Consider the following 72,089-nt stretch of genomic DNA (forward strand, 5'->3'; position numbering starts at 1 on the left):
CTCATGAACTGCAGGGAGTAGAGGTTGGTATGAAGTTGTCAATTATCAACAATTACAAAAGAATTCACTTATGCACTGATTCCTTTGAGGTCTATAACCTGTTATCTGGTAATTCTACGCATGCTTGGAGTGTGCTGCATATTTGGAGAAGAATACAACATTTGATCAAGGAGTTTACTTTTATTAGATATTCCCAAGTGTATAGAGAAACAAATAAGGCTGCTGATAGGCTTGCAGGTAGGCACCCTAGAGAAAATTTTGTTACCATTGATATAAACAGTTTTGATAGGGAGATGCTTAGCATTTTGGATGAGGATAGACAGGGGAAGATTTATCATAGGAAGTAGTTTTTTTTTTTTTTTGTTTTCTTTTTTTGGTTCTTAGTTTGTAAGGTTTTGGGTTCTTCTTAAACCCGGCGGAAGGTGTCAAAACCAAAAAAAAAAAAGCATTCTCCATCCCATCTTGGAGATTAGAGCATTGTTAAATTTTTCCAAGTTTATGAAACCTAGCCCTCCTTCCTCTAAAGGGGTACACACTCCTGTCCAAGCTTTCAGGTAAACACCTTTTGATTTACCATCTTCTTTGCCCCAGAAAAAATCCCTTTGGATTTTATTCATCTCATCAGTGATTGTTTTTGGTATTTTATAGGTACTCATTTGGTAAGTTTCCATTGTGGAAGTTACATGTTTGATCAAGACCATCTTCCCCGTAGGGTTAATAGTTTTGTTATTCCATCCCCCCATCATGTGTTTGATGAGATCAATCACTTGATGAAAGGATTTAACTTTTGACTTGTTAGTAAAGAGGGGAGACCCTAGATACTTATCTTTAAGGGATATAGGATTAACCTTCATGGGACCCGTTATGCTCAATTTCTTATCAGGAGAGGTGTTATTGCTGAAAAAGATTCCAGACTTTGAGAGGTTTATCATTTGCCCCGAGCAGGAGCTGAAACTAGTAATTATGTCAAGGATGTTATTAGCTTCATTTGTGTTTGCTTTGCAGAATATTATGAAATCATCCGCAAATAACAAATGACTAATCGGAGGAGCTTTTTTCACAATTTTGATGCCATGTATTTTTCCTTCGTTTTCCGCTTTCGTTAGAGTTCTAGAGAAAACTTCCGCACATAGGATGAAGAGGTAAGGGGACAAAGGATCCCCTTGCCTAATCCCTCTAGTTGGATTGTAGGTTTCACAAGGGAATCCATTCAATAAGATTGCAAGACTAGTAGTTGATATGCATTGATGTATGATATGGCACCAAGTTTTTGAGAAACCCATTTTTTCTAGGACAACTAACATGAAGGTCCATTCCACTCTGTCAAAATCTTTTGACATATCTATCTTAATGCCCATCCATTCCTGTAGATCTCTTCTGGTTCTCATATTATGAATAATTTCATGAGCAACCATAGTGTTTGTTAGAGCACTGCTCGGTCAAACTCGCATGCGTTGCTATCTCAAGCATGTTTGTCAATGTTAGTGATCAAAACCATAAGTCTTGATTTCTAGTCTCTTATAGCTAAGTCTCGGACTAGGATAGTAAGTGTAGCTAAGCTCAAGGACTTCACGACGATTCATCAACAAGTAGAAGGACTACTCAAGGAACCGGTGGAACTTCTCGGCAAAAAGGTATGTGGAGACTTGAACTTATATGTCCCTCAAAAGTCTATCTATTCTATCTCATACTCTTTGAGACAAAAGTCGTATGCTATATATATAGATTAGATTATACACATTTGGTATTTCGAGCCGAGTATACCTCGCCTATCTATATCTCAAAATATGTGTTGGTAAGATCTTCGCTTCGACCAAGTTTATCTTTACCTAGTGACGAAAGTCATGAATGTTTCAATCACTTTGAAAATTTCTTTGACGAGAAATGTAACAACTATATAACGTCCTCTATGAATGTTTCAATGATTGGAATGAGAGTTTAAATTACATAACCAATGTATTCCTTGAATCGAAGTTCTCGAACTTTGTTGATCAAGAGAACCGGAAGTATGGCAAGTGCCAAGTCCGCGAACTCAGTCCGCAAACTGCCGAAGTTCTCAAACCCGAGAATTTCTGATGGAGTTGACAAACTACTTGCGTGAGCCAAGTCCGCGAACCCAGTCCGCGAACCGGCGAAGTTCTCAAACCCGAGAATTTCTGTTGGAGTTTGTAAACTCTGTCCGGTGTCTTAAGTCCGCGAACCTAGTCTGCGAACTTGAGAAGGTTATATATCTAAAGATGATCTCTGAACTTAATCTTAAAAGACTAAGGAATGCTTTTGCAAACCGTGGATATTAAAGTTCATGAACCGATTCTTGTGAATCAAATCATCTTTCCTTCAATTGTGTCTTGTGTAGTTACATAAGATTTCCTTGCAATTGAACAACTCTCTTAACTAGTTCATTTGAGTCATTTGAACTAGTTATGGTGAAGAAGAACATGGTTGGTATGAAATGCTCTTATGGTTAACCTTTTTGGTTAAACTATTGTTGAACCAACAATGTACACGTTTGGGTGCGGTTAACAAACCTAGAAGCGTACAGTCATTTGTGTATGACAAGCTAAGTTTTCGATCTAATGGTTGAGAAATATTAGCTTGAATCTAAATCAAGTTTTCATCTAACGGTGGATATTGATTTCTTTGTAACTAAGGCAAAACCCTGATTTGAAAGACTATATAAGGGGACATCTAGCAACTCTGCAAAACTAATCCCCACACCTTCCGTGTGCTACTAGTTTGCGTGCTAGAGTCAGTTCTCCTTTAACCTTTGGTTTTCTTCTTCAAAAACCAGGTTAACGACTTGAAGACTTCATTGGTATTGTGAAGCCATACCGATACTACTTTTATTATAGTTGCGTGATCTCATCTTGCATCTTCTATCGTAATAGTACAATCATATTGATTGGATAGAGATTGTTTGATTTCTCCGATAGGAAAGATATTAAAGTAATCACAAACATCTTCGTCTCATTGTTTGTGATTCCACGACATCTTGTTTCGCTACCATACGATTAAGATTGTATCTAGGCTGTTCTTCGGGAATATAAGACCGGATTATCAATTGGTTCATGTTCACCTTGATTATTATTAAAATACGGAACAAAAACTTTAGGGGTTTTCTGTGGGAGACAGATTGATCCTTTGATAGACTTGTCTGTGTGAGACAGATTTTTTTATTGTTAAAGCCTGCGATTTTGGGTCGTAGCAACTCTTAGTTGTGGGTGAGATCAGCTAAGGGAATCAAGTGCGCAGTATCCTGCTGGGATCAGAGGCGTAGGGAGTACAACTGTACCTTGGATCAGTGGGAGACTGATTTGGGTTCAACTATAGTCCAGTCCGAAGTTAGCTTGGAGTAGGCTAGTGTCTGTAGCGGCTTAATACAGTGTGTATTCAATCTGGACTAGGTCCCGGGATTTTTCTGCATTCGCGGTTTCCTCGTTAACAAAATTTCTGGTGTATGTGTTATTTCGGTTTCCGCATTATATTATTTATCTTTATAATTGAAATAATACAGGTTGTGTGTGTATATCATCAATTGGTATAATCCAACCTTTGGTTGTTTGATTGTCATTGATTGATCCTTGGACATTGGTATTTGGTACCGTCCAAGTTATTCCTTGTGTTTGATTAGGACTCCCTGATTTCTATTAGCTTGAGTAAATCAAAACAAGAGAGAGATATTAAATCCTTGAGATACTTTTACCTAGATTGAGTCTGACTGTCTAGTTGATTCTCTAGAAAGTATTTCGGAGTTAGTCCATACAGATTGTTAAGCGAAATATTGGGTGGTGTTGTTAGACCCCCGCTTTTTCAGTGTTTTCATTTATCTGCCTCCCTGGAATAAAGGCAGATTGGTAGGGAGAGATGATCTTACACAACAAAGGTTTCATTCTTTGTGCTAGGATTTTGGAAATGAGTTTGCAAGTTGTGTTGCAAAGAGATATTGGTCTAAAGTCCCCTGGGGTAGAGGGGAATTGAACCTTAGGAATGAGGGATATAAAAGTGGTATTCATTTCTTTTAGCATATATCCAGCATCAAAGACATTTTGAACTAGTTTTATCAGATCCTCTCCTATGGTTTCCCAATTATCTTGAAAGAAATTTGGGGGGAATCCATTGGGACCAGGAGCTTTATTGCCTTCCATGGCAAACAAAGTAGCTTTTATTTCAGCATCCTTAGGTGTTTCAAGGAGGAGATCATTTTCTCTATTAGTAATAGAAGATGGTATTAGATTTATCAACTCCCTATTTAGGACAGGAGAGTTGGTAGTGGAGACGCTCTTGAAATGGTCAGTTAGACAGTTTGAGATTTCACTTTTTTTCTCCAACCAGGTGCCATTTGTATTTTTGATAGACTCAATTTTATTCCTTCCGTATCTTGTCCTGGAAGCATTATGGAAGAAAGAGGTATTTCTATCACCCAGATTTATTATCTGGTTCATACTTTTGATTTTCCAGTAATTTTCTTCAATATCCTGCCATTTACTCAGAGAGGTTTCCAATATCTTTAGAGTAGTATGGAATATATTGATATTGTTAGCCAACACTTCTATCTCTTTTTTGATCCTAGAGATATTGTTTTGAATGTTGCCAAAAATATTTTTATTCCATCTATTGAGGGAAAATTTAACATTTTTCAGATTTTTTGCAAAAGAGAAACTCACAGATCCCTGTCTTGTTGTGCTCCAGGTATCCATGATTAATCTCTTGCAATCAGGGTGTTCCATCCAGCCCCCAAAATACTTGAAAGGATAAGCACCATCCTTCCAAATTGGGTTTGTTTTAAGGATAATAGGACTATGATCAGATCCCCTTGCAATGAGATGATGGATTGTGGATTTTGGGAAAATTTCAATCCATTTTTTATTGCTCAGGGCTCTATCAAGTCTCTCTTCCACTCTTGAGTTATCAGTTCTATGGTTGATCCATGTGTAAGGATAACCTTTAAATCCCAAATTTTGTAAATTCATATAAGAGATTTTATTTTTAAATATAGTGGCTTCTCCTTCATCAAATAAGTTACTTCCCTTTTTTTCCTCACGACTGAGGACAACATTTAGATCCCTCATCACAAGCCAAGGAATGCTTATGGTTTCAACTATACTAACAAGCATATCCCAAGACTGTTGTTTATTAGTAGGGTATGGGATGCCATAGAAAGCTGAAACCATGTATAAACTGCTGGAACAATTTTATTTGGCTATAGCATTAATCTGGTTATGTGTTGAGCTATTTATGGTAATAGTTAGATTATGTTTCCAAATCAGGGCCATCCCCCCTGCTTGGCCTCTAGGAGGGACCAACCAATAGTTATGGACATTCACAAATTTTAGAATACTATTCATTTTTCTATTTTGTTGTTTAGTTTCTAGCAAGCAAAGAATGTCTGGATTTTCCTTATTCAGGATATCTAGAAGGTACTTTTGAGTATTTTTTTCCCTAAACCTTGGCAGTTCCAAGTTATAACTACAATGAATTCCCAGAAGTAGGATATTATAGGATAGCCTTTTCCATTTTTCCTATGATAGAGCATACTAAGTTTTGAAAAAATTTGCTGGATAATATTATATCCAGCAAATTTTTTCAAAACTTATATCCATAAGTAGGATATTATAGGAGAGTAGCTTATTAACACTTGTTATTTTTTGTGGGTTTAAGTGGTTTGATGGTTCTCATACTCCCTTCTTTGGACGAGGTAAAGGTTGGCCATAAAAAAATATTGTCAAGAAAATGACAAAAAATAAAATAGTGTTGTTGTATCAGTGAGCTCTTATTTCAAGAGTACAAAACACAGTTAGGCTAAGTTTACCTGTGTAAGTGGTGGTCTAGATTTGTCCTCAAAAAGATAAATCCATGGTTGTAGTTCTCCAGACCACACCCTACTACTCGCACGTGTGGTTTAGATTCTGGGTTGGAGAACGAGAAATCAAGCATACGCCCCCATCGTTCGCTCTCGAGTATCTTAGACCTAAATTTTCCGCAGCTACTAAACACTTAGGGTGCGTTTGGCACGGAGGTAGTTGAGGGTGGAGTTCAGTCAACGGGAGGAGTCAAGGATGGAGTTGAATTCCAAGGGTGTTTGGCATGGGTGGAATTGGAACTCCAGGGAATTGAAACTCCTTCATTCAGTGGAAAATCAAATGATACCTCTCCCCATAGAATTTGGAATTCCATCCTTCCAACTCCTCCCATTGACCATTTTGACATTTTGTTTTCTTTTTTTCTTTAAACAATAATTAATTTCCTATACTTATAAATTTACTATGATAATTAAAATGTACCATATTTTATTTTATTTTAAAATTTATAATATTTTTTAATTAGTAATGATTAATACTTTAATAATATTTTGTTTTTCGCATATTCAAAAATGAAAAAAAAATATTTTCTTATTATTTAAATACAATAGTACTGTTAATAACTTATTAAATTTGAAATTTAAAATAATAGTTTTATCTAAAATACCAAAACTGACTATTGTTTAATATTATATTCATTTTAATTATTAATTTAAATAAATTTTCAGTTCAAATATAAAATTATTTCCACTAAAATTATAGTTACATAAATAATTAATTATTATTGTTGATAAATTATTTTTTTCATTAAAAATAGTAGTTTTATTTAAACAATTCTAAGACTGAATATAATTAATATTATATTTATTTAAAATAATAATTTAATAAATTTTTCACTTCAAAAATCACATTTATATTATATATAATAATATAATATTTAAAATAATATTATATTATTAATATTATGTTTAAAATTAAAATTATATTATATTTTATTGATTAATATTAAGGGAAAATTAGGCTAAGGCACCCATGGATAACCCATAATATGAGGCCCTTAATTAAAGAAAATTTAAATCTAGGCCCCGAGTTATTAAAGGACATCCATACCCTTTTATATATTCTCAAGCCCATAATTAAATAAAATTTAAATTTAGGCCCAAAATTATTAAATCTAGGCCCAAAATATTAAAATACAGTGTGAATGTGTAAGCAGAAGTTACACATGCATAAGACATGTGTATCCAGAAGTTACACATCCTTATGCCATGTGTAACGCAAAGTTACACATCAAAAAAATAGACATCAAAAAGAACGCATACAAAAAATACATGTATTACTTTAACATTTACAATAATTTCTTAGCATGTGTAACTAGAAGTTACACACGCATTTGTCTAGTGTAATTGAGAGTTACATATGCATCTATCTAGTGTAATTGAGAGTTACACATGCGTCTGATTTGTGCTTTTATGAAGTTTAAATCTTTGCCTGTCCTTCTTGTCTTCCTCCCTCCAAAATGCTTGCATATCTGCAACGAAATAAACATCCATGGATTAGGTTGGATGAACAAAAAGCAAAAAAAAATAAAAAATATTATAGAACAAATTGTAAAGCAAAATTATAGAACAAAGATCACAGAAAATACACATGATAACCTATCTTAGTATGTGTAACTGGGAGTTACACATGCATCCGTCATGCGTAATCATCAGTTACACATCCGTCATGAGATCGGTTTCTTCACAACACAATAAAGAAACTTGAAAGCAAGTGAATGTATCTTGAGTCAGATCCCTCATTCTGCATCCAGGTATGAGTAATAAGCTATAATATACGCAGAAAATGACAGAATATGCAGAAACTTAACTAAAATCAGACAATAACATTTACACTAACAATTACTAACCACCCTTGTTTCCACTTAACTAAAATTTATTAGATACATGTTTCATATCATACGATCATTCACATATTATACACACGTTTCAGAATGAAAAGAATGCAACCTTAATGGAAAGAATGCAACATTTTCAATCAGTAACAACCATTACTATATGTAAGTAAAAATCTATGTAATCAAAAGTTAGACATTCAATCAGTATGTGTAAGTAAAAGTTACACATCTAATTAGCATGTGTAACTAGAAATTACACATCTATTTAGCTTGTGTAACTAGAAGTTACGCATCCACTTAGCTTGTGTAACTAGAAGGTAAGCAACAATTATCCTATCTATGTAACTACATTTTGGCCCCGAACCCTCCTATATATGTAAGTACGAAAGTCGCAGGCTTATCCAAGGCCAACCATAATTCACCAATACTGCATAAAGCTAGTGCAAGCTATGAATTACTCAAGGAGTAGTACAAGGAAACCTTGTAGAATTTGACATCCCAGCCCTTTGAACTCCCTCCAAGACTTTCCAAGGAATTGAATAGAAGTTGATGACATTCTTGTTCTCTCTATGAGTAACCTGAATAAGATGTTCAAAAACTGAAAATAGTTAGGATATATTTATCATCTATCAATATTTGCATAAAATATGATCAAAGCAGTACTTGAAAACTTAGAGCAGTTATCAACGTTAAGATCGACAAACTAATTGCAACGGTTACTTTTATATCGGAGAATGTCTTATTTGAGTTTTAGCCGACGTATCAAATATTTTAGATTCTTAAGCTGATAAACATAACAACACATTAGAAACTTCTAGTTTAACCAACACAATATCAAACTTCTAGTCTAACCAACACAATATCAGACTGAACCTACTAGTAAACTGCACAAAGCATCATTTCAACTACACCTTCAGGTTTTAAATCCTGCGCAGGATATTTCTCAGTAATTAATATGTTACTAGCACTCATGTATATGCTTAGTAATCTACAACAAAAGACAGGCATACAACCGCCAAAAACCTAATAAATGAGATTCTTAGATGGTTGGAGTCGATCACAACCACTGACGGTAAACACATCAACAACAAATTATGTAATCACGTTAATTACTTCAATTAGGGTCAAGTTTAGGTATATTCTAACCAATTCAACACTATCTCAGAGAAAAACCACTAGGATACTGAATAAAGCATCGCTTACCTCCATGTTTTCTCACTAACTTCGCTTCCTTGTACCATTTCTAGTTTAATCTATATCAAACAAGAGGCACACACAGGAATAAAATCTGTTAGATTCTAAAGTTGATAAACTCAATAATATTAGTAGAACCTTCTTGTCTAACCAAAAAACTATGAAATTAAACTTATTTATAAACTGAAACGAGCATCATTTCAAAGGTTTGTAACACTAAAAAAATTGAAATCAAACAGAAAATTAGATCAGAATTCAGGAAAACTTACTTCTGAGTCTGAATAGTATTACACGTGCAATCGATCATTTGAACCACAGATCCTTTACGAACATCACCATTAAACACTTTCTCGTTCAACTGAGTTGCTAACACAACATATTGAACCTGCAGATCAAGTAAGTCTTACGATTTATCACCACGCGCATATACAATCTACCGAAGTCATTTAAAACAAAAACTATCTTTAAAAGAAAATTTGACTACACTTAGTGTCCAGTACAGCTCCAGCATCCATACACTTAGTGTACAACTCCAGCATCCATACAATAAAACATAGACTTTATATACTATCCAATTAGCATGTGTATCTAGAAGTTACACATCCATTTAGCATGTGTAACTAGTAGCTACACATCCATTTAGCACGTCTCCCTTATAAAGCATAGTTTGGACAACTTGGGCAAGTTAAAGAGTGGTCCAGATTTCTCCTAGGGAAAGCTAAATCTATGGTTGTGGTTGTTTACATTATTATTGTATCATTAATTTCTTAGAATAAATACTTAATTATTCTCTTATCATAAATGTCTTATAATTATCTTAATAAATATACTTTCATTAAATAAATAATAAATTTGTTAATTAAGAAACATAATAACTTTTAAAATTCTTTTTAACCAATTCCATTTTTCTAAATATATTTTTATTAAATAAATAATAATTATATTAATAATTATATCAATAGAAATTAGGGATAACCAGGGTGGTGTTTGAGAGTGCTGACGCATGGAGCCGTTGACGATGGTGATGATGGTGGAAAAGGTAGTGGTAATGAGTCGTTCTGGTGGCGGTGGTGCAGGTTCAGTGACGAAGTGAAAAAATGTTTATTGTATGTCGTTGGAATAAAAATAACACTATTACGGAAGTTGTGGTTGATTTTTTCAGTAGGTCTCACTACATGCTTCACTCGGTGGTTTCTTCGAGACACATAATTCGGTCAACCTAGCAATTCTCCGTAAGAAACATAATAATTAAAAAAATATGAAAAACAATTATCAGTTTATATAAAGCCAACAAAAAAATAAAAATGGTTAAAATTGACATAATCTTTCTAACTTATTATGGACAATTGTCATTTTTATTCTTGCAATAGATATATCTAAGGTTGTAAGTGTTTCTCATAACTGATGATTAAAAGTTTATCTAACGTCTAAAATTTAATTAAAAAATTACTAATTTTTCATTTATCTTGCATAATAACCATTATATTAATTTTCCATGGTAGACGTTGCATCAAAAACGATAATAATTAAATTATTCTATTAACAAATATTTTTATTAAATAATGATATTAAATATAATTCGATTAACTAGTGTCTAAATTGACCAACATTTATTAAGTGGATCACAATGGTGGTCGTGATGGTGTAAAGGAAAAAACGTCGTGGTGTGGTTGGAAATGGTGTTGGAAGCTATTTCAGTAACAACAAAAATGGTGGATGGTGTTTTTGTAGTCGTCAGTATTGGTGATCAAATTGCACCAGTGAGTAATTTCGCATCGCCTCACATATTTCTTATTAAATGGAAGAATGTTATTTTTGTTCAATAATGATGGATAACATAGTCTATTGGCATTAGGTCAAGTGGTTAACCATTTGACTACGAGCTATATTTTTATGCAGAGAATAACCTCACATTTAGAAGATCAATGTCGTAGATTGTCTGACGGTTTTGAAGAATTGGAGATATATATTTTCTGAGTCGAATGGGTTGATATTTGAAATGGCTGAACGTTTTATAATATACAATGACTTGGATAAATGAATTAGTATTTATTTGTTTTATTCGGATTGTAAAAACATACGATGTAAAATGTACTATAGAGTCCATTCTGAGCTTTAATCTTTTTGGACCATTTTTAAAGGGCACAAAATCAACAAGAATGTTGACATTGTTAATACGTACACAATTACTTATGGGACGAATGAGTTCGATTGTTGTAAATTTTTTTAACCTACATAGTTCGATATTTTGTTTTTACGCGATCACTAAAATAAGGGAGATGCACAAGGGAAATACCGTCTCAAATGATTGATAATTTTTTTTTCTTTGCAAACTATAAAACATATCAAATATCGTTGGTTTTTTGTGTAAGAGTATGTGAAAAATAATTCTGATAGGGTACGGTTCCGGAAGAGACATTATTTAGGAGAATGTCAAACTATCAAACATACTGGAAGGAATCATATATGAGTACATGATAAAAGATTAGTGGACTGAAAAATAAAAATATCTATTGATTTTCCCTTCACTTGTGTAATGACAAGTAAACTCCATAATTAATAAAAATACTAAATCGGATATCCAGATAAAAATTATGCCCGTGCCATTTCGACACGGGTTAAGAGCTAGTGTATTTATAAGTTACACATCTAATTAGCAGGGTGTTGTAACTTGGCAAGCTAAATGGATATGTAGCTACTAGTTACACGTGCTAATTAGTAGCTACACATCCATCTACACATCCTAAGTTTTTGATAAAGGTCCAACAAAAAAACTCTTTCAAGCTTCACTAAAAATTAGGACCAAACTAACATATAAACATGAAAAAAATATATACCGTATTAGCCTTTCAAAAAGTTCTTAGTTAATAATATCTTAACGCAAACTTACACTATAGAAAGCAACCTTGAAGTTCACAATTTTCCCAAACTTCAAGTGTTTTGTATGCACATCCTCATAAAACTCTTCGTAACAGTGTTCAACCTCTTCGTCAGTTTGCTGGGAGATAAAAAACAACCAAGCTTTTAGATAGAATATACATGCAAATAAACATGACAAAATAACAAATGAATATATGTACAAACCATGTCAATCTCTAGACATTGTCAGGATTAGAAAATTGAAAACAGGAATATCCCGTGTAATCTGCTATAGAGCACCTTGGAACATGATCATAGTTTGACCACAGGGAAAGAAGCAAGAGAACACTAATATAAAACAACATTCTCAATAAAGAAAGGCGCCAATTAACAATGAAGGGAATTGCAAACCACAAGCATATTTTAATTTTTAATTATATAGCCTAGAGGGGTGATTGTAGTGATGAAAATTTACTAGTTAACCAATTGGACTATGTTGTCTCCATACCATTAATTGTACATATGAGACTCTCAAAGATAGTATACACTAAAACTTCTTATTGTTTTTCCACTAAAATATTTATCGAGCTGACAAGAACAGAAGTCAATATAGTTATCAAACGCCATCTAAACCATGTCTATGTATGAGATATTATCACCTGCATGTTCAACCTTTAGAAGTACTATCTGAGAGAGAAGCAAACAAGGAAATACTTCCTAAACGTGGAAACGTCGTCAACAAGTTGAGAATTCAACCACTCAAACACTTTATTCAACGACATCTGTAGTAGATATGTAAAATCTTAAAATCAAAATAAAAAAGCAAACAAATCGAACCTAAAAGAACATATTGGTACTGGATCTAGAAGAATATGAGCACAGAGATCAAACTAGATGAAATTCAACTAAAATAAATGAGTAATAGAGGTAATGTTTCATTGATTTTGAATCATAAGAGCGATTATCGATCATAATTAAGGATAAAAAGATACACAGAAATTAGATCAATAACCCTACAAAAATTTTCACATTTTTTTCTCGAAATTCTTATATGAAAAGTGAGATTCATAAAATATTATATTAGATCTAAGCTCTAATTATGAGTTCATCAAGAAATTTCAGTTGAAAATCATGATTTTAAGAGTTTCAAAGTCGTAAAATAAGTTTTTAGAATTTTCAATTCTAACTCTATACCTTAATGATTTAGATGGAATTAAAGTATTAAGGAGAGAACAACATATCTTTCGAATTGTTTGTTGATGATTTTCATCTGCTTTTCCCTGCGATTTTGAATTAAACTTCGAGAACACGAACTGCTAAAGAAAAATCAAGTTTGAAAGTTTGAATTGAACGTTCTCTGATTCACAGAATTAGGTATTCACATAATTAGGTTTATGAGGATCAATTTCATCAAGATATAATTCTGCTCTAGTGTTTCTTTCGGTGAACTGGAGAGAGAAAAGGGAGAAACAGAAATTGAAATGAATAATGAAAATATCTAATGACATAAACAGGAAAGGGTAGTGTTGTCATTATCAAAATTCGTAATAATTAATTATGGGCCAGATCTGAAGAAAATTTGATATTTTGGGCCTAAGAATAGCATTTTCCTAAAGTATGGAGTTGACAATGAAGGATCCATTTTGTTGGGTTTCTTAATGTGAAACCCATATAGTAAGGGGTTACTAGTATTTTTCACTAATATTAATATTATATTACATTAATATTATCATATATTAGTATTTTTTAATTACTATTTTATTATATTAATATTATACTATATTATATTAGTATTCTAATATACTTAATTAATATTATACTATATTTATGTCATATTTAATTAATATTATATTTAAAATTAATTTAAATAATATTATATTTATATGAATAATATTATATTTATTTAATTACTAATATTGCATTTATTAATTACTAGTCTTTTATATAGTTATTTATTAAAAAATACATTATTAATGACAACTAAATTAAAAATTATTTAAAAATTATTAAATATAATTTTTTAAAGAAATTCAGCGTTTCAGGTTTAGATTGACAAGCAAATAATATATTAATAAATAAATATGTTGAAGAAATAAACATTTTGAAAAAGGAGATGACGTAATTACCAATTTCATTAATACTCATGCCAAACACATAGATTCAGAAAGATGAAATTCAATTTCTAGGTAGTTTGAATTTTAGGGAGTTCCATGCCAAACGTAGCCTTAGCTTTCTTTCCTTTCATCGTTAAACATGGAACACACAAGTTTCTTTTTGATGAGTATTTTGTTCATCATGTTAATCATTGGATAAAATAATAAAATCTGAAGAGTTTTTTTTTTTTTTTTTTTTTTTTTTTTTTTTTTTTTTTTTTTAACAAAAGTAGAAATATTATAGATTATGTAATAGAAATATCTTTATCCAAAGATACAGAGATTTCAGCAGGTGGTACATTCCACCATTCTCCTACATTAAAACACTTGCAGACTGATTTGGCCAGACAGTCTGCAGCTTTATTACACATTCTAGGTACATAGACACACTTCCAGTTCTGGTGTATTTTACAAAGATCAACACACAAAGATAATATGGTAGAAGATTCCCAGGGAGGTAAAGGAAAACCATTATTCATATACAACATCAAACTCTTATTATCAGATTCAAAGATAACAACATCCCAGTCTTTAGCTTTAGCCCATTGCATTGCTTCTAATAAAGCCCATGTTTCGGCTTGAAAAGCATTTGCTACTCTTTTAAGTACTCCTCTGGAAGCAACATGTTGTCCTGCAGAAGTTCTAATTATCACAACAATACCAGATAGATAAAAACTTTTATGATATGAAGCATCAACATTCATTTTTAAAGTGTTTGGTGGAGTAGGGTTCCAATGATGTGAATGTCTTATAATCTGTCTAGGATGGCAAGCATGCTGATGAGACACTAATGATGAAGCAATGCTAGTAAGATGCTTGAACATAGGAAGTAAAACAAAGTTTATATTAATCTGTGCCTGTTGAAAGATAACTTGACATCTGTATCTCCGTATATGCCACATTGTTGCAACAATTCCATGTATAAAAGGAGAATCTGAATCAAAGTTGATCACAACATTAGTGGAGGACCAAGTATAAATCCAATCAGAAAGAGTATTATACTGTTGTAAAAGATGAAAATGCTGAGGAAGAGAAGCTTTCCAAATGGCAGTAGCAAAAGGGAAGGTAAAAAGGAGATGATTGATATCTTCTATGTGGGCTGTATTGCAAAGTGGACAAGAGAAATCAGTTATGTAAGGAACATGTCTCAAGTTTCTTCTAACAGGAAGAGCATTATGAATTATTTTCCACAAAAAAATCAACAACTTATAAGGCATCTTGAGCTTCCAGAACTTCAACCAGAAAGTTGTACCGAAGGAGGATAAATTGGTGTCATGCAAATCAATTTCACATAGATGATTATAAGTTGACTTTACCGTGAAAATTTCAGTTGATGTAAGTGGCCATATGGGAGTGTCTTGAGTATGTAACATCAGAGGAATAGTTAAAATAGAATCTACCTGTTGAGGAGAGAACAATCTTCTCAAAAGTGTAACATTCAATTCTCTTGTCTCAGAATGTATAAGATTAGAAACCCATTGAAGTTCATTTATGTCTAAATCATTCCACTTGTATAAAGGTTCTTGTTCACATGGTATCCAATTATGTTTCCAAATATTAACAGTAGTGCCATTACCTATTTTCCATTTACCAAATCTATAAATAATTTGCAACCCATGTAGAATACTTTGCATATCCAACTAGTGTTTTCACAAAGAGGAGGTGGCTCATGCTTCAAATCATATAAAGGGAAATATTTACTGTTAAGGAGTTGGACCCATAATTCTGTAGAAGAATGTATCATATCCCATGATAACTTGGCTAGAAAAGCAGAATTATAATGAGACAAATCCTTTAGACCTAAACCTCCATGGCGTTTCGGCAAACGTACCTTATACCATCCAATGAAATGCTTCTTTTTAGCCCACCAATAATTCTGTTGAATTTGATCCATTTGCTGAATTGTGGCATTTGGTCACTTGAGGACCTGCATATGATACATACCCATTGTTCTTAGAACTGAATTTAGTTGTGTAGTTTTACCAGCTTGATTATCAATTTACTTGCCCAACCCTGCAGTCTGATATTCATATTATCCAAAATTGGCTGATAATTTTTAGTTTTTCATCTACGCAGCAACAAGGGAATACCCAAATATTTCTCACCCAAACCCATAATTTTCATTTGCATGATATTTGCAATTCTGTTTCTGGTAGAAGGAGTAACATTAGTGCTAAAAAATATAGTTGATTTCTGTAAATTTATAACCTGACCTGAAGCAGTACTGAATTGTTGAAGAATATGCTGAAGCTGTCGAAGATGATGAGGAGAAGCTTCTAAAAACAGCAGACAATCGTCTGCAAAATATAAATGACTGATTTCAGGACTATTTTTAGCTACTTTGAATCCTTTCAGCTGACCTATAAGTAGTTGATGCTGGATTATCCTTGAAAAAGATTCCATTACTAAGAGGAAAACATAAGGTGATAACGGATCACCTTGTCGAATTCCTCTAATATGAGAGAAAGAGGCAGTAGGACTTCCATTAATAAGGAGAGAATTTTCTGTAGTGATTATACATTGCTGAATAAGCTGAATCTAGTCATGATGGAAACCAAGTCAATGAAGAATATCAAACAAAAAAGACCACTCAAGGAGATCAAAAGCCTTCGACATGTCCAATTTCAGACCAATATACGAGACTTTACCCTTTCTTTTTTGTTTCATCGAGTGAAGTAACTCATGTGCTATGATGATGTTATTTTGGATGTGTCTACCAGGGACATAAGCACACTGAGTTGGATCAATGAGCTTTGATAACAAAGGCTTAAGTCTATTTGATAAAAGTTTTGAAATAATCTTGTAACTGACGTTACAAAGACTAATCGGTCTGTAGTCAGTTGGAGCCTGAGGATGTAAGGTTTTGGATATTAGGACTTGATATGTATGGCTTATGGATTTAAGCATATATTTATGTTTAAAAAAGTGTTAGAACATAGAAGTTACCTCGGTTCCAACTGTAGACCAACATTTTTGATAGAAGGCAGCCTGAAATCCATCATTCCCAGGTGAAAACCACGACTTAATTTAAAACACCACATCTTTGATCTCTTCTCTGAGGGAAGTTGCAAAAGCATATTGTTTTCTTCATCTGAAATGCAACTCTGAAATTCTGACAAAATAGAAGAATCTAAAGGTGGATTAGTCGATTTTGAGATAGACGATAAATGAGTGAGCAGAGTGTTTTCAATTTCAGATCTTGAGTCATGCCAAATTCCTAAATAATATTGAATAGCAAAAATGTGACTTCTTTTCTTGTTAAAGCTGGCTTTGGAGTGAAAATAAGAGGTGTTTCCATCTGCATCATAAGAGTGAGTTCCAGATTTTTGCATATAAAAATCTTTCTGAATAGACAACCACTGTTGAAGAGAGTTGGTTAAATCAATAACTACATGATCAGAAGTGGGTGTATTCATATTGTAGCATTGTTCTAGATGGTGTTGAATGGTTTTAATTTGGGTTTCTATGTTACCAAAGATGACTTTCTTCCATAGTTGAAGTTGATGCATGTTTGATATAATCTAGTTTGGAAGATAGTTGATAAGAAGGAGAGCCCGAAACTTGGTGAGACCAACTTGTATTAATTATATCAGAACAAGATGCAATCGAAAACCAGTATCTTTGAAGTCTAAAAGGGAACTGTTTCTTTTCCATACCTGTTGATGTAGCCAAAAGGATGGGAGAGTGATTTGAAGCCACATGCGGAATATGCATGAGATGAGCCATAAAATAATAGTTGAGCCACATAACGTTTACCAGTGCTCGATCAAGTCTAACAGCTGTATAATCTTGTCCCGTTCTGTGATTAGACCAAGTTGTAGAAGACCCCGAAAAGCCCAAATCTATAAGACCTAATTGTTGAATAATAGGTCTGACCATCCTAGAATGTTGACGAGGATGCTGAGACGAACTTTGAGTCTCAGAGTTTGACATCGTAAAGTTCAAATCTCCCAATAATATCCAGGGTAAGTCAACAAAAGGTTGCATATCAAGCATGTACTGCCATTGTTCTTGATACTCAAGAGGATTATTAGAACCATACATACAACTCAAAAGAAAATCCGATTCTTGTGAATGAGTATGAATGATAGCATGAAAATTATGTCTAGATGTATGCATGATTTCTAGGTCCACACCTTTTTTCCAAGCCAAAGAAATACCACCAGACAGACCCACTGGAGAAGCATAACAGAAATTAGGATAACTATATTGTTGCAAATAAAAATGCATTTTTTAGTCTACGGTTTTAGTTTCTGATAAAAAGAAAATATCAGGGTCATAATTCCTAATACAATAATTTAGATAATCTCCAGTAGAAGGATTTCCAAAACCCTGACAGTTCCATGAAAGAATTTTCATAGCGAAAAAAACCAAATATGGTTTGATTTGTTGGCTTTTTGTTTGTTTGTTGTCATTGAGAATAGAACCAACTTGGTGTTGATGAGGTTGTTTTCTGTTACAGATTTACATAACAATAGATTATGGAGATACACAGAGAGCTATCTAGGGTTTAACTAGCAGTTTATGATTTGTTGATCAAAGCAGCAACAATCTAGGTTCACTTATTTTATAGCTTGAATTCATTCATGCATATATTGTAACATCAAGTTTTAGTAGTTTGTTCTTCAAACTCATGTCCTTTTTATGTCCTTTTTTTTTTAAATTGATCATGTTTCTGAGTTCTTAATGGTTTGTGAATTTCCAATCCGAACCCTTTTGAATATTTGTAACAGTAACAAAGTTTGTTAGCTCCATCGGGGATCTCCATGCCCCCTTTCTAAGTTTTGATTTACATCTTTTAACACGTATTATTTCCATCAAATTTATTTGCTTCGTTTTGTACATTTCCAATGTGCTCCGGGTCGGTGTTACATGGTTTTTAATTAATGGAGTTCTAAGCAGTATTGGTGTTTTCTGACAAAATAAAGTATCGAAAATTCTCCCTCTCTCCTCTCTCAAAAGCGATTTTTGCGCCACCACTAAAACCACCAAAATACAGCCTCCCACTACCGCAATATAGCCAGTTACCACCGTCTCCGACGGTGGTGGTCATCGGAAACCATTGATAACGGACTAGATCCACAAGTTTAAAGTTCTAGTTGCTTTTCAAAACAACCCTTTTTTCCTTTTGCTTCTAAGACACCCATGATTCCACTTCCATAAGTTACCAAAACACTTTTTCAGAGACCAAGATCAGAAAATTTTAGTTTCAATTTCGTCGGCTGCTAAAACACTGAAGACTCTGTCTCATATTGGCTACTAAGACATCAAATATTCCCAGGCTACTAAGACTCTGAAGATCGTTATTGGCCGACTGTTAAGGAGGCCTTCTATGTGATGAGAAATGTAATTGTTGTCCGTCACAAAGTTTGTACAAAAAAATAAAATTGGTTTTAATTTCATGAAATTGAGGTTAATCTTGAGATAATCAATCAAATTATTCACCAACTTATTTCAACTACAATAGAACACACATATTATCAGTTCAAAATTCATCTAATCATCCACTAAATCAATCAGATGATTCAGACTGTGAACGAGTTGCAGTAGCAGAGATATGGGTAGAGAAGATGAACTATTCGAATATGGACTTCACTGGATCCGACCCAATGAACCATATTCGAAACTCACAGACCTGATCGACCGACTCGGTGGCCGGACTCACTGAAACTAACTGAACTTACGTATATTGATCGACTGTGTGATTCCTCAATTGTTCTCTTCCCAGAAAGAAACCCAATTTCTCACTTGCTAATCATCGTTTTCTCTCTTACAAAAAATTTCAATTCATGTTAATGAATTTTTTTACAAGACATATGAAACCGATAACTTCAACACTTACATAACAATATCATCACCAGACAAAATTTCTTAGAGATAGTGATAAATTCTAAGAAAGAGAAGAAGTATGGAGAAATTGCTACTTACTCCAACAAATAGATCTTCTCTCCGACCCAACAGTTGAATGGGCATCCTTTGTTTCTCTAAACTTCTTTTATTGATCTTCAGCAAAAAAAAAAAAACCATCTTTTTCCTGGACATTAATTTCTTACCCAAGTCTCAAATATTCTCCAAACCCGCTTATAAACACTATGACAAAAACAGAAAAACATCTAAATCTTATCTATGATTGCAGATCAGTTGAAAGCACCAAGAAACGAATGCCTAGAATTTTTAAATTTTGATTCGGTGCTGAATATAGAATGGGGTTTAGAGGAGAATTAAAAGGAGGTCGAGGAAAAGATAACGAGAGACCATAGATGGAATGTGTGTTAAGTAAAAAGTCATAATCCACATAGTATCCACAACAATATTTATAAAAAATCATCTCCAACCCATTGATGTGAAGATGATGTGGCAAAAAAAAAAGTTCCACATTCTCCAGGTGAACTTCTAGTTTTAGACATTCACTTAAGATGATGTCTTCCCATCCTAGTCACATTTTTGTTAATAAAAATCAATGAAAAATAAAAATGGAAAGGATTCTAACCAATTATATGCCTACAAATAAGTAAACAAATAATTGAGCACTTTATGGATTGGAGTTATTTTTTTTTTAATATATAGGATTTTATACTCAAAGAATGTCTTAGAAATGATGTCATCTATGAAATATTCACATTCATCGTTGGAGAAGCTCTTATTCCTTAAGAGATTTGTTGGGAACGTGCTCACCAGGCATTAGCATACAAGAACACGTGGAGTGAGAGAGACCTATCTGGGCATTGACCACACGTCCAAAGTTCATCAATTTAACTGTTCATAACATTGAGCCAGGTCTAGGTGAAGTAGAAAGCAAACCACAACCATAGTTACGTATATGTTACATCTTGGATATCTAAAACTAATTGAGTGCGTTCACATTGTCTTAAATTTTTCATTAAAATCGATTGCTTATTCGTGGAACAGGGCCGTTGATGTCCGTTGACAGGTTTGTTTTTATTCGTCGGCCCCACACTATCACAGCACTAATCTAGTTTATTTCAAGTTTTATTAAGATTTCGAGGCTTCTTTCAACACCGGGTTGCTTACGGCTATTATAGGCGACGTCGGCAAATGGATTGACCATTTTCTATCCTATTTTCAATCTTTGTCCTTTAAATCTATCTCTGTCGATTGATTGATGATTTAGGAATTTAATTGATTTTCCTTTAGATCATCTCTGTCGATTGATTCTTGTCCATGATTTAGGAATTTAATTGATAAGGAATTGATTTTCATGGCTTCGTTTAATTAACCTTGTTGTTAAATTGCGTTAATTGTTTGCATAACTATCAACTTTACCAAATTTCTGTAGTTGTGCGATCGTTAATTGAGTTTCTCTACTTTTCTTTAATTATAATAGCCTGTTCAATATCTAATTTCCTTATTTTCTGTTACTAATTCCCTTAGTTGTTCGAACTTAATTGATTTGTTTTATTCTCCCTAGTTTTGATCTGTATTCCATCTAGCTGACCTATGAAGTTCGGTAAATTCTGCAAAGGTCAATTAAAATCTTTATCAAGTCTAATGCATTCTTGCCTAATTCCAGATACTATTTGTTACAACCGGAAAAAAAGGAAACTTCTGAGAAAACCGGGGATTCAAGGTGTTTTCCCGTTAGCTGTTACTCGGTCTGGGCACAACATCCTTTCAAAATTTATCTACAATTGGAAAAAAAGAAAACCCCATGGAAGAATCCCCGGTAAATTTCATAATTTTGTCCAAAAGAGAGACAAGAAAGAGCACTACAGAGGTAAGTCCTAAACACTTTAGTATAGAATGGGAAACAAAGAAAATGATAATTTTGCTTCATCTACACTTAGAGCACAAAAGCATTATCTCAAATTGGCATGAAACAAAACACTGGATTAGGTTAGATTATGAGAAATACTTTAGAACTCCCACGATAGCAACACAATATACCATAATTAGAGATTATAATAGAAATATAAATGTAAATCACATCTTGTCTGTGTTTGAGTTCCCGAATGTTTCCTACTTCTGGCAATTTATTAGTTGCATTGCTTGGAATTGCCAGGGGTTGGGAAATGATGAAACTCTAAATAGCCTAAATGATATCTTAAATAAAGAAAACCCTGACATATTGTTTATATCCGAGACCAAACAACAGAATGTTGAAATGCATAAATTATTGAGAAAGGTTAATGTTAGTAATTACTGGTTGGTCTCTCCTAGAGGAAGGGCAGGAGGACTATGTTTAATGTGGAAAAATAATATGAAAATTGAAATTGTTGATTCTGAATTTCATCATATAAATGTTAAGATCCATGCTACTAACAATAAACCTAGCTGGATGCTAACCTGCTTTTATGGTAGCTCTACTAGTAACCAGAAAGTGGACTCTTGGAGTACTATTAGAAAATGGCATCAGAGATTAACATTCCTTGGGTCGTTCTAGGTGACTGTAATGTAGTGCTCCATAGAGAAGAAAAAAGTAGTAGATTTTCTTTCAATGAATATGAGACTGGAATATTCAATAATATCATCGGATATAGTGGTCTCCATGACTTGGGATTCATAGGTTACACTTTTACTTGGAATAGCAGAAAAAAAAGACCAAGACTTCATTGAAGAAAGATTGGATAGAGCTTTAGTTAATTCCAAATGGAATATTACCTTTCGCAACTCTAATTTGAGATACTTAGGCCCCCTGACCTCTGACCATGTTCCCAATTTATCTTAACACTCAGAATATCTGGAATGATGGCCCTTCCCCTTTTAAGTTTTTTTCGAGAATGGTTAAAACATGAGCAATGCAAACCGTTAATTCAGGAATGTTGGAATAGTGATGTTCATGGGTCACCTGCTTTCACATTTAACAGAAAACTATCTTCAGTTAAGATCACTCTTAGACCGTGTAATAAAACTAGTTTTGGTAACATTAAAACTAATATAGAGATAATAAAAAACAATCTGATAGAGATAAACAGTAGACCTCCTTACCCTGAGAAAGCCAAGGATCTAGCTACTGAGACAACTAACCTCACAAATTGGTACAACATAAAAGAAAATTTTTGGAAAGACAAAAGAAGGGATCAGACCTGGCTCTAGGAGATAGGAACACTAGGTGTTTCCATAGTAAGTAACGTAACGGAAGCGTAATAACTTGGATCAAGGATCCAAAAGATAGTGAAAACTAGTGTGAAATCAATAGATTCACAAAAGCTATAAGAAAACTAGAGAACAATAACTAAATAAAATATCTTTGATAAATCAAATAAGATAATAATGTTGAATGTGTAGAAATTCTACAAGACTAGGCCTCTTCTTATATAGGCTTCACTATTTCCTAAACATAGTAAAACTAGAAAAAGGAAATCATACTAAACTAGGAAACTATTAAGTTCTAGAACAGTTTTAGAATAGGGAAATCATAAAATTTAGGGAAAAGTACTAGAAATAGAATAAGGTTTGACTATCATGTTCAAACGGGGGTGACTTGGTCTACATGTCCTACATCAGGGCCCCCTTCTTGAAAAGAACTCGTCCTCGAGTTCGGTGTTGGAAGAGAAACCTCATCGCCTGGAAAATAAGGAAAGATATCCTTAACGTTGAATGTGGACGAGATATTCATATGAGCTGGGAGGTCAACAACGTAAGCATTGTCGCTGATCTTCTTGAAAATGCGAATGGGGCCAATCTTCTTGTACTTCGTCTTGTTGTAGGTGCCAGTAGGAAAACGATCCTTGCTTAAGTACACCATAACTAGATCACCAACTTCATAAGACCGAAAACGACGTCGACGATCAGCATCTAGCTTATACTTGGCATTAGCAGCTTCCAAGTTTTTCTTGACCTTATCATGTAGAACTTGTAGGGACTCGATCATGTAATCAGCTGCAATATTGGAACTAGGTACTGATGGTAAAGAGACAAGATCCAATGTGCGGTTAGGAACCTTAGAATAAACGATTTGAAAAGGTGCATAACCTGTGAATCGATTAGGAACTGAATTGTAGGCAAATTCAGCTTGATCAAGAGATAAATCCCACTGTCGTGGCTTGTCTCCAGATAAACAACGAATAAGATTCCTTAATGATCGGTTTACTACTTTAGTTTGCCCATCTGTTTGTGGGTGAGCTGTGCTACTAAACTGTAGTTTGGTTTGGAGACGATTCCAAAGTTTCTTCCAAAACCAACTTAAGAATTTAGTGTCTCGATCAGAAGTAATGATCTTTGGAATACCATGAAAACGTACTATCTCACGGAAGAAAAGATTTGCCGTAGTCACAACATCCATAGTATTCTTGCAAGGAATAAAATGTGCCATTTTTGAGAAGCGATCAACAACCACAAAAACAGAATCATGAGCTCTTTGGGTTCTTGGTAAACCTAGCACAAAATCCATTGATATATTTTCCCAAGGAGCATCTGGAACTGGAAGAGGAAAGTATAATCCTGTATTTTTTGCATGACCCTTACTTCGTTGATAAATCATACAACGTCGCACAAAATCATGGACATCCTTTTTGAGAGAATTCCAAAAATAACGAGCTTCGACTAAAGATATAGTCTTATCTCGCCCGAAATGGCCAGAAAGACCACTACTATGTAACTCATTAATAAGGTGTTCACGAATGGAACCATCAGTAATGCATAAACGACTACCTTTGAAAAGAAACCCGCTATGTAAAGCAAAATTGCCCGTACCTTGTTGCTTGGAAGAACATTTCTGCCATAGTAATGAAAATTCGGGATCGGTAGGATACAATTCCTTAAGAGAGTCAAAAGCAATCACTTCAGCACGGATGATAACAAGGAGCAACTCGCGAGCACTATGATTATTGAAACGGCTAAGTGCATAAACAACTTTGTTGTTTAAACCAGACTTGTGCTGAATATAGAAAGTATATTCTTGTAAGGTAGAAATCTAACTAGCATGCATTCTGTTGGATGGTGATTGATTCTGAATATACTTGAGGGCTTGGTGATCAGTATACAAGACAAAATCCTTGTGTATTAAATAATGTCTCCATTTCCGTAGTGCACGAATCACCGCGTAGAATTCTAACTCATAAGTAGACCATTTTTGACGAGCTTCTGCAAGTTTTTCACTAAGAAATTCAATAGGTTTACCTTCTTGTGACAAAACAGCACCAACTCCTAATATAGAAGCATCGAAATGTACTTCAAAAAGCTTGTTGAAATCAGGTAGTGCAAGGATAGGAGCAGAAGTAAGCCTTTCTTTGAGTAATTGAAAGCTTGATTCAGCTTCATCCGTCCATACGAAACTTTTATCCTTCCAACTGTCAGTGATAGGGGATGCAATAGAGCCGAAATCTCTTATAAATCGACGGTAAAAGGAAGCTAGACCATGAAAACTTCGAGCTTCGGAGGCTGTCTTAGGAGTAGGCCAATCACGAATAGCTGTGATTTTTAGAATCATCTACTTGAATACCATCAGCAGAAACAACGTAACCCAAAAACAGAACCTTAGAAGTGAAAAATTGACACTTCTTTAGATTGATAAATAATTCATTCTCTTTGAGAGCATTGAAAACAACCCACAAGTGAGAACGATGTTCTTCTTCAGATTTCGAATGGATAAGGATATCATCGAAATAAACCACAACAAACTTACCAATGAAGGTTTGTAGAACTTGATTCATAAGCCTCATGAATGTACTTGGAGCATTAGAAAATCCAAATGGCATAACAAACCACTCGAAGAGACCATCCTTTGTCTTAAATGCAGTCTTCCATTCATCTCCAAGTCGAATTCTGATTTGATGATACCCGCTTTTAAGATCAATTTTCGAAAATATCTTGGCATCGGAGAACATATCAAGCATATCATCTAATCTTGGAATTGGAAAACGATAACGGATTGTGATCTTGTTAACAGCTCTACTATCGATACACATACGCCAATTTCCATCCTTTTTAGGCACAAGGAGGGCGGGAACAACACAAGGGCTCAAACTAGGTTGTATAAAACCTTTAGACAACAATTCATCCACTTGACCTCGAAGTATATCGTGCTCCTTAGGGCTCATACGGTAGTGGGGAATGTTAGGTAAACTTGCACCGGGCATAACATCTATTTGGTGTTGAATATTTCTCATAGGTGGCAAAGAATCAGGCATATCATATGGTAAAACACATGCAAACTCATCTAGTAAAGACTTCACTTGAGTAGGAATAGTTGTAGGAAGATCAGGAGTAGAAGGTTGTACAACTAAGGCATAAATCATACCTGATTCTTGTGCATCTGCTAAGATATCCGGGGAAACCAACATCGTAGTCTCTTGTTGTTGTAGACTTGGCTTAGGTTTCGCTTAATATGGTTGCCATGTGGTTCTTCTACCATTGTACATGAACAAATACGTATGAGCTTTACCTCGATAAGTGACATCTACATCATATAGCCATGGGCGTCCAAATAATATGTGGCAAGCAGTAATATCCACAACATCACAAACCACTGTCTCGTTATATGCTCCAATTTTAAATGACACGAAACATTGAGAATCTACATTCTTCTTGTTGTTATCATCAATCCAACCAATGGAGTATGGTTTTGGATGTGGATGAGTAGATAATTGCAGCTTTTCCACCAAACTGGAGGAAACAATATTTTGACAACTTCCACTGTCAATGATCATATCACATATCTTGTCTTGCACACGACACTTAGTGCGGAATAGACGATTACGGGTTGGATAATCAACACGAGGAATGGATAATGGATTTCGAATAACATAAGAGACATAATCACTTTCATCTCCTTCCTCCGCATATGCTTGCATATCTTCGATATTTCTATGAACATCTTCATTTTCTTCCTCATACACAACAAATTCTTCTTCGGTCATCAATGTACGCCCACTTCTACATTGATTTGATGTGTGCCCTGGTTGCTTACACTTATAACACTTGTTTTCAGTTGGGTAGGAATAAGGGTTTGGAGGTCTTGACCTAATGGGTTGGGCATTATTAGGTTGGGGTGGAGGTGGCGGAGCCTTCATGGCAGGTGGGGTTTGGGAAGAAGATGGTTGGGTAGTAGTGGTAGTGGTAGTGATACGAGATTGGTATGGATATGGTTATTTCCTATTGGGAAAACTTTGAAATAGAGGTTTTCTAGGGATAAAGGATGAGGTTTTTGGGTATGGTTGTGGAGAAAGCATGAAAGATTCTATTTTTAAAGCATTATTAATGACAATATGAAGAGAAGTATATTGTTGAGTAGCTAACCTTTCTTGTATATTCCAATCAAGTCCGTTGATGAAACGTCCAATTGTTTGATCAACCGTCTCATTCAGCTGATTCCGAGACAATAAACGCGAAAATTCAGTCACATATTCTTGTACTGAACGGTTTCCTTGAAGACAGTTTTGTAAAGTGATGAATAAGGTCTGCATGTAATCCGGAGGCAGAAACCTCTTCTTCAATAGCTGCTTCATGGCTGGCCAGGATTGAACTTGTCGCATTCCTTGGTTGGATCTTTCTAGTTGAAGATGATCCCACCATGAGGAGGCTGGCCATGTAAGCTTGAAAGCAACAAGTTCTACTTGTTGATCTTCAGGTATGCGCATATAAGCAAGGAAACGATCAATTGTACACAACCAATCTAAGAAATCTTCAATGTGTAGAAGTCCATCAAACAGAGTTATATCAGCCTTGGGGCGATAGGTTTGTGGATTTCCCATGTTCCTCTGATGGCGCGGTGGTGGAGTATAATAATATGGCTCATAGTCTTCAACATCAACTGCTTGCTGCTTTGTAGAAGATTTGTTTAAGTTATGGGGAGTAGAGTAAGAGCTGAAATCTTCAAAAAATTCAAATTGTGGGGTTGTGTAAGGTGGGCAGAAAGAGTAAGTTGGGGTAGTGAATAATGGATGGTAATATGACTTATTTTTGGAAGTATCATGGTTGTGAGAAGGTTGGGAAGTGACTGGAGGGGTTTGAAGATGAGTGGTGGAGTTGGGAGGGGTAGAAGTATGAATATAGACAATTTCAGCTTGGGTTTTAGGTAATTCTCCAATTACCTTCTTTCCTTCGTTTACCTTCTTTCCTTCGTGTCCCATGAACTTGGTAGAAAACCACTCTTTAAAATCTTCAAAACGTTCATCTATCATTGTGGTTAACTCAGTGGTTAGTTTGATTCCCATTGCTTCCATATCAGCTTTTAGGTCTTTCTTCAAACTAGTCTTTAACTCTTCAATCTTCTTATCACCCATGTTAGTGGAGGCTCTCAATCGAGGATCTGGTACCACTTAACGTAGCGAAAGCGTAATAACTTGGATCAAGGATCCAAAAGATAGTGAAAACTAGTGTGAAATCAATAGATTCACAAAAGCTATAAGAAAACTAGAGAACAATAACTAAATAAAATATCTTTGATAAATCAAATAAGATAATAATGTTGAATGTGTGGAAATTCTACAAGACTAGGCCTCTTCTTATATAGGCTTCACTATTTCCTAAACGTAGTAAAACTAGAAAAAGAAAATCATACTAAACTAGGAAACTATTAAGTTCTAGAACAGTTTTAGAATAGGGAAATCATAAAATTTAGGGAACAATACTAGAAATAGAACAAGGTTTGACTATCATGTTAAAACGGGGGTGACTTGGTCTAGATGTCCTACATCAGCAAGGCCAAACAAAGATTTAGGAGAAATATGATTGAAACAATCCAGAAAGATAACGGTGATTCGGCCACTAGTAGATTGGAAGTAGCTTCTTGTATTTCTAAGAATTTTAAAAACATAGCTACTACTGTTAATCCAACAACCAATGGAACAATGCTAGACCTTATTCCAAATTGTGTCACTCAAACTGATAATGAGATGCTTTGTAAAACTCCTGATATGGTAAAAATAAGAAAAATTCTTTTCTCCATGGAGCCGGACAAGAGTCCGGGGCTCGATGGATTCCCTCCTAATTTATACCAGCAGAATTGGGAAATCACTGGGGCCGACCTAACCCACATGATCCAGACTTTCTTTGAACGTGGTCATATTTCTAAGGAAATGAATGCTTCTTTCATAACTTTGATCCCTAAAACCCCGAATCCTACAACTCCTTCAGAGTTTAGACCAATAGCTCTGGCAAACACTTCTTATAAGATAATCTCAAAATTGATGGCTAGTAGAATGAAATGTCTTCTTGATAAAATTATTTCTCCTTTTCAATCTGCCTTCGTTCCTGGAAGGCAGATTAGTGACAATATAACAATAGCTCATGATATTATTCATAAAATGAGAAACAAAAAAGGGAAAATGGTTTAATGGGATTAAAAATAGATATGTCAAAAGCATTTGACAGAGTGGAGTGGAATTTTTTAATAAAAATTATGGCTACGATAGGCTTTAATGAGAAATGGTGTAACTTAGTAATGGAATGCATATCAACTACTACTCTTGCTATTTTGTTAAATGGCTCCCCCGCTGATTTTTTCAAACCTACTAGGGGCCTGAGACAAGGTGACCCTTTGTCACCCTATCTCTTTTTGTTTTGTATGGAGGCTCTGTCGAGAACTATTTTGTATGTTGAGTCAAATGAGTTTCTAAAAGGAACAAAAATCACTCCTAAAGCCCCAGCTTTCAGTCATTTTCTCTTTTCAGATGATTGTCTAATTTTCTGTGAAGCTAAAGCTTCTACCCGTAGAAATCTTGTTAACCTTTTTTCTGAGTTTGGTAAAGCTTCTGGTCAACTAATCAACCTTTCTAAATCTGGAGTGTTTTTCAGTAGTAAAACGAATGAAAACATTAGAAATGAGGTGATTAACATCTTAGAAGTGAATGCGATTCCTTTAAATGATAAATACTTAGAATCGCCTTTGTTCACAAATAGATCTAAAGTAAAATGTTTTGAACCCTTGGTGGATAAAATGCGTATTAGACTAGTAAGTTATAAATGAAAAAACCTAAACACTGCAGGTAGGACTGTCATGATAAAAATGTAGCTTCTTCTTTACGTGTTTACCAGATGAGTAGCTTTGAATCCCTGTCAAAATCTGTAACACACTAACCAAAATACAGAGAGATTTTTGGTGGGGAAAAAATGAAAAAGGTGTGAATGAGAAAGGTAAAAAGGGATTGTTTTTCAAATCTTGGGATGACATAAACAAATCTTTAGCTGAGGGGGGGGGGGGGGCTTGGCATTCAGAACTTGCAGATGTTCAATATTGCAATGATAACAAAAATGGGTTGGAGACTTAAAGAAAAACCAAACTCGCTATGTGCTTCTATGCTCAAAGCAAAATACTATCCTCATAATGACATATTGCATATGAAAACCAAACCAAAACAAAAAGATAATTGGATTTGGAAAGGAATTCTAATGGGAGTCAATCAAATTAAACAAGATTGTTTTTGGAAAGTAGGTAATGGAGAAAACATAAATATTTGGACTGATCATTGGGTGCCTGAGATTAAACCACCGATAATACATAACTCTACAGCAGAAGCAAATTTCAGCAAGGTAAGTGACTTGATTACTAGTTCACATACTTGGGATGTTGAAATCTTAGCAGCTTGTTTTGATCAACATACTATTGAGAAAATATTGAAGATTCCAATCCCAAATTATAATACCCCAGATGAAGCTATCTGGACCCTAAACAATTCAGGTAAATTTACTGTTAAGTCTTTATACAACTCTTTGAACTCTTCTGGTGGAGCAAATCAAGATTGGAACAAAATTTAGAATATGTAAACTACTCCCTCTATTAAAATGTTTATTTGGAAAGCGGCTCACTCTATTTTACCAACTAATTTGAGAGTTGCAGCCATGTTACCTGATACTCAGACTTCTTGTCCTTTGTGCAACTCTGGTGAGGAATCTCTGTCTCATATCTTTATCACTTGTAACTTTGTTTCTCAAGTTTGGATGCATCTAAATTTCGATGTGTCTTACATTACAAATGGATTAATAAACTTTCATGATTGGCTTAATACTTGGTTTAAGAATCATGATAGAAACGGACTTGCAATGGACTGGTCAGTTCTTTGCAGTATAATAAGCTGGCATGTTTGGAAAGCGAGATGTGATGTAGTGTTCAGGAAAACTAAGTTAAATAGCATGGAAACATCCAAAGCAATAATTAGATTCATAAACAGTTCCATGAACATAAACAAAATGGTTATGATATTATGCAAAACCTTTACTACAATCCTATGAATGACGAACATCTCAAAATTACAACATAGGAACCAAATAGAAATGACAGTTTTATGACTGTGAAAATTAACATTGCTTTGTCAATGTCAAATTTCAGGGCAAATTCCGCTGTGGGACTGGCTATTTCTGACTATGCAGGTAACACTGATGAAGGAAGTGGTATACATGCAAACTGTTTTACCAGAGAAGAACTTGAAAGAACTGGAGCCAAAGAAGCTTTCCAATTGGCGACAAAATGTATAGGACAAAATATTATCTTTCAAAGCGATTCTTAACCGATCCTCATGTTGCTAATGGAAATGTATGCTAAGGCTAGGGAAAAGAGATATACTATCAGTGAAGATTACAATATAGATCCAAGAACTTGCATAAATTTTAAAGTGAAAGGTTTTATTTTAAGAAGTAGATACCATATAATTGAGGCAGCGCATTTATCTAATTTCTGTAACCGTCATGGACTCACGGAGTCTTAGTCAGGAGAAAACTTTAGAACCCTAATGAAAAATTTACAATTCCAATTTTGGAATTATCAATGTAACCGATATCCCAATCCTGATTTACACCAGGTTTCTCATAGGGATAATATTTCAATAAATGAATGAGGATCGGATCCTTCTTTTCGAAAAAAAAGGTGTTTTCTGACACCATTGCCTACTTCACCGCAAAAATCACAATTTAACTCATTGATGTTCTTGCAAAATCACAATTTCTTAAGGTTCTTTCATGCCAATGGAGTTAACTTAAGAAATTGTGATTATGCACTGAATGTTTTTCCCTTCTGTAATTTTTCGTAGCATTTTTAGAATCTATTTAGAAAAAGTAATTCACACTAAATTTAATTGGTTTTTTTTTTGTTCTTTTCTGACTCGAACGCGTTAAATTTCGGTTGTAGGCTCCAACGGCTTTCAATGTCCCTGTCACCATATTTACACTTAAGGTTTACATTTTTCCTTTAGGTATTGCCTCCTCGCTATCTATTTCCTTATTTTTAGCTCAATTTTACAAACTTATCACTCAATTTAATATTCTACTTATCCTATGGTTCCTGGGTAATAAACTTTTTCCAACTTCTATATCTATTAAAGATTTCCATTTTTTTTCCGGACTTAAATAATATAAAATTAACTTAACCAATATCTACGAATCGTATAGGGATTTAGTTGGTAGCCTAGCCACAAGCTGAGCACCAACCCCTTTTTGAATAGATACACCCAATCTATGAAAAATAAAACTGTGTACACCACTGCCATCATCATTACTAACGAAACAATTCTTTAAACGCTTAAAAAAACATACAATATCATCACTGGCTCTCCCAAAGTGGTGAAAGCTAAAACACCCAAACCATAACCGTGGGAAACACATTCATCCAAATATTTGGTACGCTTACGTGAAATTGCTTTCGAAATGGCTTGGCCTGGAATGAAAGAACGAACTCCATCACCAATGAAGGGTGAGACACCTGTAATATCCATACACACATCTTGGAAATTTTCCCAGTTGAGAACAAGGATGTCAGCTGGACGTAAATCCTTGTTGTTGTCTGATAAAAAACCTAAGGCAACTTATTTCGCGCAGGTACACCAGCTTTGTAGCAAATATCCGCAATTACATCCTGAACCAAGTCATGGCGAAACTTGAGTCCAACATCTTTAGCACAGTGTAACGCATGATCACCAAAAATATCCATAGGTCTATTACAACAAGAGCACAAACCATCTTCAACAAACAAGGGGATGCCAAAACAGTATCAAACTACCGCACTAAACTGTCTGGGCCCAAGGCATTGATCTAACCCACTAATGGGAATAGCCAAGAGGTAATCTTGTGCATGTTTGATACGGTTACATTGCCACAAAATGGAGTCTCTTGCAGAGAGGGAAAATTGGACAGGGATTTGCTTCTTTACCGCATCAAAATAAGTGACTGCCAGGAAGTGCATAGAAGGGGGGGGGGGGGCAGTATCATCGACGCAATAAGAAAAAGGAAAACCACATACCTGAATAAAGTTCTGAAGAGCCAACTGATAAGCAGAACCATTATCTTTTGAGAATAAGCCACCAAGTATCACCTTCCGCACAAAGGTAGTCTGACTCTGATAGGCAAGGTAACAATAAGCACGAGTGTCAGCCATAGTGTATATACCAATGCCACCATCTTTTATAGGTAAGGTAGTCAATCTCTGTTTCAAAGGCCCAAAACCAGCTCCGTCTCCTATGATTAATAGCCTCATATACTTGAGTAGATGGTCATCAAAGAGATCAGTGGCTTGTTATAAAGCTGCAGGATTGGTGGTACGTATTGGAAAATATAATCTGGACACGCCAACGCAATTACGAAGCAATAACATCTCATTTTGGGGGTCCTTGAGTTTCTTGATAGCAGACATAAGTTGAATGGTCTTATTCACCCTATTCAACACCATGTCACTCATGAAATTCAAATCCAGACTTACAGGTCCGCCTAAAAGTTTAACGCCATTACTAGGACTACCAATATCGGAGGGGAATACACCTTAAGCATTGCTACGAGGATCAATTGAAGTCCAAAATACTTCAGTTTTCTTAATATTGAGATGTAAACCCCTACTCGGCCCCTCAAATTATATTATTCTCAAGGCTTTGGCAACCTCCAGCGTGTCACCGATAATGGTACCATCATCAAGATACCATGCATGCAAATCAAGCTTACAACGAGAAGAAATGGACTTCACCAGTGGGTGAAGTGTCAGGGAAAACAAAAGGGGACCAAGAGGATCACCTTGTTGGACACCAAGTGCAGAGGACAAAATGTATTGGTCATAATAGAGTCTAGAAGGCTTGACATAATAAAATTCTAGCCAACGAGAAATACCTGGACAGTGAAGTCCGACTTGTCTAATGATATGAGATCTGCAATCCATGTCGAACGCATTAGAGAAGTCAATAAGAAATATTGACATCTTATCTGAATCGACTTTCAACTCCAATAGACCATTTACATCGTGTAGAATGCTTTACCCCCCAACCGGCACACCAACACCAAATTGAAAGTCCCCTAAATAGGCTGTCGTGGCCTTACCGACGGAAAAGGAAGTCACCTTAGATACCAATCAACGCCAAATGGTACCAACTGCAATAGGCCTAAGCCCACCTCCAGGTTTGAGTAATGGTGTAAGAGGTGCATTAGCGATGAGCTCGCCTAAAATATTAGGGTACTTACCTGCCAACCAAAGGTTGAAAACCCCTGTAATCGAAGCCAATAACTCATCCGTCACTGCTGCTCCACTCAACGCATCAACTAGATGTTGTGCTCGCAGACCATCACGACCACAAGAAGTTCCTTTGGGAAAACTCTTGATGGCGCCAGAGACAGCCCTTGAAACAACCGTGATTGGGTCACAACCGATATCTTCATTTGGAATAGAAGGTGGAGGAGCGTCTGGATGTTTAGATTGCAAATCAGCCAAGGTAGTCTCGTTGCGAGGAGCAACACCATTAGACGAAAAAACTCGAATTGCAGCCGCATAATGTCCATAGCTAATCTTCTTCCGGCAAGCACACAAGTTGGAAACTTCTGGTTTCTTTTTATCGTCTTGTTTGGAGGATCCGTGATGGACTGGAAGGTGTAGCATCTTAGAGACCAGCCTATAGCAGCTGTTGGGCTCTTTCCAAACCGATAATGCTTGATGAATCGCAGCGACATGAAGTCGTTTTCTATTGCTCGACTTCTCTTCGGCTGTACGTTTAGGCCTGTACAACGCCAAAGTACATATGGTAAGAAGAAGAAGTCGTAACCAAGCAATCATATCAGTTGGCTTACATAGCACGCTGTCCAAACAAGTCTTCATAGCCCGAGAGAAAGCTAACCTGCACTGGTGGGGTATGCTAGACACGGTAGTGAACTGCCTTTGGAAAACGACATTCAACAGCTCCGGAGAAAGAGTGAAAGATTCGTCCTCCAGTTCAGTGTCACTCTCCCCTGTGTACGAGTCTTCCTGAACAGCGTCAGGCCTGTTCGAAATACAATCTGCGCTACTAGCATCAGGCCTGTTCAAACCGTGTATGAGAAACTCAGCTGAAGAACCTTTGAGGGGACCTGCAATAACGTTGTGGTTCCCATCCTGGCCTTTACAAGAAGTCCTCCAAGCATGCAGGTTCATGCAAGGGAAAAATACGGTTTAGTCCAAAATCTCATCCAACTATACTAGTTAGTCCACACCCATTCAACTAGGTACAAATTAGTCCTTTATTTATTTGAAATATGGAAAGTACACTAATAACCCTTCATATTACAATTTAGTCCAAATATTTTAAGTTTAGTCCATAGTGACTTATGATGACGTCACCAATTTTAAATAATTTAAAGGGCTTTTTACAAAAATAGGCCTGTTTGTTTGGTGCTTTTCAAATCTATGCCACTTTTTTTATTTATTGCTAAACTAGGCAAGTTTTGACCAAAAGTGATGGATGGAAAGTTAGCACCGTTAGGTGCACTTAAAATGACAAGATAGTCCTTTGAATCGGTTATTTCGACCCAACCAGCTACTGTAACTCTTTATATGTCATCACCCAGTGCGTACGTGGCACAAGTTACGCGGCAAGGCCCACATGACACTGCTTACTTGGCACTGCTTACGTGGCACCCTTATCTTCTTCTCCATAAATCATAAATGAACATCTCCAAAACCACATACTTTTGCTTCTCTTCATTTTCAGATCTGAAAAATGGGTGGTGGTATGAACGAAATTTATCCCATTTCAGAACTTGCATTGTCTTACAAAAGCATCCATTCATCCATTCACAAAAGATAACCAAATTGAAACATAAATAGTATCAACCATATTTTTCAGATCCAGTCACAGAACAAAAACAAAAGAGACAAACACAAACATAAAATCCATCAGACTTTCATGTACTTCTTTGGTTTCTTCTTTCCCTTTGGATCTGCAACTGTGAAGGTGACTTTGTTGTTGACAGATCCAACATGTTTATTAGTCTGATTGAAAGCAGGTTGAGAAGAAGCCTTTCTCTTTCTCCCTTTTGCAGCACCTTGTTTAGAAGATTCACCAACACATGCTTTGGAATTGTTTTGGTTCTTCATTCCATCCTTAGCAGTAGTAGATGCACCTGCAGAAGCACTAACAACCGGTTTCTTTCTATTGTACTTCCTTTTTGGTGGTTCAGGGACATAAGTAGATGATGTTGAGCCATCAACACAGGTTCTACGTTTTTCTCCCTTTGGATTCTTTCAAACCTCTCCACCAGCACAAGTTATTGCATAGTGACCATAAACTCCACACTTCTTACACTTTATCATTTTTTTCACACTTCCAGCTTCATCATAAGAAGGAATCCTCTTCTTCCTTGGCCTTCCAGTTTTTCTTATGATAACAGGAGGATTAATGAACTCTACCAGTATATTCTACACAAAGAGAGGAAGAAAGAGAAGATATTTGTTAAGATATGAAACCCTTAAAGGTTGTGTATTATATAAAGCATGTATGAAACCCTAAAAGAATCCAAGAATCTTTGTTATTATTAAATATTTATTGCACAATAATCAATATATTTTTCTTTAATAAAACTAGTGGTCTTACCCAGTCAATTTCAGCTGACAGTGGTTCAAACTCTGGAGCATATGTCTTTTTGTAGTATTCCACACTGTATACAGGGTCACAGTAGCTACAACATGAAATCAGACAAGCATATCCATAAATTATCAGTTTACAATCAAGCTTGAGCAAGGAAAACAAAGGGAACATAACAAATCAAAACATTGGAGTGAAAAGAGAGTGTGACTTACTCAACCCAGTTTGGTCTCAGTGGTGTTAAAGCAACTATAACATGTTGACAGGGAAATCCCCTCAGCTGCCACTGCAAACAACTACAGCTCTTTTTGGAAAGATCCACAACAAACACATCATCATGAACACTCCTGACCTCATACACCCTTCCCCTTACAGCTCCAGTTAACTCAAACATATGATTTAAGTCCCGCATCTTTGTAATCAGCTTCATTGCCTTTGGAACTATCTCACCATCCTGCCAGTTTTCACTTTCATTCCTCCTCTTGAAGAAAAGACCCATCACCAGTTTATTATACATTTGTGCAAGTGTAATGATTGGCTTATCTCTAAAGGGCTTGGCCATGTTGTTGAAAGACTCTGAGAAATTATTGTTGATGTGCTCACACTTGCTGTCATTTGAGAAATGAGACCTAGACCAGCTTTCAGGTTTTTGATCTATGAGATACAGTGCAGCTTTTTCATCCTCAGCAAATAATTTATCCATGTGTTGCTAAAAACAAACATGACATAATAGTATCAAACTCATGTATATAATACTTTAAATTACATTATATTGTTTTGAGAAATGAGCATACCTGATAGTGTCTCTTCTTGTAACATTTGACAGCATTCCAGAAATGAACATGTAAGCTGTATGACTTGAAATACTTCTTGAAATTCTTCATCAAATGTCTGTCAATTTATCAATAAGAAAAAGTTAGTCATTGAACTTATATTATTAGGAAATATTAAGGATATAAAAAAAGGAAATGCTGAAATGTATGTCAAGTAAAAGTTAACCTGAAACATAATCTGTGCTCATCCAATAAGAAGTATTTGTCAGAAGCTTCACTAATCCCCTTCTGCTTGTATGATATAATGGTGAAATGCAAGTCTTCACCCAGTATAGCTTTCAAGTCTTTGAGAAATATCTTCCAGTTCTCAATGGTTTCATTCCTACACACCATTATACCAAGAGGTACTAAACCATTCTGACCATCTAGACCTGTTGCAACCAGTAACACACCACCATACTTCCCATACAAATGGCAAGCATACAATCCAATGATTTTCCTACATCCAGCCAAGAATCCTTCTATAGCAGGCTTGAAGCAGAGTGTCATTGACAAGAATGTGTTGTCTGTGCTTCCATATGAGAAACTAGCTACACTGCCAGACATTTTTTCCTGCAATTACAACAAAGTAATGTTAATGCCATATAGTTTGTAATATTAAGTCATGTTGCTCTAACTAAAGACAAACATTAACAAACAAACAACAAAACAATTAATGTTACCTTCACCATTTCACAGAATGCAGGAATTTTCTTGTACTGCTTCTCATAGCTGCCATGAAGATTCTGCAACACAATATTTCTTGCTCTCCATGCTGTATGGTACTTAATGTTCACTTTCATTGTTTTGTTGAACTCATTTTCCAATGACTCAGGATCAGGTATTTTGTTTTTGTTACCAAGAGTCTCCAACCTTTGCATGTACCAGTCAGCTACAAATTCTGGATTTGCAGATCTGTTCTCCCCTTTAACATTTCCATTGCATGTGTGCTTCACATTCCAACTTCTCAAAGTAAATGTAGTTCCTTCACCCTTCAAAACTCTTCCATAAATGAACATAGGACACTTGGTCTTCTCATGATGAATGCACTTCACCCTAATCTTGTAGTTGTTTGAATCTTTAAACTTGACCTGATGTTTATGCTTCACACAGTAGGCCCTCAAATGCTTCTTGAAAGCATTCTTGCTGACAAACTTGCTTCCCTTCACTAGGCTGTAAGGATCCACTTGTTCAAAAGTAATTCCCTCAGGGAACATCTCCTCATCTTCCTCATCCTTAAAATGTTGTGCATGCTCTTCCTCAAACTGTGTGTTATCATGAGGCTTTGAACATTTAGGCTTTGAACAATTAGGCCCATTAGTCTTGTTGCTTTCTGATACTATAAGTTCAAGCCCATCATTCTTGTTGGTTTCTGATACAAATTCCCAAAAACAAATGATTCATTTAGAGCCCTTCAAACAAACATAACAAACAAACATAACAAACAAACAAACAAAGAATAAGAAAAACAAAAGACTACAAAACAAATGATAATTTACCTTCTTCTTCTTCTCTGTCAGAGACCAAGTCCCCATAATGGTCCTCTACAAAACCACAGAGATAAGGGCATTAGTACTAAATAAATGGAACAAATCCACAATCAAACACAACAAAGTTTAAAAAGAGACAGAAGCAATCACATACCTTCCTTGTCATTCTCAACCTCCACCTCCCCAAAGTTTGGATCACCAGCATCACTATCAACATTATCACCAACACTTGCAGCATCATTATCAACATTATCACCATCACTTCTCTCACTTGCAGTACCATCTGAAAGATACCCATTCTCAACTTTTTGTAGAAACTTATTGTAACTCTTGATATCTTTCTCTTCACTGTCATTGTCATTCATCTTCAGGACATCCTCATCATCAGGGTTACATTCATCTTCTTCTACATTTTTCAAGTGCATGACATACTCATCGCTTTTCTTGTACTCTTGGGCAACTGCAAAAAAATCTTCCACCACTTCTGCCTGTGTTGTAGCTTCAACCCAAAAGTCATGATTGAAATACTCATCAAATCTAGGTATCTCATTACCTTGTTCAGCTCCACTAGCCTCCAAAACAGGATTATTCTCAGCTACACTTGCTTGTGTTTGTTGAGTAAACCGTGGAATATAAACATCTCCATCATCATTCTCAGCTACACTTGCTTGTGTTTGTTAAGTAAATTGTGGAACTGATACACCTCCATTATCAACATATTCATCAGAAACATCTTCTTCACTACCAGCTAAATCAACAAACACTTTAGTAGGATTCTTCTTCTTCATCCTTGGTATTCTTTGACTTCTTCTAACTGACTTTCCATGCCATCTCTTAGGTGATGAACCACTAGTAAAAACTGGTTCAGGTGGAGTCTTAGAGACTGGCTTCTTTGGAGTCACATTCTTTTTGGGTGTCATCTGTGATGGAGGAGGCATTAAACCTAGAGTAACCTGAGATACATCTATCTCACCATTCTCATCTAGTGACATCACTTGCAAATACAATGTAATCCAACCATGTTAATCTTGAGTTGCATTTTCCCATAAAAACCAAAACTCTTCATCATTAATGATGTTTGATGACAGGCATGGATCAACAAACCATAGAAGGTCCAATGTCTCCCTACTGGTTAATCTCAACATAGGACTAATCCTAGACTTTAACTGATTTATACCCATACCTTCTCTGGACAAACCCTTAAACTCAAAACACATAGTAGTGTTGATTAGATCCTTGACCTTAATATCTATGTTTGAAAATATTCCCTGTTGAACCTCATTTATAACCTCTTGAACCACTTGCTTTCTACAATTAAGAACAACAAAATATGTATCAGGCAAATTATGGAAAACCCATTTCAGATAAATCGTGAAAAACCCATCCTAATCTAGAACCATAAAAACCCTAGAAATCAATTATCACAGAAACCATAAAAAACCCTAGAAATCAATTTGAATTTTGAAATCAATCAGCAGAACCCAATTTTGAAATTAACAAACCCTAGAAAATTATCAGTACAACTTCATTATCAACGGAACACATTCGAACTTCATAAAAATTTTATAAACTGAGAAAACCCTAGAAATCTAAAAAACCACAAACCCAAATAAATCAACCTTACAAGCAAAACCCATAGTATGTTCATCACTGAAACGTTAAAAACAACCATGAAAACAGATTAGGATTTTTTTTTACCTCTCTTTAGAACGCTTCTTCCGTCTCGTCATCTTCACCAGCAGGAAATCTTCAATTTGTTCTTCAAATCTCAACTAACAAAACACTATTTTACTGATTAATCTCTCTACTAGAAACAATTGAATCGATGTTTTTCTCTGCCTTCTCTTATTCCTTCACATTCCCGCGCTGTCGATAATAACAATGAAGAACTATCTTGGCCGTTCAATTAATCCTCGAGATGTCGTGTTAGTTAGATTAGGCTCTCAGATAGCAACACATGGGGATCTTATCGAGTCAGGTGGACATCTTATCTAATGTGACTGACACACACGTGTGAAGGACATTTCAGTAATCTTACCACATGTATGAGATCTCCCTATATGATATTTTGGCGAGATATTGACAAGTCAACGCGATAAATTGACCGAGATGGTTAAAGTGGATGGAATCCGTTTAACTTGCCTAATTTTGCAAGAAATAAAAAAAGTGGCCTAGAAATGAAAGTGAGGGTCCAGACCCGGCCTACTTCTGCATATAATCCTAATTTAAAAATAATTTATAAGCGATTTATCTTTCGATCCGCTTGTCCAAAATTCACAAACTTTATATATTCGGAAAGCTTATTTCGATAGCTACAAAAATAGTACCCATATGACTATATAATTTTCACTTTTTGAAAAAAATTAATTTTCACTTCATTATTTGATGTGTACAAAAAAGTGCACCTGCACAAAATTTTCAAATGTTTATGCATTCAGTTTTCAATGAATTGGTCATTCATATCCACTCTCACACCTACTTTTCATGGAAAATACACTGGTACACCAATATGTACACCCCTGAAAAACATGCATGAAACCGTTTATTTATAACCACACATAAACCTACTTTTTAATTGGAACAACACAGATGCACCAATATGTACACCCCTAAAGAACATTCATATATAAAATCGACCATTCATACCCACACATGGACCTATATTTCATGGAAAATACACCGGTGCACATATATGTACACCCATACGAAGCATGGAACAAACACCCATATTCACCTACAAACTAATCTATTTCATTGAATTTACATAAGTTCTCTAGTATGTACACAACTACCTATTGTATAAACATAACATGAAAACTCAGATGGATTTGAACCATCAACCTCCACAAACCTTGTGATAGATTTGGGCGCTCTACCATTTTGAGCTTGTGAGTCCCTAAATTAGATGCATAAAACGATAAAAAAAATTGATGCCAAAGGTGCATCAGGATACGATATATCACTTACACACACTCTCCTCGATGTTTATGTTATCCCACTATGGAATATTAGAAAAGAGAGCAGCAGTAATATTAGTGCAATCTTGCTTCAGAACTGCATAAATCTGTGAGCTCACTATCTGAGGACACACAATGGCAGAGAGATGGTCCATTTATTTTCAATTCATAATTATAATTATTATGTAAATAAATTGGGCTTGAAACAAGATAAAAAAGTGAAGCACGGACAAACAATGAGTATTTTGCTCATGTAGGAATATTTTTGAAAGATACCTCATTATTATTCTTCTCCACTTTCTTAAGCTCCCTCGAAAAGTACCTAAACACATAACAAGCGTGCTATTAAAATCATCTCATGATGCCGAAAAACAACTTAGGGTTTCATCAAGAATTAGTTTTCTTATATTTTTCAGAGAGCACAATGATGTACAATTATGTACAAACCTACAAAATCTAACATCCATACCCACAAAACAGACCATATATTATTGAGATAGCAAAATGATGTACAACTATGTACACACCTAAAATTCAACTGATCCAACATCATACCCACACAACAGGTCATATATATTATTGAGATTGTACAACGGTGTACACACCTATAAAAATACGACAAATTCAACATACATACCCACAAAAAAGGCCATAAAATCATGAGAGAGCATAATGGTGTAACCGCTTACAAAAATCCATCATCTATACCTATAAAACATGCATATATCATTGACATAGCATAGTGGTGTACAACTATGTAGACCCCTATAAAAAGTTAAACAATCCAACATCCATACCTACAAAACAAGTCATATATATTATTGAGATTGTACAATTGTGTACAACTATGTTTACGCCTACAAAAATCAAATAAATCCAACATACCATACCCAAAAAAATCCAAAAAATATTGAAAGAGGACAATGATGTACAACTATGTACACGCTTATAAAAATCCATCATTTATACCCAAAACATGCATATATTATTGAGGTAGCGTACAATGGATGAAAAAAATCTAACAAATCAAACAATCATACCTACAAAACAAGTCATATATATATTGAGATTGTACAGTGGTGTACAAACTATGTACACACCTATAAAAATCAACCAAATCCAAGGCCATAAAATCATGAGAGAACACAATGGTGTACAACAATGTACACACCTATAAAAATCCAACATTTATACCACAAAACATGCATATATTATTGAGATAGCACAATGGTGTACAACTATGTATACACCTATAAAAAATCCAACACTTGTACACATTAGTGCTTTCCCTAATTTTTGGTTTCTAATTTTTGCACAAATACAACTATGTACACCTATATTATCAACACGTGGACAAATAACATAACGTACACATTAGTGTTGCCCCTAATTTCTTAGACATCAAAATGAATAACACGTGTAAAACTATGTACACCTAAATAATCAACATGTGTACAAATATGTACACATTGATAATTCAAAAACAAAATGTGTACAAACTAGTAAAGCAAGTGTTTAAAGTATTTGTAGATTGAGATAAGAACTTGAACTAGTAGTCTCTCTAACATTTGATAGTCTCTCTAAATATGTACACATTAATAATTCAAAAATAAATAAATAAAAAAATCTGCACAAACGAGTAAAGCAAGTGTTTAAAATGATAAGTGTTTAAAAACAAAAGATGCAAACTCAAATCAGATGTGAACGAAAAAATATTTGACATATTAACTTAGTCATAAACACGTAAGAAAACACTTGTAAATTCATCTGACAATTGACAAGAGTATTGGAATCGTTTCTCCAATCAGGTAGCAAAAGTATATACACCCCGGAACAACTTTCTCTCAAAAATTAAGGACATTACATATAATGATAAATAAAGGTTCAATTTTAACCCCCTTTTCTTAAAATAAAAATAAAAATTGATTGTTCCTCCAAGAAAAATCTTTTGATTTATTAGAACATTCATCTCTGTTGGTGTTAAAATCAAACTGTGCTACAAATGCATAAAGCGAAATAGAATTTAGTAAAATCTTAATGAAGTAAGTCGAGATACTCACAGGAGTTTGGCACATTTTTCATACAAAAGCTCGACAAAGGCTCTTGATTGAAACTTAATACTGAAAGAGCTGTCTTCCTTCGTCGCAGGCATAAGTTTATCTATAAGCAGTTTGATAAGAATAATAGGACCAGAATTGTATCAAAAGACATAAAACTAAACCCAAACATTTGAACTCGTCGATGAAACCAAATATGCAATGGGAGAACAAACACATGAGAAAAAAATGAAGTGTAGAATGCAAAACTTCAGTTAGATGCTTAACGAGTTGATAGAAGTTGTTAATTCCACCAAGTGGCATCATAAGTGGCATAGACTTTCAATTCTACCAAGCCAGCGGGCCTTGAATTAAAAAATGATATGTGGACACATTTCATCTGGAATGGAATAAATGATATGTGGACATACTTATCTAATGTTGGTCCAGTAGTGCCATGAAGCAGCATCTTGCAATTCAATTGGTTAACTTAAGACAGTCAAAACCATGTTACTCCTTTTTCCCAGTTTTAATTACGTGATCAATTTGGCCAGTGTAAAACAAAATTCTGCACAAGATATTTTGCAAAAGAAATGGTTTCCTAATTCAACAATTTCTTTAATAAATGGTTGGTAAAATTCAAAGGCAGTACCCACCTCCTTAATAAAAACAAAGTATACAAAATTATGAAACCAAATTATTCACGGACAGACCATACCTTGCTGTTGTTAGAGAAACATTTGTTCTTTGATGATTCGAAAGGGATCCCACTGATCCATTGGTATATTTTACATGACAGTGGACCTCTAACATCTTCTTTTGCACCTTAATACATATTTAACAAATCTTACACCATAAACCGTTGTAGTTCCTCTTCATACAAATCTAGTTTTTCCTACCATAAACAAGATTTTTTGAAGTACCAATAATCTAGTTGCAAGTAAGAAATGGTATAATTGACCATTCAGACTGATAAAAAATGGTGTTGTCGTCATAATTAGTTCACGTGAGATTGCACATACACAAATCAATCTAACGGAACCATGAAGAAACACCATACATACACAAATTAAAGATATGAAACAATAATACTTACAACAGGGTATGGATTTCTTCCTTATCCTTAGTATCATCGGGACCCCAAGAAGATAGAATTGATGTTGTTGTTCGATAATAATTGTCATCATCGTTCTCATCTACATCCATATCGCCCCATTTTTCATGGGTTAATAATTGTTCGATAATAACAGTTTATTCGGATCTAGAAAATTGAATAAGAAGTAGGGGAAATCAATCAAATTACATAAAATCAAAGGATTAGAGCACTAATCTGAAGAACAAATTTCTGCGGAAGAACAACAACTGCCTCTGTTTCTGTCTCTCTCTCCAGAAAAAAAAATCTGAGATCCAAAAAAATAAGATTAAATGGTAAAGCTGAGAAGGGTAATTAAGGTAAGATTAAATGGTGGTATTTTGTGGATCGGCTGAAATTTGGACTAACTCGTCCAAAGTTTGGATTAGATTGTTAATGCGGGGGAATTTTGGACCACTGTGTACTAGGCCTGAGATGAGTGGACTAAAACGTCCCAAACCCAGTAATTTTGGGACTAAACGTCAATTTCTACTTCGTGCAATCACTACAGAGCCACATGCGCAGTTGGAGAAAAGTTCTTTCCCAAGCACAATAAACTTGCATATCGTTGGATATTATCTCTCTGCAGCTGTTCCTTGTAACTTCCGAGTGAAAATGTCTATCTTGCAGGTGACGAAGGATAGACCCCTTTGCATAGCCCCTTCCGTTCACTCCATTCTGGTAGCTGTAAAAAATTTTGAACGGACAGTCACAATATCCATTCTGCTCTAGTTCGACAAGCTAAGATGAGGGAGATGTCCGAGGTGAGGGAGGAGGAAGCTGAGGCAGGCGAGCAGAAGAACGAGTTGATATAGGCATAATGGAACGCTGTACAAAAACCCTAAAAGCAATGGTAAATCCTAGGTCGAAGAGAAAAACAGGAGAAAAAAAAAATGCCGAAGCTGCAAACCCTGAGAAAGAAAAACAGGCGTGGAAAGAAGAAAAAACGAAGAAGAAAAATCGTGTAAAGTAATCAAATCAAGAGAAATTCAGGGTTTGAAACAATCCAATGAAAAACCATGGTCTTTTTTTTTTTTTTTGATAGAGGGATACATAAGATCAAGTAGCAGTGCTTGAAATTTGTGATTTGAATGTCGGCGGCGTCTATAATGCAATTAAAATTTCGTTAGCATTGTGACCGTGGTAGGGAAAATAATATCAAGTGTAATGCAGTCCACACAGGATCTCCAGTTTTTTTTTTTGAAAATGAATGGGCAACATTGTTAACAGGTGAGTCTGTGTATGTGTTATTTAATCATATGTTAACACTTGAAGTAAATTTGAAGTCTTTTAGTTGGTTTGCACTTGGATTAAAATGTATATAGGTGAGAAACAATTATTGAAGAAAGAGAGAAGAACGTATTGTTGAAATGACGATAGAGAAAAATCTCAGTGTAATGCTGAAACGGTTTAACTAACTACCAAGAGGATCTTTAACTGGGACTTACCCTGTTAAAATGGTTTGCATTACAAATTTACGTGCGTGGGATTTATTTTTCTTCAAGCCATGAACATCATTTTGTCACTCTCAAATTCAGATATATTGTTATTACCCTAGACTAGGTTGAATAACAATTGTAATCCTTGGGTTTTCAGGGAACCCGTAGATCACAGGTATTCGTACTTATCTCTTAGCTAATTAAAATACTTTTTGTGTTAATATTCAAGAGTTAACATTTAACTTGGTTAGATGGCTCTTTCATGTCTCTCCCAGATGTAGTTATGGTGTTAACCAGTATCACCTGTTACTAATTTATTGCAGAAACTTGGGGAAATGGATACAAAATGTGAGAATAACCTTCCAGCACTTAAAATTACTCATTTTATCCTTTTATTTAAAGATATAAATCCAAGATATACCCAGAGTTGAATTTGTTGTTTCCATGGACTTTTTGGAATTGATGTATACAACTGATATTGATATGTAAAGAAGAACTCTGTCAAATTGATTTGTTTCTTTGATGTTTGAAAGACAAGCAATATGTGAATTGCAGTGATCATCTTCAGGGAGAGAGAGAGAGAAATGGTTTAGGCATGGTTTCTCAATTCTAATTAACATGAAGAGTTTGCACATTGTTGTGAAAGTTCTTTGAGGCTTGAGCTGTGATGGCATCATTATATGCGGACCTTATTATCGCTGCAACTTTAAATCTGGAATCTATGTGAGCACTCTTAGTTTAATTTCACCACATATTATACATTTAAATCCTCTAGCTTTAAGAGTTAAATTTTTTGCACTTTCTGTTCCTTTTTCTTGCAGGCAGGTAAATATGTGTGGCTAACATATAGGGAAGTATATGACATCTTGATGAGAGTTGGATATGAAATCCGTAGTTGTGGTATTGAGAAAGTTGAAATGAAAAATCATTAGCATTCACATCTTCGTCATTGCAAGAGGAAGGTTTTCCTCCCTGTCAACTTCAAAAGGTATTCTTCAATGTCTGCATTTCGATTCTTAGGTCTCTATTATGCTCCGTTCCCATGTACCATTCTCCATTGGTCGCGTATTTGATACATTAGCAATGAAATTGATTTCCAACAGTTATAGGCCAACAAATCATATTTGCAAGCTAATATCCCATGTACACCAAGGTGTTCTCTACTCAACGGAAGCGTTCAACCGCACATGCGAGAAACCAAATCTCTTGCATTTAAATAGCGAACTACTTGCTTTTTTCAAGTGGAATATGAATATTATATCTCTGCAGCCATATTAGAACTCAATTCCAAGACAAAAGTTTTCCTACGTCGACTATGAGAGCTTGGAATCAAGAATTTCCGCCACAAATTTCTTGCAATATATCGACACTGGATTATTTGTATTGGTGTGGTTGGGGTTTTGAGATGGCTGAAAGATATCCTTGAAAACCATAACATCCAGTGGGGTGTTGTTCCGAAACTGACAGTCGAGAGAATCCTTGGTACACCCAGCAAATTACTCCTGGCATCTACTTCCACGAGTTAATCAATTTATTTTGTTTTGGATGGAGGATCAACGTGTGAAACCTGAGAATGAAAAGCAAACTTCCGTTATAATTTTGTTTTTTGTTCTTTACATTCTCTTTATGTCTTTATAAGATTTTCCTGTTAAATTAGGTTTCACACATTTGGAGAAGTCACTCACTATACAGAAGTGTTTTATAGCTTTCATAAAATTCCCGTAGGCCCAAATAAAATTGCCCGACTATCTCCCAGAAGTACATTATGACACTGATATCTGAAGAGAAGTTCAATTTACAGATAAATATACCGCAAGAGAAGGAAACGGTGTCGGGTCATGGAAATATTGATGTGGTGTCTATTGACAATTGCCATCAATCTGTCTTAGTAGGTAGATGTACAACATGTTCATTGAAACTATCAACTTAAAATTTCAATGGAGTCACTGAAATATAATTTCCAGCGTTTTGGGTTCAGGATTTGTATTTTTAAGTAATCATAACAAGATCAGGTTCAGTGTCCTAATATCCACTTATCCATCTCAGAAGCCATTGCTAGGAATTGTCTTCGGTGAATACATGAATACATGGAGAAAACAACAATTAAAAAAGCACGGATGACAATGGCCAATAAATATAGCAGCAACAGGTGAATACATGAGTCAGTATTACATCCAAAAGAAATTACAAATGGAATACTCTCTCGGTCTCACTATTAGATGACCTAGTTGAAATTGGCACAATTCTTAAGGCAAATAATGAAATGAGTGTTTTTAAGTATTTTTTACAACTATACCTTTATGGATAATAATTTGTAAAATTTAGAAATCATTTATCTCTCAAATTATACCATAAATTTTCGTAAACTTTGTATAGTTGAAAATCATTTTAAAACACCTATGTAACGAATATAAACATGAATATCAAATTATACATATTTCTTATTATAACGATAATCAGAAATATTCTCTTGCTTAATGAAATAGGTCAACTAATAATGAGACAAAATTTTAAACCAAATAAGTCATCTAATAGTAGGACGGAGGGAGTATTATATAAGCCTCCAGATGTAGGCTAGGTTACATCTATATGGGCCTCACAAGATACATGTGTATCTATCCGCTTTTGGGAACTTAGCAATCCTCAAGTCATTTCTGGATAAGAAAATATTCCTAGACAAGGTAATATTCCCACATAAGGAAAAAATTCTAGGAATGAATTAGGAAATAGATTCGTAGGAGGTTTGTAAAGTAAGAAAAGTTCATAAATAAGGAAATAGATCTCTTGAAGGTTTGGAAAACCAAACCAAAGCTATAAATAGAGATGTTTAACTCATAACTGACGACAACTAGATAATATGGATGCTTCAAAAAAAAAAAAAATCCCAGATAATATGGTTTTGTGAGGCGGATACACCTAAAGGGAGGTTTGCGAGATACAAGAGAGAAGTTTGTGAGACAATTGCTAGATTACTAATATGTAATCCCTGCTACGCACCGGGGGCTGGTGGGTTCGAATTTAGTGTGGCGGGCCCGTGGACAAATGCAGTAGATTTTTCTTGAACAATGATTAGTTTTTTTTTTTTTTAAAGAGATAGGATACTCTGATGCCCTTTACTATGTTATGATTTGATGATTTAAATTTAATATTATAAACCTAAATTCATGTATTAATTTTAGAACGCGTGATTGGGGTAATACTTGAACTAATTGGGGGATATAAATAACTTCCTCCAACCAATAGTGTCTGCTAAGGGGTGTTTTCTGGGGGCGAAAGTACTAAAATACCCTTGGGTTAATTAAAAACATTATCAGAAGATCATACTACCCTTCCCACAAAATAAAAATCTAAAAACTTTAAATCAAAACATTCCCCATTCTCTCCATCTGTTCCGGCACTCTTCATCTAGGTTAGGGTTTCGATTTTTTTTTTCTTCATCTTCTTCATCGTTCTTCATCGTCGATTCAAAAATATCTTCGTCGATTACCTCAATCTATTTATAATCATGCCTCCTCGAAAGAAATCAAATGCCCAATCGAATTCAAAATCGATTGTTCAACAAAAACAACAAGAAAGAATCAATCGGACTACCGAAGAAGAAGAAAAAGAAGAGGAGAACTCGGATGATCAACCTCTCGTAAAGATGGCTTCTGTGAGAAGCTAAGTGATTTTGAACTAGTTTATAAGTGTTTGAATCGATTTACAGCAGTGGGTTTAGGTTATAATCGCGAACCCTAACTCAAACGGTTAAGTTTCAGTGAGTTCCGGCACTGACATTTGTATGCATACAATGCCGGTACTTAATTACGACATTGAATTTAGGTTGAAGGCAATGCCAGTAGAGAGTTACAACATTGATTTTAGTATGAATGTTATGCTGGTATTGAGTTACTGAAATACCTGAAACTGAATGTTTTGTCCCGGCATTGATTTTAGGTTGAATACAATTCCGGTAGTCTGTCATGGCATTGATTTAAATTTATTCGATTATGCCGATAGTCCACTTTTAGTATATGAATTCGTACGTCTGTGCCGGCAGTGCTCTATTTGTACACAGAAACTACCTAAGAATTACCTTTTTTCGACAATGCCGACATTGTGTCCCGGCATAGTGTTTTTGTTAAATTACTATGCCGTGTTCTGGTCTCGGCATGGCCTATATTTCGTAAATCAATGTCAGTATTGAAGATTCTATGTCGTTATTCAGTATATCTACGCCAGCATCAAATATTAAAGTGAGTTGTCTTATATTTATTTCGTGTTTCTTTTGATATAGGGCTAAAGCCAAGGAAGCTAAGAAAGCAAAAAGCTAAAGATGTTGGCCTTAAGAAAAGAAAGAAGAATGATCTTGGTACTCCTCAGTCTCTACCTCCTCGAGGGAAAGAACTTGGTCGCAACAAGAGTTTGAGGGCAGACTCTACAAGGAGGGAAAAAATGGGAGAGTGGTGGTGACCGTAGTCGACTCGTAATACCTGAACCTACTGGAACAGTTGAGCACGATGAGCAAGATGAAGAGGAATATAATGAGGAAGATGGTGGGCCAAGTCAAAAACCAACACAAGGCAAAGACAAAGTAAAAGTTAAAGGTTCACACCTTCTTCATCCTGATGACATGATACCTGACCTTGATCGTGGTAGAATTTGGGGTGAAGCTGACGATCCGAGAATGATATTTGGCTACAAGGACACGTGGGATCGTACAATCTATCAAACCTATGTAAGAATTTTTTATCTTGTGCATATGTATTGTTTTGTATTTATGTAAAATCTCTTAATCGTATTTTCTCCTAATTGTAGGATCATAAGAAGGTTGTGCGTGTTTGCCGAAACCAAGTCGCATCTCATTGGGATTTGTCTAAGGAATGTAAAGATGTCGAAACACTAGTAAGGGATTCTGGTCTATATGGTTTGGTTGAAAATTATGTGAACTGTGATTCTGTAACAGTCAACTGCTTCGTCGTACCATGCACTTCCCTTTTGGGGAGATGACCTTGATCCCTGATGATGCTCAGAACATTCTAGGCTTGAATGTTATTGACAAATCAATCAAAGAAGGAGATAATTGTCCGGACCTAGAAAGGTCGAAGTTGCACGCTCTGACTAACAAGCTGTTGGGTTGGGACTACAAAACTTCTGTGGAAAGCTTCTATATATCTAAGAATAGTCGGGCAAAGACCATCAAGATGAAGTTGCTTAAGGAGAAGTTTGAAAACACGCAGGCAAGAATCTTGAAGGATAGATGGGACCCTGCACAAATTCGTTATACAGCCGCTGCGTACCTGTTATTCATCTTGGGAACTAAGGTATTCCCTGATGCTAGTGGCAACAGGGTTAGTGCAAACCACCTTCAATACTTGGATCCGTTGGAAGATGTCTTTAACTATTCTTGGGGCACCATGGTAATGGCACATTTGATGACGGAGATGAAAAGGGCCTCTAAGGCTGTTACAAACCAATTTTTCGGGAATTTCACTCTACTCCAGGTAATTTTGTTTTTAAACTTATGTTCTTATGTATATTATTCACATGTACCCTTATTATGAACTTCAAACAATATGTATCATTCCACATTGGTGTAGGTGTGGGCTTATGAACACTTCCCAACATTGTTCACCGACTACCCATTCTTGAAGATCAAAAAACTTTCCGAACCCGAGGAGCATAGAGCTAAGAGATACGAGTTCAACAATATTCCAAGCCCGGTAACAATCGTCGATTGATAAAAACGAGATTGGCTCTGGATGCGATGACTACCAAAGAGGTTGTGTTCAACCCTTACAAGGAGTCTAGAGAGAACCACCAAATTTTGAGGTATAATAACGTTACATTTTACAATGGACCATTGTTCCACCCAAAGGGATACGTTATGGCTGATCCCCGACGTTTCATGCGGCAACTTGGATATAAGCAATTACTTTATCCCGAGACAACCTCTCTTGAAAGGTATGAAGTTGTCCGTTCTCAGAGCTTTTCAACTAAGCTAAAGTTGAGGGTAGAGTGATCCAATTCCAGAATCAACACATTGGAGGGATAGGGAACCACGCCGTTTGGTAGATATTAGTAACTGGGAGCTTGCATAAAACGGTAATGAAGCCCACCCCGAGTACATGTATTATTACCTAGAAGGGTCGCATCCATTTGTCGTGCAGCCGGAGAACGTCAAAGTTCCACCTTAGGAAAACCCTCCCGCTCCAACTCCTATAAAGGCACCACCTACGATGGCCCAACTTCATAAGACTGTTGGTTTGCTAGTAAGTATTGTTAATTGCTTAGTCAATTAATGTATACAAAATCTTATATTAGCATATATATACTAATTACGTGTTGGATGTATGAAACTAGCGACGTCGGCTTGGGAAGTTGAAGAAGATGTTTGGTTGCAAGAACAAGAAAGGAGAGGTGCCATCCCCTGAAGAAATGATGAAACTTGAGGAAAAGCTTGATAAAATGGAAGACCCTAATGCAAAAGCTTTGTTCGGGAGACGAGGAAGGTGGTCGTGGCCAAGAAGCAAAAGACCAAGTGATGAACTCTTTAGTTATGTTTCTTCATTTGGATGATGGTTGTTCCGTTTCGAACAATTTCGAACTTGTTTTTAGATGAACTCTTTAGTTGTTTGGTTTACTTTTGATTTATGATACCTGGATTAAGAACATCTAAGCACAATTTAGTTGTTTGGTTTATGTTGAACATGTTTAGATTACTAGCAAAATGTTTTTTCGCTAAGTTTTCTCTACACCAAGGCGTCGGCATTGAAATGTTAGGTTGAATAGCACCGACACTATTCCCGGTGTGGATACGTAATTAAAATTCCATGCCGAAACTAATACAGGCATTAAAATGTTTTTATAAAACCATGCCGGAAAGTGGGGATGAAAGGGTCCAAGTTCCTGTATAAAATTTCAACTGTGCCGGTATTGAAATATATATAACATTCTATGCCGAAAATCTGATTTTTTAAAACTTGGATAGTTTTGCAGAAAATTGGCATGGTAAATAAGTTATCTTTCTATGCCGGCACTCTGTAAATCCTTCAGAAATTAAAACTATAATGTCGGGATTGATTATAAAAAACACGAAACTTTAAATTAAAACATACTAAAGAACATGAAACTTTAAATTAAAACATACTAAAAAAGATGAGAATGGAGTACTTTTGGTTTAAGATGATCTCATAATCTATTTCCATCCCTTTTCAACAATTACGTTTTCTTTAAGCCTTTCGCGAATATCTTCGAAGACATCGTCTAAAATCTCGATGTCAAGGACCATCATCATTGGTTCATCTTCTCTTTCAACATATTCCTTTCCCTTCATATAACACCCATCACACCCATCAATAGGCTTTCATTGGCCCTTGTGGTATTCTCTTGATTATGCTAGTGCAACAACTTTTTCAAACCATTGAAACTCATCGCACTTTGGGTGATCCAAACACCTTAGAAAAATCCTTCCATTTTCAGCATCATCAGTTTTTGCAATCCAAAACCGGCGTGTCCCATCAAAGTTTCTACACTTCGAATAAATAAATGGACAGTTCATGGCTAGATGAGAAGGTGACTTGAAAATTTGACAGCTGCAATGATGAGTCTGTAAGAGAAGATTATATCAGTGATACGTGCTAGTAGAGAAGAATTTAACTGTCCATATATTGTTAGTAATGTTGAATCTACTTACTTTGCAGGTAGAGCTTGATGGTGGTTTAAAAATAGAGTTTGTTGATGAATATCCCATCGCTTGTGAAGCTTGAACCGTGCTTTCTTGATCTATTTTTTGAGGCTTTATTTCTTGAAAGAAGGATTTTTTGCTATTTGGTGGGTGCTTTCTGTAAAATTTTCCAAAGGAATTTGGGGTATTATATAGAATGAAGCTCCAACGGTCTTATTTTTCAAAAAACTAGCCGTTTATTTTGAAATTCCAAGATTCCGGCATGGTCGCATAAATACAGTCCATGCCGGTAGTCCATGATGGCGTTGTATGTTGGTGTTAAAACTATGCCGGCATTCACTGCAGATTATGCCGAATCTCTATAAAAAAAAGAACAAGTACCGGCATGAATGTTGAATAGTAACACTACGGGAAAAACATAATTTGACAACCCCCACAAGTGTTGTAGTAGACCTACGACGACTCTATTCTATGGATTGTCGAGGGGGGGGGGGGTTGTAGAAGGTCCCCGATTTACTACGACTTCGATCTAAATGTCGTGAAGTAGTTGTGGTTCAGGTTTGGACTACCCCGTGGTTGAGTTGTGATTCTATTTCAATTTTACTTTGGAAGCCTAACACAACATCTATTACAGTTGTCAATCATTCTTTCACTATACCTACATTAATTGTAGGACATCCTTCCACAACAACCTATATGTATAGTAGAACATTTTATCACAACCTCCTAGTCAAGTTGTCAAAGTCTAACATAATTTTCTAGAGTTTCTTTCACAACTGATATTTATATTGTGATACATTCTTTCACAATCTTTGCTAAGTGTAGTAAAAGTTTGTAACACAATTTATTTGAATGGTGTGAATAATTCTATTACTACTCTTGTTAAAATGGTTGAAAAGTTTTATACAACCGTTGATATGTATAATAAAAGCCCATAACACAACTTTTATGGATGGTGTGAATATTACTATTACTACTGATGTTACAATGGTTGAAAAGTTTTATTCTGGTATGTATAGTAAAAGCCTATAACACAACGTATATGGATGGTGTGAATATTACTATTACTATTGTTGTTTGAGTGGTTGAAAAAATTTGCACAATCCTTATTTGTATTCTTATACTTTCTTTCACAACCTTAGCCTAGTGTAGTCATAATCTCTAATACAACAAAGGTTTTAAGTAGATGAAGTAGACCTACAACCTTAGTTTGTAGTTGTGTGCGTAAAACTTTTTTGAAAAAAAAATCACAGCTGAAACGAATTGTCGAAAGTAATTCACATTAAACCTGCCAGTGTAACACATTTAATTACAGTCATTCAAGTTCACCTGCTAGTGTTAAACACACACATCCAAAAAAAGACAATGATACAGATGTTTGTTACCAAAAGTTAAAGTTTCCTGAACACACTCCAAAAAGATTATAAAGATTAGAAGAACACCCTATGAGAACAGAATTCGAACCTTGGGCCAAGAGTTAATACTTCCGACAGCATCACCAACAAACTTGAACTCTGATGTCGGCTTGTAGACGTGAGCACCATCCACAAGAGCAGTGATCACACACACGGTGTAGGCTCCGAAACCAATAGGCATCCCATGTATCTCCTGCAGTGGATCCGTTTCACTAATTTTAGCATCAACCACCACCTCGCCATCCTTGTACCAACTTAGTAACCTGCAAGGTGTACACTTTTCTTGCACTAGCACCTCATTTGATCTGCTGACATGACTGGTTGTGGGAGTAGTCGAGGCTTTTCCATTAGCGAGAACATATCTGGTAGCGCTAGCCTGCAGGTTGTTGCTTGCAACTGGACTGTCCATGTGAGAGTTAACTTCATGGCAGGCACATTTCGAGCTCTTTTCCTATAAAAAAACAATCTGACAGTATGAGGGGCCCAATCATGTTTGAATTCATCAACTATAAAAATAAAACCAAAAACAAAACCATTAACAAAGTAAATTCTCACCTCTAACATCACAAGACGATCATTCATTTCTCTACAACTTTCTTAACACTCTTTAATGATCAACTTGCAGTGGTTATTGGCTGCAATCTTTTTACGTGTCACTCTAAACCCCATGCCTTTAATTCTTACCCCTTTATATTCACCAAGAGCCTTTGTAAGAACATCTTCTGTCACGGACGATCTACCATCAGAACCATGTTGTGCTTTAGCTTCTTCAATTTTTTTCTATAAAAGTGCCAAAAATATTTGCATTATTGAAGCACACATAAATTCAAAAAAAGAAGAAGAGAAGATTTCTCACAAAATCCTCTAGAACAGCAGGATTTGGTTCCCTTCCGTCAGGCTGCTTGTGGCCCTTTATCCATAAATCAGCTCTATCGATCGGTTCAGTTGTTTTCAGATCTTTTTGCTGCAAAGAAAATGTGAATCCCAGTTAAGTAAGAGTAATTTCATACAGGGGAAATGAAGGATAACATACATGTTGCAAAGGATACACATACAGGTTAAAAATAATAAACATACCATCTGCTCCTCCAGTCGGGCATAACCTTGTCTACTAATCGAGTGAGGGGTGTTGTGCTTCGCACGAATTTCTTGCATTTTGAGTCTTTTCACCTGCAAAGGGAAATAGAGCAGTCAATAGACACATTTAAAATAACAATTGCTTCAAATATAATCATTCATTATATTAGAAACACTAACTCTGAATTCAGCCGAGTCTATACGTTTCACAAACTTTTCCCACTCATTGACAGACATGCTCGTGGGAATTAGGTTTGCAAGCCTTTTCTCTCTTTCTTCCCATTGTAGTTGATCCAAAGCCTCGAGTACCAAACCGGCTTTCCTAGATCGAGCTTCTTTGAGATATGCTCACATTTTGGAAAAATAGTAGTCTTGAAAATGTTCAGACACAATGAACCGTTGCTGCAAATAAAAGTAAAATCATTTTAATTAGAATCTGCAATGATTTAAAGAGTTATATATCGACCAATGAAAATAGTTGAAAAGTTAAGAATCATTTTAATTACCTCGACTATCTTCCATATGTTGACCTTGTCCTGATGAGGAACAACTCTCCAATCCTTGAATGTTAAGGGAATGTTTCGCCGAACTAATACCCTTAGACAACTGGCCAGCTGCATGGAAGGATCACCAATCAGTTGTTCTTTAGAGTTGAAGGGAACTTTGGCTTTTGGATCTGTGCTACCTAACTTCATTGCATGCATCTGTGTTGGTCCACGTAGAACAAACTTTATTTTCTTCGTTGGTTCCACAACCTCACCCTCTTCACCTTACGTCTTATCATCAGTACCACCCTCAGAATCATGATCACCATTATCTTTTTCTCCGTCAGAATCAACATCAGGCTCTTCCACTTGCACGTCTTTGTTGTGCTGTAAAGTTTCTTCTTCTTCCTCTTCAAAATCTGAAAAAGTGTCATTTGGATCGACGAGCTGAAAATTTGGACATGGGCCAGTGCTTACATCCAATTTCCGCCTTACTGTCTTGCCCCTCACTTTGGAATTTGCATAATCTTGTTTTGACTTTGTAGGTGTCAGCACCTTCTTCCTCTTAGAAGCTAGTACCTTCCACGGTGAAGTAAGATGTTGTTGATGTGATGGAGTTTGGGTAGTACTCTGAGGATTGCTTGGTTCGGCGGACTCTTTGGACCTTGGTGATGATCCCCTCTGAGAAGTATATGTATCAGTTGGTTCTGCGCATGCAGACTCTTTCAACCTTGGTGATGATATCCTCTGAGAAGAATTTGTATCTATTGGAGATGTAGGAACAGTTTGTTCTGCAGACTTTGCATTTCTTGGTGATCGGATAGGTGGAGATGCAATAACAGGTTGAGACTGTTGACTCTTCAGTTTCTTCTTCATCTGAAACAACCATAAATTAATTAGTTAAAATGAGAAGGTAAATAAATATGTTCTATTAATATAATGAAATTAAGATCGAAAAGATTTTACCTTGATTGGAAACTGCTTGACATTGTTTTTTACTGTTGACTTAGTCTGCAACATTATATACAAAAGCTTAATTAGTGTATAATTAACGACTTAAAGGGGGAATAATTTACATGAATAAGAGGAACTGAATCATAATCCAAGTCTTTACCTTATTCTTTCCCATTAATGTAAGATTTGTTTTCATCAATGAGCTACAAAAACAGAATTCAAAAATGAAATCAGTATAACATTATTAATTTATAGAAGCATTATTGGATACCAACTTGGAAGGATTTGTAAATGAGCTAGTGCAATCTCTTTCATATGGGTAAGTCGATCGCTTAAGAAGCAATTGTCTCGCCCATATGATAGAGAGCGCACTAGCTCTCATCAATCCTTAACCAAAATTGCAACCTGTATATAACCACCAAGATAGTCTCATACCTGTGTATCAATCAAAACAATACAAAATAAAGCAACCTATATATAACCACCAAGCAAACTCACACCTGCTGGTTGGGATACGGAAGCCCTGTACATTTTCAGTTGAGAATGAAGCAGGGGTTCCGTATTCCAAGCAGCAGGTCTTACATATTTACTTGATGGCTATCAATTTAAAAACAAACATCATGTTAAAAACAAGCATTATGTTAAACAGAAGCAACATCAACCAAGCATCATGTTCTTATTTACAAACATTATTAAAGAACAAACCAAGCATCATGTTCTTCTATGCAATACACTAGAAATTTGGTAGAAATAAAGAACAACATAACAACAAAATAACCACCAAGCAACTCACAACAGGTGGTTGGAATATGGAAGCCCTGCACATTCTCATTTGAGAATGAACCAGGGGTTCCGTATTCCAACCACCCGCAATTAGATATTCACTTGATAGCTATCAACCAAGCATCAACCAAGCTACTTATATCATTCACTAAGGCAAATGTTAATATAGCATTTAGCTGCAGCAACAAAGTAAATCATGCTACTAAATACAAAATCATGCCATTGATTCAAGCTCCAATTTAAAAACAATAAAATTAGAAATAACCCTATAACAAATCAAACCAAATCAGAATCCTAGAACAAACATCATTAACAACTACATTTTATTAAAAAAAAAGCTAAAATCAAAATTAGTAAAATTAAAAAGAACCCAATAACAAATCAAAACCAAATCAAAAATCCTAGAACAAACATCATCAACAATTGCATGTTATTGAATAAAAAAAAAACTAAAATCAAAATCAGCAAAATTAAAAAGAACCCTATAACAAATCAAAACCAATCGAAATTCCTAGAACAAACATCATCAACAATTGCATGTTATTGAAAAAAAAACCTAAAAAACACTCTCAGTAAAATTGCATGTTAACAAACCAAACCCTAAAACAAAAATCTAAACTCAACCAAAGCAAATAAGAGAACAGAGGGTTTGAGAGTTTAGTTTTTACCAATCTTTTGAGGGTTGCAGATAAACTAAGTTTTCCGATGAGGGTTTGCAGATTGTTTTTTTTTTTTGATTTTAGGTTTTCTGATTAGGGTTGCAGATGAGAGGATTTGAGTTAGATGAAAAATATGATTTTATGATTAGGTTTAGGGTTTGAGCGAATTAAAAAAAAAATTGCAGAGGAATTTTGTTTTTCTGAGAGAGAACTGAGAGAGAAATGGAAATGAAGAAGGAGAAGGAACCGAGGGAGACTTTGTGTGGTCTCTAATTTTTTTCTTTTTTTCTTGATTTTTCCAAAAATTGGGCGGGATGTTTAGGCAGGATGTTGGGGGGGGGGGGAGTCCTCAATCCGCATGATATGGATTACAGCCGTTAGATTATTATGCAATCTGATTGGTAAAAAGAATAGGTTACGGATTGAGAAATGTTTGTTTTTGTCAAAATCAAACAAGGGATTGTGACCGTTAGATTGAGTAGTGATCCTTGTTTTTGTTTTTGCTTAATTCTAGATTATTGGATTAGAAAGAAACCATAATTCGTCAACTTCGATAATGAAAGTGACTCTGAGATCGAAACCTTGACGGTTTTGGACTACCATAAGTGGGAAACTTAGTCAGAACGACGATTCCGACCATCTAAAGGTAAGATTCCATACCAGAAAGCTTAAACAAGCCCTAATTCGTCAAGTTCGAGAATGAAAGGGACTTCGAGATCGAAACCTGGACAGGTTCGGACAACTATAAGTGGGAAACTTAGTCAGAAGTACGATTCCGACCATCTAAAGGTAAGATTCCATACCAGAAAGCTTAAACAAGCCGTATTTCATCAAGTTCGAGAATGAAATTGACTCCGAGATCGAAACCTGGACGGGTTCGGACTACTATAAGTGGGAAACTTAGTCAGAAGTACGATTCCGACCATCTAAAGGTAAGATTCCGTACCATAAAGCTTAAACAAGCCCTAATTCGTCAATTTCGAGAATGAAAGTGACTCCGAGATCGAAACCTGGACGAGTTCAGACTAATATAAGTGGGAAACTTAGTCAGAAGTACGATTCCGACCATCTAAAGGTAAGATTCCATACCAGAAAGCTTAAACAAGCCCTAATTCGTCAAGTTCGAGAATCAAAGTGACTTCGAGATCGAAAACTGGACGAGTTCGGACTACTATAAGTGGGAAACTTAGTTAGAAGTACGATTCCGACCATCTAAAGGTAAGATTCCATACCAGAAAGCTTAAACAAGCCCTAATTCGTAAATTTCGAGAATGAAAGTGACTCCGAGATCGAAACCTGGACGAGTTCGGACTACTATAAGTGGGAAACTTAGTGAGAACGACGATTTCGACCATCTAAAGGTAAGATTCCGTACCAGAAAGCTTAACCAAGCCCTAATTCGTCAACTTCGATAATGAAAGTGACCCTGAGATCGAAACCTTGACGGTTTTGGACTACTATAAGTGGGAAACTTAGTCAGAAGTACGATTCCGACCATCTAAAGGTAAGATTCCATACCAGAAAGCTTAAACAAGCCTTATTTCGTCAAGTTCGAGAATGAAAGTGACTCCGAGATCAAAACCTGGACGGGTTCGGACTACTATAAGTGGGAAACTTAGTCAGAAGTACGATTCCGACTTTCTAAAGGTAAGATTCCATACCAGAAAGCTTAAACAAGCCCTAATTCGTCAATTTCGAGAATGAAAGTGACTCCGAGATCGAAACCTGGACGAGTTCAGACTACTATAAGTAGGAAACTTTGTCAGAAGTACGATTCCGACCATCTAAAGGTAAGATTCCATACCAGAAAACTTAAACAAGCCCTAATTCGTCAAGTTCGAGAATCAAAGTGACTCCGAGATCGAAATCTGGACGATTTCGGACTACTATAAGTGTGAAACTTAGTGAGAACGACGATTCCGACCATCTAAAGGTAAGATTCCATACCAGAAAGCTTAAACAACCCTAATTCGTCAAGTTCGAGAATGAAAGTGACTCCGAGATCGAAACCTTGATGGGTTCGAACTATTATAAGTGGGAAACTTAGTCAGAAGTACGATTCCGACCATCTAAAGGTAAGATTCCACCGGAAGTTAAAAAAAATTAGAAAATCTTTAGCAGAAATGAAAAATTCCTACGACGACTATTATTAATGGTTATGAAAGGTGTTGTAGAAAATATGTCATCACAACCATCCATTTCAATCTCCGACCGTCCATATTTTTGATTTTTTTCTTTCTTTACTATCCTTATCTTCTCTATCCTTAGCCATTTTCATCCATTTCTTTGTTTCTCCCGCAGCACCACCACCTCCTTCATCCCTACTTCCTCAAAACTGCCAACATCAACAGCTCACCATCATCAGAATCACCATCAACATGATCTCACCATCATCAGAACCACCATCAACAACATCTCACCATCATCAGAACCACCACCAACATCATGAATTCTTTTTTAATTTTTTTTCAATCATTGCATTTAATTCAATCATTGGATGAATGGGTGTAGTTAAATCATTAGTCAGTAAAATCATTGCATTTTATTTTAATTAGGGTTTTTTGAATTCATTAAATTCAGGTAGTAGTGCATTTAATTCAAATGATTGGAATCATTGCATTTAATTTTAATTAGGGTTTTTTGAATTCATTAAATTCAGGTAGTAGTGCATTTAATTCAAATGATTGAAATCTGATTTTTTTGGCAGGATTTGCTTCAATTTGGTCTTCAAATCAGTTTAGGATTTCAAAAGAACTTCATGTACACATACTTGGCTGATCTGGGAGGGGTAATATTATCACTGAAGACAAATAAAGCTTAATTTGAAAGAATATATAATTCAAAGGTATGCCTTTTGGAGATTTTTGTTTAATGTGTGTGTGTTATACTTGCTGCTAATTGAAGTAGTCAAATATGGCAGGATTGCAGTCCTCTTAGCTTAGGCATATTATTTGTAGTGAATCAGTCATGGGTGGAGGTGTGAAAGACTCTCCAAGTAGCAGTAATAGCTGCAACAACAACAACTGTAACATGAGAATGAAAAAAATCCTGTTTGAGTGTGTTATGTGTGAACAAGGGAACCATGAGACAAAAGTGTACCCTTGTCTCTATTCTAGGTGCAAGCATGTTCCTTGTAATGGTGTGAGAGCATTTCTACGATCCACAACAACTGAAACCTATGGGAAAATGTTCTTCAAGTGCACCATACTGTTGATGGTGGATTTTAGTTCAGGGCTAAAATTGTAAAACCAAATTTATACGCTGACATCCTGCAAAGGATAAAGCCACTGATAAGTGATGATTACTTCTTCACTTTAATAATTCACCTAGAATAGAGCATGTGGCAACAATCCCAGTATTCTGTGAATTATATACACAAAATTCATCCAGGTTGGAGCATGTAGAAAAAATCCCATATACCCTGTGAATTTACAACATTATTAATTAATGCATGACTAGCCTTGTATTTCCTGTGCTGTTCCCGCAGAACTCTCATTATTAGTGCGGCATGACGACTGAGTGTTGCTCTCAGCAGAGTAACACGAATCTCCAAGTGTTAATAGTGAGGCATGCACGAAATACCCGTACATGCCACATCTCTCGGTGTGTTATACTAGCCAGATTGATCCCACTTCTCTCGGTGTGTTATGTTCTAGTTTTGAAAGTGGTAGTAAAAGTTCGTTGCTCGGACTTGTAAAGATTTAAAAATAAAAAATATACAAAAATATTGACAAATTGGTAGAGAGGTACTGGGACTAATGATTCGGCCAATCTTCATAACATAAGGCTTAATGATTTATTCTCAACAATAATCGCTCAAAACATATATGGACTCTTATTTTGCCAAAGTCGATTCTCAAAACATTGGTTGTAAATGTTAAGCATGGAACATCAAATCACCTAAGCTAAGCATGACCCATCTAATCAAATAACACCCAATTTAATCAAATCATATTTCAATTAATTTTTAATGCAAAAGTCTTAAAAAGAATTAATAAAATTACCCATGTATGAAGCTCGGCCTCCTCCGTCGCCCCGGTGTTGGGGTTTAACTCATCATAGTAAAAATGCTCTCTAAGAATTTCATTGATGCTCAAAAGTGTTTTACAATGAAGAGAAAGATAAGTAAATAGTATTAAACAGGATTCTGCGACCCACAGAAGGCGTCCAAAAAAACGACACAGAACAGGTGCTATTGTTACTGAATCCCTAAGACCCACACCTACGACCCACGGATGGGAGTCTCTTTCACTGTTGGTAAACGACTGCTGCTGCGGGTCCGTTCTTCGTGTTCTTCATCTTCATCAATGGCAGCAGCAGCAGCAGAGAGAAATCATGGTTCTCGATTCTGCAGCGTTCCTTCTCTCCTCCCAACTCTCGACACCCTCTCTAGTACTCCCAGGGAACATATTTATACACCTACAGCTCGTTGAATCTCCCTCAATTACTCCATATAATCTTCATTACTCGGTGTTTAAAGAAAATATCTTCCGAATATTTTCTTCTCTGAAATGATTCTCCACGCGTTATAAGCTGTATTTCTTTCCTTTTTTAACAACTACACACTCCTTCCTACTGCTCGGGACATCAATCATGCACTTAACACGCTAAAAATCTTCTCCAAATCACGTAATCCCGTGAACTGTTCTTATTATGCTCGTGCTGCCCTGATTTCTTCTTGTGAGTTATTTAGCCAAATTTGAGCGATCTAAAGACCCATAACCATCCTTTCTAGCCCATAAGAAGATACCCAATGAGTTTCATCCATTGAATCGGCCTGAAACTCCTTCAAAAATCGATTGGAAAATCTGCCATGAAGAAAAAATATTTTCCCGCCAAATTTTTCATTCAAATTTTTGGGAAGAAAACTGATCTCCCCCTAATCCAGTTCTGGTGTCCCTTTAGTAATTTGGGCTGAAATAGTAATTCTTGGGTTGAAATAGTAATTTTTCTGGTTTCCTCCGGGACATTTCTGGGACGTTTCCGGTACATTTCTGGGGCGCCTCCAGGACATTTCTGGGGTGCCTTTAGTACTTTTCTCCGGGGTGTAAATCATCACTTTTTGAGCAACTCTTTCCATACAAGGGTATTTTCTCCAAAAACACCTAAACAAACATAAAAACACCATAATGAGAACAAATGGGTACTAATAAAATACATAAAAGAGATCCAAATAGACACATAAATGCGTCTATCAAATACCCCCAAACTTATTATTTGCTAGTCCTCGAGCAAATTTTATTCTTGAAAAGTGACCGAGTTAATCTCGGGTGGGTTTATCAGAGGTGTACCCACAAAAACCAATACTCCATACCCTAGCTATCTATGAAAAATCTTGGAAAGCACTAAAGAACCTCCTTGGTTTGCATACTTATTAATTATAGGAGGAAGTACCCTGATGCGAAATTCCAATTACTGTACACGAGTTTTCACTCAAGCATACTAAAATTCATATAAGTGACAGAGCTCTACTAAGATAGTTTCACGATGGACATCATACTCGGAGTCAGACTAATCACATGAAAAGATTAAGAAGATGGAAAAAGAAAAATGTAGATGGTTGAAAAGTGAACGATGTTTCCCATATCTGTCTGAAGGCCACTGCCAGAATGAACCTATCCTAATGGACTGAGATACAGGTCTGACTAATATCAACACAACTGGCATATACAAGGGAACCAGTGGTCAATAACTTAAATCTAGATCAACAAACTGGCAAATACAAGGGAACCAGCAGTTGACTACACATAACAATAACCATTTTTTTTTATTTTTTTTAACGGCATGAATAGATATTTTTGATCCAAGCGCATGCTTCTTGTCAGCAGATTACACGATAGTTCTCACGGGTCCTGCATTCCACGCTTGCTTAGGCGACGGAAACAGGGAGAACACACGCATATTGCTATCCAAGTGTTAATACTTATTCCGATTGGTCTAACTGGTCCAGTCTTTTTTTTTTTTTAGTAATCTCAGTCACTCTAATTCACCCTAGCAGTGGTAACAACTTGAATCGTGTGCCCCACCAAATCACTTGAAATAAAAGAAAACCAAAAAATAGAAAGTGAAAAGGACTCGACGAGATATGGCGAAACTATCATGTTATTTCTAACACCTGAGCTCTATGCTTTTATGAATAGACTCTATATATGTTTCCATCTAGTCAGATTGGTTCCTCAACTCCTAAAACAAAAATGTTTCCATCCACTTAGATTGGTTAGTGCTATCCTTAATAGGCGTAAATTTCTAGGCTCTGGAGTTTATTTATTGCAACTAAAAGATTTTCCCATACCCCCAAACTTAAATCTAACATTGTCCTCAATGTTCTAAAGATGAAATTAAAAGCATGAACAAGGAGAAACGGTTACTATTTGAAACAAAAGAGTTAAGGAAGGATATTACCGTGTTGCATGAGATTGGGTTACCTCCCAAAAAGTGCTAAGTTTAAAGTCTTCAGCCAGACTTAGAAAAGGTTTAGTCAACTCGAACCGTATAACAGTAGCCGGAATAACTGCGGGTCTTTAAAACCAAAAAGAGATGACAACAGGAAATTGCAGTGAACCAGAAAATGAACAAGACTAGCGTGCCCTTAGCCTTACCTAGTTTCCTCCTGATTAAGATATTTATATCTAATTGTGGTTCAGGTTCAGGTTCTATGAAAGGGTCTAATAAAATATTTTTCTTGGATGCTTTCCTCCTCATAGATTGGATCTAATTACTATAGGTCCTAGAGTCTGGAAAAAACTCAAATACGAATTTAGAATCACGAAGTAATAACCTAAATAATTGCGGATCCTCTAAGTCAATCAGATAGACTTACATAATTGACCACATGAGAGTAGTGGTCATCCTTAAGCAAATGTGTCGATTCTAATTTCCTAAAGCATTTAGGTTTGGTCTCACAACTTAATATTCGACACATTTGAAATCTATATGTTCCCACATTTGGAAGAAAACTATTTGGTGGGAAAACAAAATCAATCTTGGTATTATTGCCTGGGTTAACCACATCAACCAGAGGATGAGTTTCTAACAGTTGAGACTCTGGTTGGATATCATTAGGTTCTGGAAAACGAGTACGAAGATAGTCTCGTAAGATGGGTGAGGGCATTGATGTCAAGTCCCAAGTGAGGGATATTTTTAAGAGTTAAAGAACATGGAGAATGATAATCACCCCCAAACTTAGAGTTTTCGGCGTCTCTTAGGTAGACTGGTCATAATCTCCCTATTTCTAGGTCATCAGATTCCTGAAAGGGGATCGATTTATTTCAAGTCAGGTTCATCCCCGCTAATCTCTACGAGTTCTTTACGACTAATCTTCTAAATGCGTTTTGAATCTCGAAAACAGTACTCTCAAGATAAACTGGTTCCTCTAAACCATCATCGGTTTCGTAATCATCGTCTAAAACGGGGGTATTTCTAGTCAAATCCTCGTCCTTTTGAATAGGTAAATAATTATTAAAATTATTTGGATTTGAACTAGAAATATCATTATAATCATCATCACCATCCTCCTCCTCATCATCATCACAATATAATTTTTGATATTCACGAATTCTCAAGCTTTGTTCCCAACTACATGGTCTATGTTTATAATATTTCTCATAGATCGTTAGAGGTGATTCCTCAATAAAAGTTGGAGTATCCATATATCGCTGCCCACGCATATATTTACCAAGAGTCATTTCCGAAGACGTCTCTTGATAACGAGAATTTCTAGACATATATTCTCGCAACATCATCGCAGGTGGCGTCTCCTCAAAAGGATTCATCACCGAACAAATATAAACTACAGAGGGATTCTATACAATCACAAACAAGGCCGACTCGACTCCACCAAAGCAAACCTAAAGATTTCTAGCAAACAAAAAGCATGATGGCTCCACTTAGATTGTTTCTAGACCAGCTTCTATCTTTCGAAAGGGAATTCGTTGCAATTTGAGCAAACCCCTCTGGAATCAATCCGAGTCAAAGTAAGTTGAATTGAGGCGAGGGAAGATCAGTGGAGCTTTGATACCCAAGGCCTCACCGCTATCACAAGGCGGCGCAGTCACGCATTCAACTCACAGAAACCATCATGAACTTTGGAGTGTGCTTAAAGAGCAACCAATATTTTTCGAACGAGTTTCCTATTAAGCTCGTTACCCTATCGGTCTCGTTCTATTCCAAATTTTAAGCTTGGGTTCGCGTTAGGTTTCGTTTTCCTAAGGCGGGCAACAAGGGAACGGTGATGAAATCCGAACGCTTATCTTGTTTAGGCCAGGCCTTGCCCTTTACTAGGAAAATAAAGACAGTCCGGTTCGTCCTCAAACAATTATCACCTTAAGGCAGACAGTAACCCGCTTGCAGGAGATTCGCGGGTGTTTCGATTGGACTTACCTCCCGTACCAGACGGGCGATGAACCGTTGTCGTCGACTCGGGCCACGACTCCTATGCCGTGTGCGAACCCGAGGGGACGAGACGATATAGTAATCGTCGTCCTTCCCTGCACACAGTTTATATAATAATTTTTTTTTTAATAATAATACCCTTCCGTAGGGTTAAAAAAAAAAAACAAAGTCCAATTGTTTAAAGTCCAAAGTCCAAAATAAATAAAAAAAAATTACAGTTTTCCTCACACACTCTAAAAAAAATTACAAATTAAAAATTAAATCCTAAAATTGTCCTTTTTTTCTTCTCTTTTCGCTTTAAGATTTTTCCTCTCCAAGTCCTTAGTTTTCACTTTGAACCTGCAAAATGAAGACAAAAAGAAACGTAAAAAGGAACAAACAATTCTAAAAAAAATAATAAACCTAAAAAAAATAAATCAATCTATATACAAGTCCGCGTCGACGGCGCCATTTTGTTCTAGTTTTGAAAGTGGTAGTAAAAGTTCGTTGCTCGGACTTGTAAAGATTTAAAAATAAAACATATACAAAAATATTGACAAATTGGTAGAGAGGTACCGGGACTAATGATTCGGCCAATCTTCATAACATAAGGCTTAATGATTTATTCTCAACAATAATCGCTCAAAACATATATGGACTGTTATTTTGCCAAAGTCGATTCTCAAAACATTGGTTGTAAATGTTAAGCATGGAACATCAAATCACCTAAGCTAAGCATGACCCATCTAATCAAATAACACCCAATTTGATCAAATCATATTTCAATTAATTTTTAATGCAAAAGTCTTAAAAAGAATTAATAAAATTACCCATGTATGAAGCTCGGCCTCCTCCGTCGCCCCGGTGTTGGGGTTTAACTCATCATAGTAAAAATGCTCTCTAAGAATTTCATTGATGCTCAAAAGTGTTTTACAATGAAGAGAAAGATAAGTAAATAGTATTAAACAGGATTCTGCGACCCACAGAAGGCGTCCAAAAAAACGACACAGAACAGGTGCTATTGTTACTGAATCCCTAAGACCCACACCTACGACCCACGGATGGGAGTCTCTTTCACTGTTGGTAAACGACTGCTGCTGCGGGTCCGTTCTTCGTGTTCTTCATCTTCATCAATGGCAGCAGCAGCAGCAGAGAGAAATCATGGTTCTCGATTCTGCAGCGTTCCTTCTCTCCTCCCAACTCTCGACACCCTCTCTAGTACTCCCAGGGAACATATTTATACACCTACAGCTCGTTGAATCTCCCTCAATTACTCCATATAATCTTCATTACTCGGTGTTTAAAGAAAATATTTTCCGAATATTTTCTTCTCTGAAATGATTCTCCACACGTTATAAGCTATATTTCTTTCCTTTTTTAACAACTACACACTCCTTCCTACTGCTCGGGACATCAATCATGCACTTAACACGCTAAAAATCTTCTCCAAATCACGTAATCCCGTGAACTGTTCTTATTATGCTCGTGCTGCCCTGATTTCTTCTTATGAGTTATTTAGCCAAATTTGAGCGATCTAAAGACCCATAACCATCCTTTCTAGCCCATAAGAAGATACCCAATGAGTTTCATCCATTGAATCGGCCTGAAACTCCTTCAAAAATCGATTGGAAAATCTACCATGAAGAAAATATATTTTCCCGCCAAATTTTTCATTCAAATTTTTGGGAAGAAAACTGATCTCCCCCTAATCCAGTTCTGGTGTCCCTTTAGTAATTTGGGCTGAAATAGTAATTCTTGGGTTGAAATAGTAATTTTTCTGGTTTCCTCCGGGACATTTCTGGGACGTTTCCGGTACATTTCTGGGGCGCCTCCAGGACATTTCTGGGGTGCCTTTAGTACTTTTCTCCGGGGTGTAAATCATCACTTTTTGAGCAACTCTTTCCATACAAGGGTATTTTCTCCAAAAACACCTAAACAAACATAAAAACACCATAATGAGAACAAATGGGTACTAATAAAATACATAAAAGAGATCAAAATAGACACATAAATGCGTCTATCATGTTATACTAGTCCGATTGAGCATACATCTCTCGGTGTGTTATACTAGCCCGATTGAGCACATTTGAATCTGGACTGACAATCTCAGAAACAATCACGACCACGCAAGTTGGCCGCATGATTTAACCAACCTAGACGATCCTCAGCAGGAGCAGGCTACCATCTTAATGACCACCAGCGGGCCCGTTTATGCCCTGGTCGGTCGAATACATACCACGCCTTCCAAACAACCACCGAATACCAGCCTAGAGTAGGATGGTTGGGCTGGTATGGAGCAGCTTGGAAAACATGTACGCACAAGACTGCCAATGTCGGTCTCAAACAGATCGCGGTCGTCCAACTTCACCGGCATGGTTGGACGGCATAGATCGTCCCATGGCCGGTTGGAAAAGCATTGTCCTGCACACCAGCGGGCCCCCTTCACGCCTGCATAATCGACCACCTCAGGACCTAGCCAGGGATAAGCAAACGCTCGCCCAAAGTTCGGCCGACGTGATGCTTTAAGGGTCGCAGGAAATTCCACTAAAGGTCTTAAATTGATCACGACCATCCAACCTCACCAGCATGTTTGGATGGCTTAGATCAGACCCATAGCCGTCAGGCAGGTATTGACATGTTCACCACAAGCCCAATGTGGGCCCCACATGGTCGGCCTCCCCAAAAGAGGAGCGTATCTTGCCAATTCGTCCAGCCAAAGTAGCGTGGACATGAAACCCTAATTAGGGTTTGCGGCATATCACATGTGTCGCAAATCAGTCGCGACCATCCATCTTCGCATGCATAGATGAAGGGTGTAGATGTAGACTGAAAGGGTTCCAAGCATGTCAACACAATCGATGTGGGCCCGTATACATGCGTGACCAATCGGCCAAGGCCTACCATGGCTAGATGCCTCGATTCATGCGCCCAAACTAGGCATGGTCGCGCGGTTCCAATTGCAAACCGATCTCGACCACTCAACTTTGCCGCACAAATCGAGTGGCCTAGATCGCATCTTCATGGGACAGTGAGGTACGGACGTGTACACCGGCAAGCCGTCTACACGCATGCCCGGTCGGTCTTGCCAAAAACATCTTCCATGCATGGATTCGACCAAGATGAAAGAAGGTACTTGCGTACCTCCTAAACCCTAATCTGACGGTCGCAGATGTGGGTCGCAAGTCATCTCGTCTGTCCAACTTCGCCAGCTTGGACGGACAGCCTAAGACAGGAGTTACGAAACCAGTGAGGCATCACCACGATCACCGTCCACCACTCTTCCACATGGGGTGATCGTCCAAATCAGGGCTTGCATGTATAGCCTCCAAACGATCACTCGAAGATAGTTGGACGTGATGCTATTTTAAGACGCTTAAATTCGTGACTTACTCCGTTAAGCCTTAAAACAACGATGCTTCATACATGCTGAATATATTCGATGCATTACCTGCATAGAATACACACGATATTTCATAAATATCGACTTCCTAAATAACTTAGTTATTTAATCTAGCATCAGATGCTACTTTCTGTGGGTCCCACATCCACACATTCGAGACATCAAGCATGTCACAAACTGGGGGATACATACTGGGTATTGGTCTGGCGGTTTACAGCGTGCAGCGTGCAACGCGCCATCACAAGAACGTGTCAGGAAGACATGGACGGTTAGTGATGATGGGAGAAGTGGGAAAGACTGGTTGTGTGACACTAACACACAACTCCACTACTCCATCACTCCACTTCCTCCACTTCCCATGAGAGACGTGGGTTAGGCTCAATGACTTGTATAAATAGGTTCTCCTCCCTATTTCCAAAAACAGGCAAGATAGAAATCAAGTGTTGATACAATCGTATTCAAACACCAGAACTGATAGCTTACATCCTGCAAGCCAGTTCAGCTTTATGATACAAGTCATAAAACAACCAACACCTTCACAATCTCAACACCTTCTTCGCTTCCCTCCCTAAGATCAACCCCATTTCCTTCACTTTGTGACCAAAGCAAGTCTGGAACAGCCATTTCTTGGTTTAGGACATAATTGTACAGATTGATTTCTCGAATCACAAGCACTCCCGTGCAGTGCATTTGTTTAGGGTTTAGATTCATTTCTCATCCACACACCCAAATTACTAAAACCGGCAGAAATAGTTTTCACCCATAAACACATACCTACCTGCACCTACTTTGAATGGTTTCATGATGCTTCTG

The 72,089-nt window shown here is 36.1% G+C and overlaps 2 protein-coding genes across 4 annotated transcripts; one reads left to right on the forward strand and one right to left on the reverse strand.

The window, feature by feature from the left end:
• Window positions 1-14,249: 14,249 nt before the first annotated feature.
• Window positions 14,250-20,167, reverse strand: LOC113343966. Of its 2 annotated transcripts, none has more exons than XM_026588038.1 (6): window positions 19,830-20,167; window positions 17,558-18,076; window positions 16,848-17,013; window positions 16,115-16,198; window positions 15,733-15,828; window positions 14,250-14,532 (listed from the first exon to the last, which is right to left on the reverse strand). In XM_026588038.1, coding segments are annotated over exons 1-6 (897 nt in total). In that variant the 5' UTR covers window positions 19,831-20,167; the 3' UTR covers window positions 14,250-14,501. The 2 variants fall into 2 exon arrangements, with proteins under 2 accessions (XP_026443823.1, XP_026443822.1); XM_026588037.1 differs by lacking the exon at window positions 14,250-14,532 and adding an exon at window positions 14,539-14,835.
• Window positions 20,168-20,694: 527 nt separating this feature from the next.
• Window positions 20,695-31,654, forward strand: LOC113343946. Of its 2 annotated transcripts, XR_003357486.1 has the most exons (3): window positions 20,695-20,832; window positions 21,433-21,636; window positions 31,129-31,654. XR_003357486.1 is itself a non-coding variant. In XM_026588031.1 (2 exons), the coding sequence occupies exons 1-2, from the start codon at window positions 21,360-21,362 to the stop codon at window positions 31,272-31,274; spliced, it is 423 nt and encodes a 140-aa protein (XP_026443816.1). In that variant the 5' UTR covers window positions 20,862-21,359; the 3' UTR covers window positions 31,275-31,654. The 2 variants fall into 2 exon arrangements, 1 of the variants encoding a protein (XP_026443816.1); XM_026588031.1 differs by lacking the exon at window positions 20,695-20,832 and having other exon boundaries at window positions 20,862-21,636.
• Window positions 31,655-72,089: the final 40,435 nt, after the last annotated feature.

Source organism: Papaver somniferum, unplaced genomic scaffold, assembly GCF_003573695.1.
Source record: "Papaver somniferum cultivar HN1 unplaced genomic scaffold, ASM357369v1 unplaced-scaffold_70, whole genome shotgun sequence".
Classification (NCBI taxonomy): domain Eukaryota; kingdom Viridiplantae; phylum Streptophyta; class Magnoliopsida; order Ranunculales; family Papaveraceae; genus Papaver; species Papaver somniferum.

What these genes read in the sequence shown, in the direction of transcription:
- LOC113343946 (XM_026588031.1), top strand. Translation starts at nt 21,360, where the DNA reads ATGAAGTTCGGTAAATTCTGCAAAGGTCAATTAAAATCTTTATCAAGT. An exon ending in CAAGAAAGAGCACTACAGAG is followed by an intron (nt 21,637 to 31,128) that starts GTAAGTCCTAAA and finishes GTCAAATTTCAG; the next exon opens with GGCAAATTCCGCTGTGGGAC.
- LOC113343966 (XM_026588037.1), bottom strand. An exon ending in GGTCTACAGTTGGAACCGAG is followed by an intron (nt 16,199 to 16,847) that starts GTAACTTCTATG and finishes TATATTTTGCAG; the next exon opens with ACGATTGTCTGCTGTTTTTA. An exon ending in ATTTCATTGGATGGTATAAG is followed by an intron (nt 14,836 to 15,732) that starts GTACGTTTGCCG and finishes ACTTTGATTCAG; the next exon opens with ATTCTCCTTTTATACATGGA.